This window comes from Leucoraja erinacea, unplaced genomic scaffold, assembly GCF_028641065.1.
Source record: "Leucoraja erinacea ecotype New England unplaced genomic scaffold, Leri_hhj_1 Leri_428S, whole genome shotgun sequence".
NCBI classification, from domain to species: domain Eukaryota; kingdom Metazoa; phylum Chordata; class Chondrichthyes; order Rajiformes; family Rajidae; genus Leucoraja; species Leucoraja erinaceus.
Genome location: NW_026576329.1, coordinates 20,439 through 92,527, shown reverse-complemented (window position 1 = coordinate 92,527; position 72,089 = coordinate 20,439). Strand labels below are relative to the sequence as shown.

Sequence of the window (72,089 nt, the reverse complement as noted above, 5' to 3'; positions counted from 1 at the left end):
GTGCCACTGATGTTGAGGGGTGTGTGTTTGCGCTGCGCCCTTCTGAAGTCGACAATCATCTCCTTTGTTTTGTCTACGTTTAATTCTAAATTGTTGTTGCCGCACCAGTCCACTAGTTGTTTCACTTCCTCCCTGTGCATTGTTTCATCCTCTCCACTGATGAGTCCCACCACTGTGGTGTCATCTGCGAATTTAATAATCCTGTTGTCCCTGAATCTGGCAGCACAGCCATGTGTGAGCAGTGTGAACAACAGCGGGCTGAGCACACAGCCTTGAGGGGAGCCGGTGCTCAGCGTGATCGAGCCTGAGGTGTTCTTGCCAACACGGACTGGCTTCGGTCTCTCTGTCAGAAAGTGCAGGATCCAGTGACACAGGGTTGTGTTGAGGCCCAGCAGGGTTAGTTTCTCCACAAGTCTCTGTGGGATGATGGTGTTAAAAGCTGAGCTGAAGTCAATGTACAGGATTCTGGCGTAGGTGTTTTTGTTTTCCAGATGAGTGAGTACTGTGTGCAGCGTAGTAGAGATGGCATCTTCTGTAGAACGGTTGGGGCGATAGGGAAACTGGAGGGGGTCTAACGATGAGGGGAGGCTGGCAGTAATGTGAGGTTTAACCAGGCGTTCAAAGTACAATTACTATGGGGGTCTTCTAAATTCATCTAAATCTGTGAAAAATTCCATGTAGTTCTGTGACGTAGGTCACGAAAACCGATTTCTAGACACATTTTTGATGCTCAGCCCACAGCCTAATCGCGCTTACAGTGAATATACTGGGGAAGTCTTCATTGTGTCCGGATACCTGGTTAAAGGGGTGGTGTGCGACTAAGACTGAAACGCAGGGGAATCCGACCCCCTCTTACCGTGACAGCTTCTTCCCAACACCCATCAGGCCATCAAACTCTACAAAACACCAAATAACTATGGGTTATGTTGGCTACACTCGGATTCTGGCTTCTTGAAACTAATTTTTGGGTTATTTATTATTTTTTAATGTTATCTGAGTATTGGCTTTTCCGGTTTATTATGCTACTGCAAGTAAGCATTTTGTTGTCCCATTTTCTGCACATATGACAATGGACAATAGGTGCAGGAGTAGGCCATTCGGTCCCTCGAGCCAGCACCGCTATTCAACGTGATCATGGCTGATCATCCACAATCAGTACCCCGTTCCAGCCTTATCTACATATCCCTTAACTCCGCTATCCATAAGAGCTCTATCTAACGATCTATTGAAAGCATCCAGAGAACCAGCCTCTACCGCACTCTGAAGCCGAGAATTCCACACGCTCACAACTCTGTGTGAAAAGGTTTTCCCTCGTCTTCGTTCTAAATGCCTTACCACTTTTTCTTAAATTATGGCCCCTGGTTCTGGACTCCCCTAACATTGGGAACACGTTTCCTGCCTCTAGCGTGCCCAAACACTTAATAATCTTATATGTTTCAATAAGATCTCCTCTCATCCTTCTACATTCCAGAGTATACAGGCCCAGCCGCTCGAAACTAACAACATATGACAGGCCGGCCATTTGATACCGGGAATTAACCTTGTGAACCTACGCTGCACTCCCTCAATAGCAAGAATGTCCTTCCTCAAGTTCGGAGACCAAAACTGCACACAATACTCCAGGTGGGTTCTCACTAGGACCCTGTACAACTGTAGGAGTGCCTCTTTGCTCCTATACTCGACTCCTCTTGTTAGGAAGGCCAACATTCCATTCGCTTTCTTCACTACCTGCTGTACCTGCATGCTTACTTTCAGTGACTGATGAACAAAGACCCCAGATCCTGTTGTACTTCCCAACTTAACACCATTTAGATAATAAGTTGTCTTCCTGTTTTTCCCATCAGAGTGGACAACCTCGTGTTTATTCTCATTAAACTGCATCTGCCATGCATCTGCCCACTCACCCAACCTGTCCAAGTCACCATGCATCCTCATAGCATCCTCCTCACAGTTCACAATGCCACCCAGCTATGTGTCATCTGCAAAATTTCCAATGTTACTTTTAATCCCTTCATCCAAATGATTAATATATATTGTAAATAGCTGCGGTCCCAGCACCGAGCCTTGCGGTAACCCACTAGTCACTGCCTGCCATTCTGAAATGGACCCGTTAATTCCTATCTTTTGCTTCCTGTCTGCCAACCAATTTTCTATCCATGTCTGCACCCTACCCCCAATAACACGTGCTCTAATTTTGCCCAGTATTCTCCTATGTGGGACCTTATCAAATGCTTATGACAATTAAATACTCTTGACTAGACTCTCTGGAAAAGAACGGAACCAAAACGGGTAAATCCTATTGACGTAGAGGGCGTCACTGTCGACGTGGGCATGCTGGGCCATGAGGGCCCGAATCTGTGGTGAACGTTTCCATATTTATTTGAATCTAATATCGGGGGGCTGTTTGTTCCGAGATGTGCGAGGAAATTACGAAGCATCCAAAGCTTTAAAACTGGTTCTCATAAGAGAGGGAGCGATGATGTTAAGAGCCATTTATTGAAATCCGGTCCCGGGCCGTAAGAGATTGATGGCGAGGCAGTGAGACATGCTACCGGAGGGAGAGTTCCCATCATCGGAGACTCTGTGAAAACCAGGCAATGAAGTTTCGGTGCCAGTGATCTTAAGTCTCTGCATACTGACGATTACAAGGCCATTTGCAGGTACAGGATCAATCAAATCAATTATACCAAATGAATGCGGATCTTTACTTTAAAATCAACAGAGGTTAAAGATAGTCGAATTTATGCAGGCACTACAGGGCAGCTGGTAAATCATACTTATGGGTGCTGGCGATAGCGCGCTGGGAAGGAATCACCAGATGTAGAAGGGGTCCGTGGTGAACGTGATAGACAGATATTTGAAAGCCGGGGTGCTGATAGAGATGACAGCAATTATTGTGTGTAGGATGGAACTGTAGATGCTGGTTTACACCGAAGAGAGATAGAAAATGCTGGAGTAATTCAACGGGCCAGGCAGCATCTCTGAATAAAAGGAATAGGTGATGTTTCGGATCGAGACCGTTCTTCAGACTGAGATTCAGGGATGTGGGTAACTAGAGGTATGAAATGGTTCGGGACAAAGCAGGGATTACTCTGATAACAAACAAGCCTAAAATGGTCCATTGTTGGCAGAGGAAGAGGTAAAAATGAAGGGATCAGAATAGTGAAACTATCAAAACGTCTGGGGTGGGGGAGGGACGGGGGGAGAGAGGGAATGCAAGGGTTACCTGAAATTAGAGACATCAACTATCATACTGGCTGTGTTCTTAGGAATGACTTTAGATTTATTTAAGATGTTTCATTATTAGAGCAGGGGTTCCCAACGTTTTTCGTCCCGTTTACCCCAGTCTACTTTTCGAAAGTAAATTTACCCTCACCCAGATTTGTACAATAATTTAGTTTACACATCTGCCACAATAAAGCAACCGACAAAGGGGAAATTTTAAAATACTGTTTTTAACATTATTATTTTAAGTACCAGAATCAACAAATTTACCCCCGGGTGTCACTTCCCACCAGTGTATCAGGGTCAGAGGGGCCTCACGGTTCTCCAAGCCAGGATGCCACGATGCAGCTCTCTCTGACTTTTGTCAATCTGCATTTGGAGTCTTGCATTCAACTCTGTTCTCCCTATTACAGGAAGGGTGTGGAGGCTTTGGAGAGGGTGCAGAAGAGGTTTAACAGAATGAAAACCTGTCTGCCATGCCTGGGATAGGGCCCAGTAGCTACAAAGTGAGGCTTGACAGACTGGAATTGTTTTCTCTGGTTCATCAGAAATTGAGGGCAGAGGTATATAAAGTTAGGGGAGATATAGCTAGGATAGACACTGAAAATCTTTATCCCAGGGTGGAAATCTCAATCACTTGAGGCCACAGCTTTAACGTGAGAGCGGTAAAGTTTAAAGGAGATGTGTGGGATGAGGAGAGCTGGGTGCCTGGAATGCGCTGCTAGGAGTGGTGGTGGAAGCAGATACGATAGTGGCATTTAAGAATATTATAAATATCTACTGCATAAAATGGGAATGGGGGTTTAGAGATCACAGGTAGGCAAGTAGATTAGATTAAAGATGATAGACACAAAAAGATGCAGTAACTCAGTGGGACAGGCAGCATCGCTGGAGAGAAGGAATGGGTGACGTTTCGGGTTGACACCCTTCTTCAAAGTAGATTAGATTAATTTGGCATTATGTTAGACCCTGATATTGTGGGCCGAAGGGCCTGTTTCTGAGCTCCTGTACTGTATGTATTATGTTAATTCGGAATATTCAATAAACCGATTAATTCAGCAAAAGCATATGTGAACCGATCAATTCAGCAACAAATGTTGTTTACACATTTTGTTTATTTATAAATTAAAATGTGTAAAATACATCTTAGATTTCCAGTTAAATTTAGAACGACGAAAACCTTCTCTCCCCGTCGGAACCCCGGTCTCCCGCGTGACAGACTGACCACTATACTAACGAGGATCCACCTAAGATTTAGTGTTGTGAAGCAGTATAATGGACGTAGGTGGAAGGGTAGGGGAAAAGGATAAATGGATGCGATTCGAAGAGGAATGAGGAAAAGTGTTGTTTGTGGGTTAGTTACATAAGGTTGCAGGATTTCATGTTAATGGCCTTAGATTTTCTTTGACCAAAAACCTGCGATGTTCAGACATTCACTTCTCACTGTTTGACTTGTATGCTCTCGGCTTCTTCCGCGATCCGGTTACTTATTCAAGTACATGCTCGTGTTGAATTCTTTAATAAATGGGCGCTTTCATTTTCTAAACGGATGTAACCGGAACTACGAGTCATATTCTGTATTTGCTGTCACAAGCAACAGCGGGACTGTGCTCGAGTCACAGAGTCACTGCACTGGAGACGGTTCCGTTCCCCACTCGCCGATGGAATAGTGCGGCCTGCCTTGTGTCTGGTTTACACCGAGTACCGAAGATAGACACAAAAAGCTGGAGTAACTTAGCGGCACAGGCAGCATCTCTGGAGAGATGGAATGGTGACTGAATGGGGAAGTCTTAAGAAGGGTCTCGACCGGAAGCGTCACCCATTCCTTCCATCCAGAGATACTGCCTGTCCCACTGAGTTACTGCACCTTTTTGTGTCTATCTTCGGTTTAAACCAGCATCTGCACTTCCTTATTACACCCAGTGCCGTCAGCAACCCGTGTATTCACCCCGTGGACTCTCTCTCCTCACTCACCTTACACTCCGACATAGACTTCCTCCAGAACAAAAACCCTTCGGCCCACTATTTCCATGCCGACCAGATATTGCTCATCTACTCGCATCCCATTTCCCACCACCTGTCCCGTAGACTACTACCCTTCAGTGATTATCAGAGATATCCCCCTTGTTCTACCCATTCCCCGCTCCCCCACTCTGTCTGCTACTGAACATGAACGTGTTTATCTCTGTATCAAAGTTGCAATGAAGAACACAGCGGCTGAACCATTGGCTCCATCATTTCCTGTTCTGTACCATGGGGAGATGTTATGAGGAGAAAGCAGGAGAATGCGGTTAGGAGGGAGAGATAGATCCGCCGTGATTGAATGGTGGAGTAGACTTGATGGGCCGAATGGCCTGATTCTACTCCTATCACTTATGACCAGACCCTTCATGCAGCAAAGAATATTATGCATTAATTGGTCAACGGCCGAGCACAACGGGGACCATTACGTCACCCACAGATTCTCCAATAAAACCCATAAAATAATGCAATGAGACGAATCGTTTGTTGAAGTGAAACGAAATAAACGTTGTGTACGCGTGTGAACGGACGGCATTTTCTCAAAAGTATCCATCGATAGAATAGCAGAGGATGGTTTCGATCCATCGACCTCTGGGTTATGGGCCCAGCACGCTTCCGCTGCGCCACTCTGCTCTGACAGAAACATTCTTAGCGTGTTTGCTCCTTTTTGCTCAATTCATTGTTTTCATCACTTACCTCACGCCGTTTGTCGGCTTTGTTTTCTTTTCTCACGTACCCACTTCTATCTTCCATTTTTCCTCCATCTGACTTTCTTTATTTCTTACTCTCTGCCTCATCCCGTTGTTATGACTGTGCTGCCTGTCCCGCTCGGATACACCGTTCCAGAGGTTTTCACAATGGCTTTTAAATTATTTAAATTATCCCGTCCCAGCAGCCCTGTTGCTGAATATTCTGTTTATCTTGCTCTGTGTCTCTCCCACATTCATTCGGGCCGATCTTCCGATCACACTTCAATGTAAAAGCAGCGGGCACCGACTGAGCTGCAGCCGAGGATTCACCCACACCCGGCTGGTTATTTTGTCCAATCCCCAGATCCCATTAATTTCCCAACCCCGTCAATGCGATTAATTGAATATCAGATTCCTTCAGTGTTGAAAGGCCAGCAGATCACGTTGACTCTTTGCGGAACTTATCCGGTCCCCGGAGATAGACACAAAATGAATTGAATTGAATGAATTTTATTAGCCAAGTATGTATACATACAAGGAAATCGCCTTGTTGCCTTGTTCGCAAGTAACAACACGATATACAGTAGACAATTAAAAATAAAATGCTGGAGTAACTCAGCAGGACAGGGAGCATCTCTGGAGAAAAGGAATGGGTGACGGATACAGTAGATGAAGTTGGAGGAAGTGCAAGTGAACCTCTGCCGCACCGGAAAAGACTGTCGGGTTCCTTAGACGGAGTCGAGGGTGTGAGGGTGGGCGGGGGGAGATTGGGACAGGAAAGTAACTGGGAAGGGGGAGGATTGGGTTGGAAGCGTCGAGTTGACCAGGGAGTTGCGGAGAGAACGTTCTCTGCGAAAAGGGGTTGAGATGGGACCAGGGAGTTGTGCAGGGAACGGTCTCTGCGGAAAGCGGAAAGGGGTGGAGATGGTTCTTTAGACTGCAAATCGGTGGGGAGGAGGGGTGGTGTCCCATACTCGGATAGTGGACGTGGAGAATTCAGATGAAATTCCAATATTCTCTGCTACTAATCTGGATTCTGTCAGGATTGAAGTCCATTGTTCTCGAATTTGTCGAATATCATTCGTAAGACTTTCAATGTTATGCTTCTCAACCTCAAGTGTGGAATTACATGATTCAATTACCAGATTTGTTTGGTGGATCATTGTCAGTCACTTCAACCATAAAGATGACAACAGAACGTGTTCAAATCTAGACATTACTTCAAAATCCCATTCAGTTCTCTTCGCGATTGTGTTGTAAGATTTGGACGTTCAAGCTCAGTTAAAGCTTTTCTTACAGAATCTAAATGTTGTGCAACAGGTCAATACGCGCAAACCATCTAGTATTGGACATTCCATGCAGAGAAACGGGAAGATGTAGCTTTCGAAATTCCCACCTTTGTGGACTGCTGCTGAACATATTGTACATTTGTTGAATCGTTCCAAAGTAAGTAGCTGCTTCCTTGCATGACGGAGCAGTCAATACCCATAAGGTTTATTGTATGATTTCCACAGCTGGAGAAAATGCAGTTTGAATTAAGCTCTCGTACAACTGCTTGTACACCATTATACCTTCCAGACATATTTGATCCATTATCATAAGCTTGCCCAATGCAGACATGAAAATCCAACGTAAAACCTTCTAAAATGGTCAGTATTTGATTGGCAATTTCAATCCCAGTTTTCTTGCTGAAATTATCAAATAAAAATGAACCTTTCACCAATTGAAAACGTTGAACTATCTACAATTTCTGCATACCGAACAATCATAGTGGTTTGTTCCTTGTGTGAATAATCTGGAGTGGCATCGACAATGATTGAATAATATTAGGCATTTCAAATCTCATCAAGGATTTTCATTTGGACAAATTCTCCGAAGTTGAATAAATTCATTTTGTGTGCGTGTAGAGAGATTGACATTCTCTTGTGACTTTCTTGTGATTCTCGCACGCGTTTGACATGTTCTGCTAAAGTGGGTCATATTTGCTGAGAAGCTCATTTATACCAAGAAAGTTTCCATTATCTATCTCCAATCTATTTATTGCCCTCCTTCCAATGTCTCTCTCACCCAATCACCCCGCTTGATGTTTGGACTCCTCCTCATCTCTCTTTCTATCCATCACATAGACCCATCTTGGCCGTGCAACTCTCACTCTCCCTCCCTCCCTCCCTTCCCCACAGGTGGGTGATATACGATGCTGGGAAAATCTTTTGAATTTATTAACGGCCACAAAATCTTGATACATGTACATCTACAAAAAGTGACAAGGTTGGATCTTCGTGCCACATATTTATTGCTGGGACATGTCGGCCGGTGTCGGCAGGTTCGGCCGAAGGGCCTGTTACACGCCATGTCTCTACAGCATCAGCACGGGCATCCGCAGGCACTGTTGGACGGATGGGCATGGCAATGAAGGAGTGAGGAAGGTGAGTCGTATCTAACTTTAGAAATACACGGATGAAAGAGGACCGACTGTCAACTGAAGTGTCAGTGTCGGGTGGGTGAGGCCGATCTTAGGGTAGGGAGTCAATGACGCCCAAACACAGAGGGAGATTACAAGAGATGAGTTCATGTTCCGCCTGGAGATCGGAAGGTGATCCTTGGTGGAAGAGCACGCTCAGATGTGGGAGATTGAAGGATCATTCTGGGCATTTTTATTTCAGACGGACCTCGTTCAAGAAGCTTATCGGGCCTGCGGAGGGAGATGGGACTATTGGTCGCAAGGCGGAGTCCAGAAAAATCTGGTGGTGAATGTGAGGATCACGAGCACGGCCAGAGAGGCTGCATCCGCCTGTAGGATGCTCTCATCACGGGCATTTATTCATGAACAGGAGCACGGAAGCGAACGGATATTTCACCGCTCCCTTCATCTGCTCTCTAAACTTGGACTGGGTGGCCACGTAAATAAATGTGTTCGTGCAGCAGCTGAGATCACTCAGCCAATTCCCGAGGTCGTGAGCGATGTGAGCAGCAACATTCGGACCTTTTGATTTTCCTCTTATTTTTATTATAGACGAAGTATAAAACCAACGTCAGCCATAGTACGATGAAGCTGCCGGAGATGGTGAAGAGTAAAACCACAGACTTTCTCCTGCTCTCCATCTCCGGGTCACTGCGGCTCTCCTCCTTGCTCAGAACCCTCAACCGCTGACGGACTCGACTAGCCACTAAAATTTGTCGGACTGTCAGACCATTGAGCATTAGAATTACAACGAAAGGGACGAGCGGATTGGAAGCCTTGTTGAAGTAGGTAAATGCCTCCCATCCGGGAGTAGTTGTAACACTGGCCAACGTTTTACAGCACCATGGGACATTGGCGATGATCCTAGCGGGTACACTTACGAAGTAGAAAGGGACGTTTTTCAGAAGCATCAGAACGCCGGCTGTTGCGAGAACCGCGGCCGCGGTTTTCCCGGTGCAGTATTTTGTTCTCAGCTTCTGGCAACAAATGGCGACAAATCGATCAAACGTGAAAGTGACGGTGAACCAGACAGAACAGTCTCTAGCTGCATACTTTAGCACCAGCGTAACACACAACACAGGGGTGATGGCCAGGAAACTCCACCGAAAGTAATATATTCGGATCTGATACAAAATGACCTCGATGATGAGGACCAGTAGACCGGCCGCTGCCATGGCCACCAGGTAGCGAGTGGTGCAGGTGGAGAGGCCGCATTTTCCCCGGGACAGAATCACAATCGCCATTAAATTCACTGCAGAAAGGGAAGTGAACGGATACTGGGCATTGGAGCTTTAGTCATGGAGTGATACAGTGCGGAATCAGGCCCTTCGGCCCAACTCTCCCACAGCGGACAACAATGACCCAGTTAGACTAGTTCCACTTGCCTCCGCTTGATCCCTATCCCTCCAAACCTGTCCTATCTATGTACCTGTCTAATCGTTTCTTAAACGATGGAATAGTCCCAGACTCAACTACCTCCTCTGGCAGCGTGTTTCATCCGCCCACCACCCTTGTGTGAAAAAGTTACCCCTCGTATTCCTATTAACTATTTTCCTCTTCACCTTGAACCTATGTCCATTGGTCCCCTATTCCCCTACCCAGGGCAAAAGACTCTGTGCATCTACCCGATCTATTCCTCTCATGATTTTGTACACCTCTATAAGATCTCTCCTCATCCTCCTGCGCTCCATGGAATAAAGACCCTACCAACTCAACCTCTCCCTATAGTGCACACCCTCTAGTCCTAGCAACATCCTCGTAAATCATTTCTGAACCCCTTTCAAGCTTGACAACATCTTTCCTATTACATAGTGCCAAGAACGGAAGACAATATTCGAGATGCGGTCTCACCAACGTCTTATGCAACTGCAACATGACCTCCCAACTACGAGACTCAATACTCTGACTGACGAAGGCCAAAGTGACAAAAGCCTTTTTGACCAACTTATCTACCTGTGACTCGACCTTCAAGGAACTATGCACCTGTACTCCTAGATCCCTCTGCTCTACAACACTACCCAGAGGCCTACCATTTACTGTGTAGATCCTGCCGTTGTTCGACGCCCCAAAATGCAACACCTCACACTTTTCTGTATTAAATTCCATCAACCATTCTTTCGCCCAACTGGCCAATCGATCCAGATCCTGTTGCAATCCCTTTCCTGTTGCAATAGCTGCCTTTCCCGAGCAGTGAAGCAACTCAAGGCAAGGTGCCACTGAAGTCAAGAACAACATTCTAGTGCGTCTTGAGATTGACAAGAATAGAGAGTTGGTTTCTGATAGAGAGGGAGCATGGTGAAAAATTAAAATAAATTCTGCGTGAATTCAACGGAGCAGGTTGAGGGTAAAAGGACATTGGCCAAGTGGAATGGTTTTAAAAGTGTACTGAAGAGAGCTCAGGATATGTATGTCCCCGTTAGAGTGAAAGGCAAAGCATGCAAACGCAAGGAAGCTTTGGCTGGCGTGGTAAATTGTGGCGTTGGTCAAAAAAAGGATGCATGGGACGTGTATAAGCAGCTGCAATCAGGTGCATCCCTGGATATGTTTCGGTAACTAAGGAGTTACCGAAACTCATTTAATTCAATGAAAACGTTACGAAGGTAAGCTAGCCAAGAATATGAAGGAGGATAGGAAGAGCTTCTGTAGGTATGTGAAGAGGTATGTGAAAATAGTTAAAACCAAAGTTGGACCCTTGAAGAATAAAAAGGGTGAATTTATTATGGCAAACAAGGACATGGCAGGTGAGTTGACCAGGTACTTTGGATCCGTCTTCACTAAGGAGGAAACTACCAAACTTCCTGGTGTGATAGTGGCGCGAAGATCTGGCGTGACAGAGGAACTGAAGAAAATCCACATTAGGCAGTAGGCTGTGGGCCGAGGAGCTTTATTCAAATGTTTCGTGACCCATCCCGCAGAACTAAATGAAATTTTCACATATTGTGTAAAAATGTTCTATAAATCATCCCTGAAACTCGTCAAGAACAAAATTTGCACACTTAAAAAAATTAAATTAGAGAAAAATCGGAAAGAATTCGGGTATTTCTAGTCCAATCAAAGAACGTTTGACATTGAGTCGGACGCCGGTTGGCCAATCATGCGCTTTGTTTCAGGCTAGCTAGGCAGGGAGCACACAACATGGCTGAGAGGACTTCACTGTTGCCTGTTTTACTGGAGATTCCGATGGAGGTTCTTTAATAATAATAATAATAATACATTTTATTTGTATAGCGCTTTTCAAGGACTCAAAGTCGCTTTAAATGGTGAGTCAAGAACACAACAAAATAGAGCAGTAAGACAGAGATGCAAAGGGGAGGGGGACATGGGACTAAGGGTATGCAGAGGTGAAGAGATGGGTCTTGAGGCGGGACTGGAAGATGGTGAGGGACTCGGAAGTTCGGATCAATTGTGGGAGTGAGTTCCAGAGCCTGGGAGCTGCCCTGGAGAAGGTTCTGTCTCCATGAGTGCAGAGGTTGGATTTCAGAATGGAGAGGAGACCGGCTGAAATGGATCTGAGGGACCGTGAGGGTTGGTAGGGGGCGAGGAGGTCAGTGAGATAAGGGGGGGGGGAGTGGTTGAGGGTTTTGTAGGTGAGGACCAGGATTTTGTAGATGATCCGGTGGGAAATGGGAAGCCAGTGAAGTTCTTTGAGGACTGGGGTGATGTGGTGCCAGGATTTGGTGTGGGTAATGAGTCGGGCGGCTGCATTCTGGACCAGTTGGAGTCGGTTGATGTTGCTGGAATTGATGCCAAAGAAAAGAGAGTTATAGTAGTCCAGTCGGGAGGAGATGAAGACATGGACGAGTCTTTCAGCAGCGGGGGGTGTGAGAGAGGGTTTGAGTTTGGCAATGTTGCGGAGGTGAAAAAAATGATGTTTTGACAACATGGCGGATGTGAGGCTGAAGGGAGAGGGTTGAGTCAAAGATCACGCCAAGGTTGCGGGCCTGAGGAGATGGGGAGACAGTGGTGCCGTCAATAGTGAGAATGGGGTTGTTAATTTTGGTAAGTGTTGATTTGGAGCCAATGAGGAGAAATTCTGGTTTGTTACTGTTTAATTTAAGGAAGTTGAGTTGCATCCAAGATTTGATGGCTGACAGGCAGGAGTTGATATGGGAGAGAGGGGGGTAGTAGGGAGACTTGGTGCTGAGATAGATCTGGGTGTCATCAGCATAGCAATGGAAGTCCAGTTTGAAGTGACGGAGTATATGACCAAGGGGGAGGATGTAGATGATGAAGAGGAGGGGATCGAAAACAGAGCCTTGGGCAACGCCTTGAGTGACAGTGGCTGTAGCAGAGGTGTGGTTATGGTGAGAGATGAAATGGGATCGGTTGGAAAGGTAGGAACGGAGCCAGCTGAGTGCAGAACCGTCAATTCCAAAGTCTTTAAGTCTGGTAAGCAGGATGTTATGGTTCACGGTATCGAACGCCGCACTCAGGTCGAGGAGGATGAGTATGTTGAGGGAACCAGTGTCAGCAGCGGTGAGGAGGTCGTTGAGGACTTTGAGGAGAGCAGTTTCTGTGCTATGGAGGGGGTGAAATCCAGATTGGAGGGGTTCGAATAGGTTATACCCGAGGAGGTGGGAATGAAGTTGTGACGCGGCGATATGCTCCAGGGTTTTTGAAAGAAAGGGGAGGTTTGAGATTGGGTGGTAGCTAATGAGAGAGGAGGGATCTTTACCAGGTTTCTTTAAGATTGGTGTGACAGCAGCAGTGTTGTTCTGTGGAATACATGTCGTGGAAACGTGCAGCATGGTAATTGAATTTAGTGAGAAATGCATTAAGAAGTCTGAAGAATGTGCAGCTAAGTGGATAGAAATGGAACAAGCCCTTGAAAGCATAGTCCCTGCTGAGGTGCTGCAACACAAAGTCGTGAAACCAGTGAAACTTTGTGAATCAACTGAAATTGAAAGGTAAGATCTAAAGTCTGAATTTATGAAAATTAATCTGTATGGACTTTAATTAAATTAATTGCACCCTTTTATAATGTGAAAAAATAGGCTGTACATAGTGCCGTCCATAGAGGGCGTTTCCAGGCCCCGACCACGGGAGAAAAACGGACGAATATTCATTGCACTTTATAGGCTTCCTTTGGAGTGAGAAATGGTCAGAAATGGCCGATGTTTATGTAGAAATGAATTGGTATATGTGAACTTGAAGTTGAACTTGAACTAATTTATCTAAGGATAAAGGGGAACTTAAGGATAAAGGGGAAATCCTTTAAAACCGAGATGAGAAGAACTTTTTTCACGCAGAGAGTGGTGAATCTCTGGAACTCTCTGCCACAGAGGGTAGTTGAGGCCAGTTCATTGGCTATATTTAAGAGGGAGTTAGATGTGGCCCTTGTGCCTAAGGGGATCAGGGGGTATGGAGAGAAGGCAGGTACGGGATACTGAGTTGGATGATCAGCCATGATCATATTGAATGGCGGTGCAGGCTCGAAGGGCCGAATGGCCTACTCCTGCACCTAATTTCTATGTTTCTATGTTTCTATCTATGGTAGTAACAGTGTTATTCTCATTAACATTAAGAAGAGGTTGACATTTTATGAATTGAAGTCCATGCAGGCTAAATGACTATGAGATTTTTTTTGTAGCCTCTGCCTGTCCCTCCACTTGAACTTGAACTAACTTTACAATGGACATCAAATATTATCAAAAGACTTGGAATCTGATGAAGAATATTCAGATGAAGATCAGATGTAATGTAAACAAATACATTGGGGAAATAAATGATTATATAAAGTTTTATTTTAATGTCGATCGTTTCACTGCTTATTTGGTCAAATTATTTAAACAATGAGCGAATTACGTATGATAATGGCGTGCTGGTGAATGACAGTGCAACAGTCCACCCACCCATCCACACATACATACATACACACATCCACAGACACATCCATCCGTATGCACACTTCCATGCATGCACACACACACACACGTACATGCACACACACATCCGCACACACACATCCACACATCCATCTGCACGCAGACATACATGTACACATCCATGCACACACATCCATGCACACACATACATCCACACATACATCCATCCACACATACATACACACTTACATCCACACATCCACAGATACACGTTTGAGAGATACACAGACACACACAAACTACAGATACTCAAACAATGCAGCACTTTTAGGGTTATTTTAGGTTAAAGGTAATAGCCCTCATTTGCAAAGGCACCATCTAACGCTCTCTGTCTATATATCTATATATGTATAGATATATAGGTCTAATAATATATAGTTTAAATGGACTGCAACACGGAAATAGGCAGCCCATGTCTCTAACATAAATATAGGCTCATTGTAGCTTAAAATGAATACTCATCGAGTAAAGATCAGAGCATTCGATTCTTGGTCAGGATATGACATTTACATCAAAAGTAAAACAGGTCTCTTACAGGCCTGCCACCCAGCCTGGCACTGTCCCTATGTTGGCTACACTCGGATTCTGGCTTCTTGAAACTAATTTTTGGGTTATTTATTATTTTTTAATGTTATCTGAGTATTGGCTTTTCCGGTTTATTATGCTACTGCAAGTAAGCATTTTGTTGTCCCATTTTCTGCACATATGACAATGGACAATAGGTGCAGGAGTAGGCCATTCGGTCCCTCGAGCCAGCACCGCTATTCAACTGATCATCCACAATCAGTACCCCGTTCCAGCCTTATCTACATATCCCTTAACTCCGCTATCCATAAGAGCTCTGTCTAACGATCTATTGAAAGCATCCAGAGAACCAGCCTCTACCGCACTCTGAAGCCGAGAATTCCACAACAAAAAGGTTTTCCCTCATCTTCGTTCTAAATGCCTTACCACTTTTTCTTAAATTATGGCCCCTGGTTCGGGACTCCCCTAACATTGGGAACACGTTTCCTGCCTCTAGCGTGCCCAAACACTTAATAATCTTATATGTTTCAATAAGATCTCCTCTCATCCTTCTACATTCCAGAGTATACAGGCCCAGCCGCTCGAAACTAACAACATATGACAGGCCGGCCATTTCATACCGGGAATTAAACTTGTGAACCTACGCTGCACTCCCTCAATAGCAAGAATGTCCTTCCTCAAGTTCGGAGACCAAAACATAGAAACATAGAAACATAGAAATTAGGTGCAGGAGTAGGCCATTCGGCCCTTCGAGCCTGCACCGCCATTCAATATGATCATGGCTGCTCATCCAACTCAGTATCCCGTACCTGCCTTCTCTCCATACCCCCTGATCCCCTTAGCCCCAAGGGCCACATCTGACTCCCTCTTAAATATAGCCAATGAACTGGCCTCAACTACCCTCTGTGGCAGAGAGTTCCAGACTGCACACAACTGCACTGCACACTGCACACAATAATCCAGGTGGGTTCTCACTAGGACCCTGTACAACTGTAGGAGTGCCTCTTTGCTCCTATACTAGCGCGGCCTGAGGACATTTCAGTCTTCAGGGAGGAAGCGGCCGCTTCAGTCCAGGCCGCTGAAGAATGTTCACCCGACGCCGATGATCCAGCTTCGCGGCAGAGGGCCTGAGAACATCGAGTTGGCTGAGGAGGCCACATATAGACCCCGAACTCGGGTGGACTATGAGGGGGAGAACTGGATATTTTTAGTGCCTTCCCTCACAGTGAATTCTGCTGTGGGGGGACGTTTCATGTTGATTTCTATAGTGTACTGTTCTGTGTCTTTTTTCTTTTTTTTTTTTTTCTCTCTTTTTTGTTTTGTATGGATATATTGACATTTGATCTGTTCAATTAATTTAATCAATCTCTGTAAAGCACTTTGGTTCAAATACTGGTTTTGTTGAAAAGTGCTATATAAATAAAGATTATTATTATTATTATACTCGACTCCTCTTGTTAGGAAGGCCAACATTCCATTCGCTTTCTTCACTACCTGCTGTACCTGCATGCTTACTTTCAGTGACTGACGAACAAAGACCCCAGATCCTGTTGTACTTCCCAACTTAACACCATTTAGATAATAAGCTGCCTTCCTGTTTTTCCCATCAGAGTGGACAACCTCGTGTTTATTCTCATTAAACTGCAACTGCCATGCATCTGCCCACTCACCCAACCTGTCCAAGTCACCCTGCATCCTCATAGCATCCTCCTCACAGTTCACAATGCCACCCAGCTATGTGTCATCTGCAAAATTTCCAATGTTACTTTTAATCCCTTCATCCAAATGATTAATATATATTGTAAATAGCTGCGGTCCCAGCACCGAGCCTTGCGGTAGACCACTAGTCACTGCCTGCCATTCTGAAAGGGACCCGTTAATTCCCACCTTTTGCTTCCTGTCTACCAACCAATTTTCTATCCATGTCTGCACCCTACCCCCAATAACACGTGCTCTAATTTTGCCCAGTGTTCTCCTATGTGGGACCTTATCAAATGCTTATGACAATTAAATACTCTTGACTCGACTCTCTGGAAAAGAACGGAACCAAACCGGGTAAATCCTATTGACGTAGAGGGCGTCACTGTCGACGTGGGCATGCTGGGCCATGAGGGCCCGAATCTGTGGTGAACGTTTCCATATTTATTTGAATCTAATATCGGGGGGCTGTTTGTTCCGAGATGTGCGAGGAAATTACGAAGCACCCAAAGCTTTAAAACTGGTTCTGATAAGAGAGGGAGCGATGAAGTTAAGAGCCATTTATTGAAATCCGGTCCCGGGCCGTAAGAGATTGATGGCGAAGCAGTGAGACATGCTACCGGAGGGAGAGTTCCCATCATCGGAGACTCTGTGAAAACCAGGCAATGAAGTTTCGGTGCCAGTGATCTTAAGTCTCTGCATACTGACGATTACAAGGCCATTTGCAGGTACAGGATCAATCAAATCAATTATACCAAATGAATGCGGATCTTTACTTTGAAATCAAAAGAGGTTAAAGATAGTCGAAGTTATGCAGGCACTACAGGGCAGCTGGTAAATCATACTTATGGGTGCTGGCGATAGCGCGCTGGGAAGGAATCACCAGATGTAGAAGGGGTCCGTGGTGAACGTGATAGACAGATATTTGAAAGCCGGGGTGCTGAGAGAGATGACAGCAATTAATGTGTGAAGGGTGGAACTGTAGATGTTGGTTTACACCGAAGAGAGATAGAAAATGCTGGAGTAATTTACCCTCACCCAGATTTGTACAATAATTTAGTTTACACATCTGCCACAATAAAGCAACCGACAAAGGGGAAATTTTAAAATACTGTTTTTAACATTATTATTTTAAGTACCAGAATCAACAAATTTACCCCCGGGTGTCACTTCCCACCAGTGTATCAGGGTCAGAGGGGCCTCACGGTTCTCCAAGCCAGGATGCCACGATGCAGCTCTCTCTGACTTTTGTCAATCTGCATTTGGAGTCTTGCATTCAACTCTGTTCTCCCTATTACAGGATGGGTGTGGAGGCTTTGGAGAGGGTGCAGAAGAGGTTTAACAGAATTAAACCCTGTCTGCCATGCATGGGATAGGGGCCAGTAGTTACAAAGTGAGGCTTGACAGACTGGAATTGTTTTCTCTGGTTCATCAGAAATTGAGGGCAGAGGTATATAAAGTTAGGAGAGCTATAGATAGGATAGACACTGAAAATCTTTATCCCAGGGTGGAAATCTCAATCACTTGAGGCCACAGCTTTAACGTGAGAGCGGTAAAGTTTAAAGGGGATGTGTGGGATGGAGAGAGGTGGGTGCCTGGAATGCGCTGCTAGGAGTGGTGGTGGAAGCAGATACGATAGTGGCATTTAAGAATATTATAAATATCTACTGCATAAAATGGGAATGGGGGTTTAGAGATCACAGGTAGGCAAGTAGATTAGATTAAAGATGAAAGACACAAAAAGCTGGAGTAACTCAACGGGACAGGCAGCATCGCTGGAGAGAAGGAATGGGTGACGTTTCGGGTTGACACCCTTCTTCAAAGTAGATTAGATTAATTTGGCATTATGTTAGACCCTGATATTGTGGGCCGAAGGGCCTGTTTCTGAGCTCCTGTACTGTATGTATTATGTTAATTCGGAATATTCAATAAACCGATTAATTCAGCAAAAGCATATGTGAACCGATCAATTCAGCAACAAATGTTGTTTACACATTTTGTTTATTTATAAATTAAAATGTGTAAAATACATCTTAGATTTCCAGTTAAATTTAGAACGACGAAAACCTTCTCTCCCCGTCGGAACCCCGGTCTCCCGCGTGACAGACTGACCACTATACTAACGAGGATCCACCTAAGATTTAGTGTTGTGAAGCAGTATAATGGACGTAGGTGGAAGGGTAGGGGGAAAGGATAAATGGATGCGATTCGAAGAGGAATGGGGAAAAGTGTTGTTTGTGGGTTAGTTACATAAGGTTGCAGGATTTCATGTTAATGGCCTTAGATTTTCTTTGACCAAAAACCTGCGATGTTCAGACATTCACTTCTCACTGTTTGACTTGTGTGCTCTCGGCTTCTTCCGCGATCCGGTCACTTATTCAAGTACATGCTCGTGTTGAATTCTTTAATAAATGGGCGCTTTCATTTTCTAAACGCATGTAACCGGAACTACGAGTCGTATTCTGTATTTGCTGTCACAAGCAACAGCGGGACTGTGCTCGAGTCACAGAGTCACTGCACTGGAGACGGTTCCGTTCCCCACTCGCCGATGGAATAGTGCGGCCTGCCTTGTGTCTGGTTTACACCGAGTACCGAAGATAGACACAAAAAGCTGGAGTAACTTAGCGGCACAGGCAGCATCTCTGGAGAGATGGAATGGTGACTGAATGGGGAAGTCTTAAGAAGGGTCTCGACCGGAAGCGTCACCCATTCCTTCCATCCAGAGATACTGCCTGTCCCACTGAGTTACTGCACCTTTTTGTGTCTATCTTCGGTTTAAACCAGCATCTGCACTTCCTTATTACACCCAGTGCCGTCAGCAACCCGTGTATTCACCCCGTGGACTCTCTCTCCTCACTCACCTTACACTCCGACATAGACTTCCTCCAGAACAAAAACCCTTCGGCCCACTATTTCCATGCCGACCAGATATTGCTCATCTACTCGCATCCCATTTCCCACCACCTGTCCCGTAGACTACTACCCTTCAGTGATTATCAGAGATATCCCCCTTGTTCTACCCATTCCCCGCTCTCCCACTCTCTCTGCTACTGAACATGAACGTGTTTATCTCTGTATCAAAGTTGCAATGAAGAACACAGGAGCTGAACCATTGGCCCCACCATTTCCTGTTCTATACCATGGGGAGATGTTATGAGGAGAAAGCAGGAGAATGGGGTTAGGAGGAAGAGATAAATCAGCCGTGATTGAATGGTGGAGTAGACGTAATGGGCCGAATGGCCTAATTCTACTCCAATCACATGACCAGAACGCAGCTTCATGCTGCAGAGAATATTGTGCATTAATTGGTCAACGGCCGAGCACAACGGGGGCTACGACGTCACCCACAGATTCTCCAATAAAACCCATAAAATACTGCAATGAGACGAATCGTTTGTTGAAGTGAAACGAAATAAACGTTGTGCACGCGTGTGAACGGACGGTATTTTCTCAAAAGTATCCATTGATAGAATAGCAGAGGATGGTTTCGATCCATCGACCTCTGGGTTATGGGCCCAGCACGCTTCCGCTGCGCCACTCTGCTCCGACAGAAACATTCTTAGCGTGTTTGCTCCTTTTTGCTAATTTCGTTGTTTTCATCACTTACCTCACGCCGTTTGTCGGCTTTCTTTTCTTTTCTCACGTACCCACTCCTGTCTTCCATTTTTCCTCCATCTGACTTTCTTTATTTCTTACTCTCTGCCCCATCCCGTTGTTATAACTGTGCTGCCTGTCCCGCTCGGATACACCGTTCCAGAGGTTTTCACAATGACTTTTAAATTATTTAAATTATCCCGTCCCAGCAGCCCTGTTGCTGAATATTCTGTTTATCTTGCTCTGTGTCTCTCCCACATTCCTTCGGGCCGATCTTCCGATCACACTTCAATGTAAAAGCAGCGGGCACCGACTGAGCTGCAGCCGAGGATTCACCCACACTCGGCTGGTTATTTTGTCCAATCCCCAGATCCCATTAATTTCCCAACCCCGTCAATGCGATTAACTGAATATCAGATTCCTTCAGTGTTGAAAGGCCAGCAGATCACGTTGACTCTTTGCGGAACTTATCCGGTCCCCGGAGATAGACACAAAATGAATTGAATTGAATGAATTGTATTAGCCAAGTATGTATACATACAAGGAAATCGCCTTGTTGCCTTGTTGCCTCTGCCGCACCGGAAAAGACTGTCGGGTTCCTTAGACGGAGTCGAGGGTGTGAGGGTGGGCGGGGGGAGATTGGGACAGGAAAGTAACTGGGAAGGGGGAGGATTGGGTTGGAAGCGTCGAGTTGACCAGGGAGTTGCGGAGAGAATGTTCTCTGCGAAAAGGGGTTCAGATGGGACCAGGGAGTTGTGCAGGGAACGGCCTCTGCGGAAAGCGGAAAGGGGTGGAGATGGTTCTTTAGACTGCAAATCGGTGGGGAGGAGGGGTGGTGTCCCATACTCGGATAGTGGACGTGGAGAATTCAGATGAAATTCCAATATTCTCTGCTACTAATCTAGATTCTGTCAGGATTGAAGTCCATTGTTCTCGAATTTGTCGAATATCATTCGTAAAACTTTCAATGTTATGCTTCTCAACATCAAGTGTGGAATTACATGATTCAATTACCAGATTTGTTTGGTGGATCATTGTCAGTCACTTCAACCATAAAGATGACAACAGAACGTGTTCAAATCTAGACATTACTTCAAAATCCCATTCAGTTCTCTTCGCGATTGTGTTGTATGATTTGGACGTTCAAGCTCAGTTAAAGCTTTTCTTACAGAATCTAAATGTTGTGCAACAGGTCAATACGCGCAAACCATCTAGTATTGGACATTCCATGCAGAGAAACGGGAAGATGCAGCTTTCGAAATTCCCACCTTTGTGGACTGCTGCTGAACATATTGTACATTTGTTGAATCGTTCCAAAGTAAGTAGCTGCTTCCTTGCATGACGGAGCAGTCAATACCCATAAGGTTTATTGTATGATTTCCACAGCTGGAGAAAATGCAGTTTGAATTAAGCTCTCGTACAACTGCTTGTACACCATTATACCTTCCAGACATATTTGATCCATTATCATAAGCTTGCCCAATGCAGACATGAAAATCCAACGTAAAACCTTCTAAAATGGTCAGTATTTGAGTGGCAATTTCAATCCCAGTTTTCTTGCTGAAATTATCAAATAAAAATGAACCTTTCACCAATTGAAAATGTTGAACTATCTACAATTTTTGCATACCGAATAATCATAGTGGTTTGTTCCTTGTGTGAATAATCTGGAGTGGCATCGACAATGATTGAATAATATTAGGCATTTCAAATCTCATCAAGGATTTTCATTTGGACAAATTCTCCGGTTGAATAAATTCATTTTGTGTGCGTGTAGAGAGATTGACATTCTCTTGTGACTTTCTTGTGATTCTCGCACGCGTTTGACATGTTCTGCTAAAGTGGGTCATATTTGCTGAGAAGCTCATTTATACCAAGAAAGTTTCCATTATCTATCTCCAATCTATTTATTGCCCTCCTTCCAATGTCTCTCTCACCCAATCACCCCGCTTGATGTTTGGACTCCTCCTCATCTCTCTTTCTATCCATCACATAGACCCATCTTGGCCGTGCAACTCTCACTCTCCCTCCCTCCCTCCCTTCCCCACAGGTGGGTGATATACGATGCTGGGAAAATCTTTTGAATTTATTAACGGCCACAAAATCTTGATACATGTACATCTACAAAAAGTGACAAGGTTGGATCTTCGTGCCACATATTTATTGCTGGGACATGTCGGTCGGTGTTGGCAGTTTCGGCCGAAGGGTCTGTTTCCACGCCATGTCTCTACAGCATCAGCACGGGCATCCGCAGGCACTGTTGGACGGTTGGGCATGGCAATGAAGGAGTGTGGAAGGTGAGTCGTATCTAACTTTGATAATAAACGGATGAAAGAGGACCGACTGTCAACTGAAGTGTCAGTGTCGGGTGGGTGAGGCCGATCTTAGGGAACGGACGCCCAAACACAGAGGGAGATTACAAGAGATGAACCACGCTCAGCATGGAGATCGGAAGGTGATCCTTGGTGGAAGAACACGCTCAGTTGTGGGAGATTGAAGGATCATTCTCTGCATTTTTTATTCAGAGGGACGACGTTCAAGAAGCATATCGGGCCTGCGGAGGGAGATGGGACTATTGGTCGCAAGGCGGTGTTTGCCCTAGACCTGTCCCCATTGCGGAGTGATATCGGACAAACGGTCCCAGAGTGGAGTTCACATCAGATGGGTTCCCATTGAAGATGAGAATGGAACGATTGGTACTAGGTCAAACTTTACAGCAGAGTAGTCTCCACTATGCAGGGAGGGTGTGTTCTTGGCCGGAGTTTACACCAGACTGTGTACAGAGTCGGGAAGACTGGGCAAATGTGCAGTTCTCACTGTGAGGGGATTGAGGTCACGGAGCCGTGGCCCTCGATGTGATCATCCGTCCAGGAAAATCTGGTGTGAATGTGAGGATCACGAGCACGGCCAGAGAGGCTGCATCCGCCTGTAGGATGCTCTCATCGCGCGCATTTATTCATGAGCCGGAGCACGGAAGCGAACGGATATTTCACCGCTCCCTTCATCTGCTCTCTAAACTTGGACTGGGTGGCCACGTAAATAAATGTGTTCGTGCAGCAGCTGAGATCACTCAGCCAATTCCCGACGTCGAAGGCGATGTGAGCAGCAACATTCGGACCTTTTGAATTTCCTCTGATTTTACTATAGACGAAGTGTGAAACCAACGTCAGCCATAGTACGATGAAGCTGCCGGAGATGGTGAAGAGTAAAACCACAGACTTTCTCCTGCTCTCCATCTCCGGGTCACTGCGGCTCTCCTCCTTGCTCAGACCCCTCAACCCCTGGCGGACTCGACTAGCCGCTAAAATTTGGCGGACTATCAGACCATTGAGCATTAGAATTACAACGAAAGGGACGAGCGGATTGGAAGCCTTGTTGAAGTAGTTAAATGCCCCCCATCCGGGGGTAGCTGCAACACTGGCCAACCTTTTACAGCCCCATGGGACATTGTCGATGATCCTAGCGGGTCCACTTACGAAGTAGAAAGGGACGTTTTTCAGAAGCATCAGAACGCCGGCTGTTGCGAGAACCGCGGCCGCAGTTTTCCCGGTGCAATATTTTGTTCTCAGCTTCTGGCAACAAATGGCGACAAACCGATCAAACGTGAAAATGACGGTGAACCAGACAGAACAGTCTCTAGCTGCATACTTTAGCACCAGGGTAACACACAACACAGGGGTGATGGCCAGGAAAGTCCACCGAAAGTAATATATTCGGATCTGATACAAAATGACCTCGATGATGAGGACTAGAAGATCGGACGCTGCCATGGCCACCAGGTAGCGAGTGGTGCAGGTGGAGAGGCCGCATTTTCCCCGGGACAGAATCACAATCGCCATTAAATTCACTGCAAAAAGGGAAGTGAACAGACACTGGGCATTGGCGTCATAGTCATAGAGTGATACAGTGTGGAATCAGGCCCTTCGGCCCATCTCGCCCACAGCGGACAACCATGACCCAGTTCCACTTGCCTCCGCTTGATCCCTATCCCACTAAAAACCCGTCCTATCCATGTACCTGTCTAATCGTTTCTTAAACGATGGAATAATCCCAGACTCAACTACCTCCTCTGGCAGCTTGTTCCATCCGCCCACCACCTTTGTGTGAGAAGGATACCCCTCGTATTCCTATTAACTATTTTCCTCTTCAACTTGAACCAATGTCCATTGGTCCCCTATTCCCCTACCCAGGGCAACAGACTCTGTGCATCTACCCGATCTATTCCTCTCATGATTTTGTACACCTCTATAACATCTCCCCTCATCCTCCTGCGCTCCATGGAATAAAGACCCTACCAACTCAACCTCTCCCTATAGTGCACACCCTCTAGTTCTAGCAACATCCTCGTAAATTATTTCTGAACCCCTTGCAAGCTTGACAATATCTTTCCGAAAACATGGTGCCAAGAACTGAAGACAATATTCGAGATGCGGTGTCACCAACGTCTTATGCAACTGCAACATGACCTCCCAACTACGAGACTCAATACTCTGACTGACGAAGGCCAAAGTGCCAAAAGCCTTTTTGACCAACTTATCTACCTGTGACTCGACCTTCAAGGAAATATGCACCTGTACTACTAGATCCCTCTGCTCCACAACACTACCCAGAGGCCTACCATTTACTGTGTGGATCCTGCCCTTGTTCGACGCCCCAAAATGCAACACCTCACACTTGTCTGCATTAAATTTCATCAACAATTCTTTCGACCACCTGGCCAATCGATCCAGATCTTGTTGCAATTGTTCACAACCATCTTCACTATCTGCAAAACTACATGTATATCATCAGCAAATTTGCTAATCTCGCCCTGTGTGTTCTCATCCAAATCATTGATGTAGGTGACAAACAGTGAGGGGCCCAGCACCGAACCCTGACGCACACCACTAGTCACAGGCCTCCAGTCCGAGATGCAAACTTTCAACATCACCCGCTGCTTCATTTCATGGAGCCAATTTTCTATCCATTCAGCAATCTCTCCTTCAATCCCCTGCGATCTTACCTTCCAGAGCAGCCTGCCATGGAGAACCTTGCCAAATGCTTTACTGACGTCCATGTACACAGCATCTACAGCTCTGCCCTCATCAACCTTTTTGGTCACGTCTTCAAAAAATTCAATCCGATTTGTGAGACACGACCTCCCACATACAAAACCATGCTGACTATCCCTAATCAGCCCTTGCCCATCCAAATGCCTGTATATCATATCCATCAGAATACTCTCCAGTAACTTATCAACTACAGATGTTAAGCTCACCGGCCTATAGTTCCCATCATTTCCCCTGTAGCCCTTCTTGAAAAGAGGCCCAACCTTTGCCACCCTCCAGCCATCCGGCACCTCCCCTGTATTTAAGGACGATTCGTAAATTTCTACCAGGGCTCCCGCAATTTCCCCTCTAGTTTCCCACAATTTCCTCGGATATATCTGATCAGTTCCTGTAGATTTGTCTATCTTCAAACACGACAGTAACTTCAGTACTTCTTCGACGGTATCCTTGACTACTCTCAAAACACTTCCAGTGACTGCTCCAATTTCTTCCGTCCTACTGCTTTTCTCCTCGGTATGTGCAGAGGGAAAATACTAATTTAGGACCATGTGGCTCCATCTCCTGTGGCTCCACACCGAGGTGACCGCTTTGATTCCTGAGAGGTCCCACTCTCTCTCTAACCCTTTTCCCCCTTATGCATTTATGAAATATTTTGGGATTGCCCTCAATGCTACCCGCCAGAGCTATCTCCTGGTCCCTGTTTGCCTTTCTGATATCCGTGTTAGTTCACTCCTTAGTTCCCGAAACTCCTCCAAGGGTGCACTTGATCCCAGCTGCCTACACTTGTCCCATGCAGCCTTGTTTTTGATTAACGTCTCAATTTCAGTCGTCAGCCAAGCTTCCTTACGTTTGCCTGCTTTGCGCTTCACTATAACCGGGACGTACACATCCTTAGCTTTCTTCAGTACACTTTTAAAAACATCCCACGGCCGATGTTCATTTCCCCTCAAATAACCTGCACCAGGGAACTTGAGCGAGACCGCAAGATGGCGCCTGCCTGCGGAGCACCAGAACAGAAGAGGTTCACCTCCAACTTCTATCAACTCACCAGGATCAGGGAAACGGCAGTAATCGGTGCCGTTTCACACAAGCTGCTTGGGCAGCTGAAAACGCTGGCAATTTCGCGATCACCCGCAGCTGCGTGAGCCACGCTTTAAACTTCCCCACGCTGGCTGTAAAACTCCCAACCTGACTGAGAATCCCATGTACGGTACCTGGAGACCCCGGGATGACCCACAGAGCCGATGGGCTGGATTTCCCAGAAACAATGAAGCTGGAGCGGCCGACTTTGGGGGAACCCCCGATCGTAACGGAGCTGGAGCTGCGGTCTATGAGGAATGCCCGTTCCAGCGCAGGTCCGCAGAAACAGCAGTAAATACAGTACCTGGATTCAAAGGGGGAAGCCTCCATTGTGTCCAGAAACGTGGCCGACGGGCAGGACTTCAGGTCAGACTGAAGCGCAGGGGACTTCGGCCCCTCTCCCTTTTGGCCAACGTACAGTCCCTTGAAAATAAAGTGGAGGACTTAAGGGCAAGGCTGCTTTATCAAAGGGAGCTGAGGGAATGCTCTGTGTTCTGTTTCACAGAGACATGGCCCACCACAAGCTCCCCAGACTCAGCGGTCCAGCCTGAAGGTTTCTCCATCCACCGTATGGGCCGCACACTGGCATCTGAGAAAGGGAGAGGAAGGGGCGTCTGCCTCATGGTCAATTCTGCGTGGTGCTCAGACGTGGCAGTCCTGTCCAACTCCAGCTCTCCGGACCTGGAACATCTGGCGGGGAAGTGCCACATACGGCTTAAGAAAACTCTCCTGAACACTTTTGAGGAATTGCACCCCATCTAAACCCTTCAAGCTATGATCTCCCAGTCTATATTGGGAACGTTAAAATCCCCAACTATAACAACCTTATTCGGCCTGCAGCTCTCTGCAATCTCTTGGCACATTTGTTCTTCTAATTCCCGGTGACTATTCCAGGGTCTTTAGATCATCACGTTCTTGTTCCTCAGCTCCACTCATATGGCCTCACTCGACGATATGGGCCCATTACTGAACTTGTTCTTGATGGCTGACTCAGCATGATTTATCTAAAGTTCAAGAGTGTTGCCCTTCTCAAAATATAGTTAAATACCATCAACAGCGTTTCTCCTGTCTGGCCTGCTATTAAAATCCTCAAGGAACTCCAGCAGACTCGTCAGGCAAGATCTACCCCACAAAACCATGCTGACTTCGACCTGTTTCACAGTGAACTTTTAAGTACCTCGTAACCTCATCCTTTGTAATTGACTAAAATATTACCAACCACCGAAGTCAGGCTAACCGGCCTGCAGTTTCCACTATTCTGCTTTGCTGCCTTCTTGTACAGCGGGGTGATATTCACAATGTTCCAATCTTCAGGAACCACCCTAACTCTAGTGATTCTTGAAATAACACAACTAAATAATGCCTCCTCAATTTCTGAGGCCAACTCCCTCGGACCCCAGTGGTGCAGTCCATCCGCTCCAGGTGACTTATCCACCTTCAGACCTTTCCGTTTTTCCAGCACCTTCTCCTTAGTAATCGCCACTCCACAACTTTCACCCACTGGGTCTCTCGGACCACACGCGCACTACTGGTGTCTTCCACTGTGAAGACGGATGCAAAACAGTTATCCAATTCCACTGCCATTTATTGATTGTCCGTTATCACTTAGCATGCATCATTTTCTAGCAGCCCAACGTCCAGTCTTGCCTCTTTTTTTACTCTTCATATTTCCGTAGAAACTCTTGCTATCCACTGTTATATTACTGGACATCTTATATTCGTACTTCATCTTTTATCGCAGTATTGTCCTTTCAGTTAACTGTTGTGGTTCTTTAAAAACATCCAAATCCTCTGACTTAACACTCATCTTTGCAATGTTATATGCCTTCTCCTTTGCTTTTATGTTGTCCTTGACCTCCCTTGTCAGCCTTTGTCGGCTTATTCTCCCCTGGAATCTTTCTTTCTCTTTATAATGAAATGATCCTGCACCTTCCGAATTATTCGCAGAAATACCTGCCATTGCTGCTAAAGCCCCTTATCGGTCAATCTTTGGCAGCTCCTCCGTGCCTCGGTCGGCCAATTTACTCAGCGGTAATACCGACACATCCGGTTTCACCTGTTCCTTTTCTAATTGTAGGTTAAATCTTATCATATTTTGGTCATTACCTCCGAGTGGTTCTTTTACCTCAAGTTCTCTTATAAATATGGTTCATTACACAACCCAAAATGTAGCCTTATACTATCAATGTCACAAAATGTTGAGATTTAAAAAATCAAGTCTGTAATTTATCCCATCATATAAAGCAGAAAAAGAAGTTAAATTTGACACCTAATTCACTTTCATATCTTCAGTATTAAAAAAGTTATGGCCATTTACATATTCGGAAATTAGCATCTTGTCCCCTATTGCTTTTCCATTGACAACACAAAAGCTGCCATCGAGAACAGTCAAAAGCCCATACCTTTCTTAAAAATTAAGAGAACTGAAAGAGATTTTCAGTTATTATAGATTGAAGCATTCTGAAACAAATATGAAACAATCTTACTTAGTTGAATGGAAATTAAAGCATATAATTAGTTAGTTACCTAATTGTAGCTAATTACAAAATTCAATTACTACATCTAAACATCTATCAATTTCTTAAGAATAGATTAACATTTTTAAATAGCCTAAGTGTCCAAATAACAGTCACACAAGAATTCACAATATAACATATTTTTTAAAATCTCATTGTCATTGGTTTATAGGCCAAATGGAAGGAATTTAATGTTTAATACCGACTGTGACAGACTCCATTGTGAGACTCCATAATGAAACTCCACTGTGAAATTCACCTAATTGTGAACTTCACAAAGTAAACCCCTCTCAGCCACACATCTCCGGATAGCTGCCTTTCCCGAGCAGTGAGGCAACTCAAGGCAAGGTGCCACTGAAGTCAAGAACAACATTCTAGTGGGTCTCGAGATTGACAAGGAAAGAGAGTTGGTTTCTTATAGAGAGGGAGCACGGTAAAAATTAAAATAAATTCGGCGTGACTTCAACGGAGAGGATTAATATCACTGACATTCGTGTACACCGATCATCATTTGGGAAACTTGCAAAAATGATCAGCATCAGGACAAAACATTAAGACACGGATTTATAACAAAATAATTATTCTGCTCACTTACCAGGGACTCCAACGACAGCAACAATCACGTACAAGATTTTGTCCACACTGTGATATCTCTCTATCATGTCTATCATTTTCTCTTCTCAGCCACGTCACCGTATGCAACCTATAATCTCCCGGAATGAAATGCTGGGGCAGAACAATCCCGGAGATTTTATACCATTTACCATCTCCGCCGGGACAGTGAAGTTTTAAAAGAGTTAAAAATAGAGACTTTGAATTTTTTTCGAAACAGATTACATCAGGCAAGTGAAATCCACGCTGTTAACAGGTTGTGATTATTTTTAAAATTATGGTTGCGAAACATCAAATCGTGGCGAAATTGAGGAATGGGATTTGGGAGCGGCTTTGTTCCAGCAAAGGGAATATTGTTTCAAACTCAATCAGATCCAACTCTGCGCCTCAAGTTACTTGTCTGATTTCATTCAGTACACTTCACTGAACACGGTGGTCTCAAATTCCTGGCACTGTCTCGGGGCTTCTGGTGCCCAGTTTCAAGACAGACGGCGACCACAGGTGGAGGAATTAATTCAACGTGATTGCGGTCATCGGATTGTAACCGTAAAACGAGAACCCCAAGGCGCTGGAAACCGCACACTTTGCCTGCCTGGAATGTATCTTATTTTGATGCTGGCAAAGTAACATTCTCTGCCTTCATCACCTCTGAGGAAATCCGGAAAACATTATTCCTTAACTACCAACTGCACATTCGATTCGTCAACCGTATTTCGAATGCTCCTCGCGTTGAGGCACAAAGCTTTCAGGTTTATTTCCCTTATCTCCCTTCTACCTTTTGCTTCTGTCCTCCCTTTATGTCCCTTTGTCTCCTTGCATTAGTTCCCATCCCCCTGCCCTGTTAGTTTTCACGTGACCTTTCCTACACTCTCTTTTACGCTAACTGCACCAACGTCCACGCTTTTGACCCCCCCCCCCTTCCCCCACACTGTTAACGACCACAAATGAGAGCATTCTTGTCTGTAATTCCCAGGTTTTTGTACATATCTTTTTAAAGAAAGGTCATTGGCCACACTCCAGTCTTCAGAATCCTTACCGCTCGCGAACGATAATTCATGTATCTCTGCCAGGATTCCAATTATTTCATCTCTTCCTTTCCGCAGTTTTCCTGGATATATCTGATCTGGTCCCCGAGTTGTTTCGATCTTTGTAGGATGAACAACACCTCTTCCATGGTACACCACACCAAGACATTTGAATTGCCCTTTTGGAAATGCCAACTTTTCATGTTTTTTCCACGGTAAGAAAATCGTATAAATATCCATCGAGGACCGCTCACATCGCTTGCAGCATCTAGGGATAGATGAACACAATCATCGAGTACTAGGCATCCGACAGCTTAAGCATTATATTTTTCAATATCAGGTACCCAATGGTTGAAAAATTAACCTACAATTTTCGGTCCCAGTAATATGGTGTGGTACAGATTAGTGGACAGAACAGACAGGTGAAAGGCGGAGAGCGAGGAAGGATGGTTGGTTTAAACTACACGTATTTTAATGCAGGGAACTGACGAGTAAGGCAGATGAGCTTAGGGCATGGAGAGGGTACGAGTGAATGGGACATTGTACCCATGACTGAAACCAGGTTAAGGGAGGGACAGGACTGGCAACTTAATATTCCGGGGTGACAGGAGACAGGGGCGAGGGAAAAAGAGCGGGAGGGTTTGCATTGTTGGTCAAGGAGGATGTCACGGCTGTGATCAGAGGTGAGATTAAGGACGGTTCGTCTATATGGGTGGAGCTGAGAAACAAGAAAGGGATGATCACCTTGTTGGGGTGCACTACAGACCCCCGAACAGTCAACGGGAATTAGAGAATCAAATGAGCCATGAGATTGCAGACAGGTGCAGGTCAAATAAGGTTGTTGTAGTAAGGGATTTTATCTTTCCCAATATAGATTGGGTAAATCATAGTGTGAAGGGTTTAAATGGGGTGCAATTCCGCAAATGTGTTCAGGGGTGTTTTCTTAAGCAGTGTGTAGAGGCCTCCACATCGTGAGAGGGCAACGCTGGATCCAGTATTGGGACATTGCGATGGGCGCGTTAATAAATAGTTTGTGGTGGAGCCTTTTGTGTCCAGTGGCCACAGTTCAATTAGGTTTAAGATAGTCATGGATAGGGACCGAGTGGGTCCACGTGTTAAAATGCTCAAGTAGACTGGAGCAGGTTGAGGGTAAAGGAAAATCGGCCAAGTGGGATGTTTTTAAAAGTGTACTGAAGAGAGCTCAGGATATGTATGTTCCCGTTAGAGTGAAAGGCAAAGCATGCAACCGGAAGGAAGCTTTGGCTGACGAGGTAAATAAAGAAAAGGATGCATGGGACGTGTATAGGCAACTGGGATCAAGTGCATCCCTGGATGTGTTTCGGTAACTAAGGAGTTACCGAAACTCATTTCAGTCAATGAAAAATGTACGAAGGTAAGCTAGCCAAGAATATGAAGGAGGATAGTCAGAGCTTCTTTAGGTATGTGAAGAGGAAAACAATGGTTAAAACCAAAGTTAGACCCTTGAAGAATAAAGGGTGAATTTATTATGGCGACCAAGGAAATGGCAGATGAGTTGAACAGGTACTTTGGATCCGTCTTCACTAAGGAGGAAACTACCAATCTTCCTGATGTACTAGTGACCAGAGGATCTGGGGTGACCAGAGGAACTGAAGAAAGGCGACATTGGGCAGGTGACATTTCAGTATCGATCAGATCAATGGGAAAACCCCTCTGCTCCCCCTCTGTCCCTGTGGTTCAGTGACTGAGGTGGAAGATGGCAAGAATTATGTTTCTCTTGTCTGGTGGGATCTGTATTCGGAAATGACAAAAATGTTCAGCAGCTGGATTACCACATCTGATGAACACGGTGCGTTATATAAAATTGACGCAGAATTAGGTGAACGACTATGCCCGGATTCATGAGTTGGAAGTGAACTGAGTTTCCTTCTGCAGTGGTAAAGTAGCCGAAATAGCTCAGTTGGGAGAGCGTTAGACTGAAGATCTAAAGGTCCCTGGTTCAATCCCGGGTTTCGGCAATGGTATTTAAGACTTTAAAATTTAAATCAGCGTTCATATGAGTTCATATGATTTATTCCAGCGCATTTGTCAGTGCCGCTCAAGTCTGCCTGCATGTGACTTATTGAATTTCCAGCAGGTACCCCGGTTTACACTCAAATATCACAGACGTGCGGAAAATAAATTGGCCATGTAGCTCACCTTTCAGAACGAGTCTGTTTCGTGCATGGTACATGGCGGGATGTAGCTGAGCTACATAAATAGGAAGGTTTCACGGCACTCGGGTCACGAGCCACGAAGATACTGTTGCTACAGTACAGCAAATGGAGTACACGCGATGAACTGCACTTACCATTGTTTCCAGCGTAGCGGGCCTGTTAAAACCCGCTGAAATTGTCAATTTTTGCGCTATAAATGATTATGGAAATCGGGATAAGCGTGTGAGTCATTTAGTCTACTTCAGAATTCCAAAAGTGAGGAGAAATGACGGTAGATAGAAGCCAGAGCTGAAGGGACAACAACAGCCAGAGTGCTTGGCGAACACTGACCGTTTGCTCACTGCATTTCATCAACTAAGGCATTATTTGTGTTTTTTCTTGATTCCTTTGGCATCTAAAATGTTTCAGAAGTGATAAATCTGGCTGTATTTTTTTTTTTAAATCGTCCATGGTTCCCAAGTGGGTTTTTACATACAAAATGAAACTGCATCTGTAGAAAAATTTACAGCCAGATTTATCACTTCTAAGAATTTTTAGATACCAAAGGAATCAAGAAAAAACACGAATAATGCCATACTGTTGATGAAATGTAGTGAGCATACGCGATAATTCCCAATATTTTCAATTCCGATATCTGCACGGCCAATGTTTACCAAGCACTATTGCTGCTGTAGTCCGTTCAGTTTTCGCTTCTCTATAGGGAGGTTTCACGGCAGTCGGGTCACGACCCATGACCCGTACTGTTGCTACGCTACTCCAAATGGATTACACGCGATGAACTGCAGGTAGGCACTTACCATTGTTTCCAGCGTAGCGGGCCCGTTAAAACCCGCAGAAATTGTCAATTTTTGCGCTGTAAATAATTATGGAAATCGGGATAAGCGTGTGAGACATTTAGCCTACTTCAGAATTCCAAAAGTGAGGAGAAATGACGGTAGATAGAAACAAGAGCTGAAGGGACAACAACAGCCAGAGTGCTTAGCGAACATTGGCCGTTTGCTCACTGCATTTCATCAATTAAGGCATTATTTGTGTTTTTTCTTGATTCCTTTGGCATCTAAAAAGTTTCAGAAGTGATAAATCTGGCTGTAATTTTTTTAATTGCCCATGGTTCTCGTGGGGTTTTACATACAAAATGAAAACGCATCTAAAGAAAAAATTAGCCAGATTTACTACTGAAAATTTAGCCAGAATTTTTAGATGCCAAAGGAATCAAGAAAAAACGCAAATAATGCCTTACTTGATGAAATGCAGTGAACAAACGCGATATTTCCCAATATTTTCAATGTTTACCAAGCACTTCTATAGGGTGATTTCACGAAAGGTCACTGGATCATAGATCCTCACCCACGTGACCGCAAAATCCAACTGGGATACAAACGTCACTTCCAGTACATGTTATTGATGCTGAAAACGCGAACTTTCACACCCGTTAAAAACCGCGAAAACGGCCCGTTTTTGAGCTGTAAATAACTGTGCCAGTCGGGGTGACCGTGAGACACAGTTATCTTACTTTACAGTCCAGAAAATAGATAAAAACAAAGGTAATACAAGAGGGAGCTGAAGGGACAAAAACAGGGAAGTGGTTAGCGGACATTCGCGGTGCAGATATAAAGATCGAAAATATCGGGAATTATCGCGTTTGCTCACTGCATTTCATCAAAACTAAGGCATTATTGATGTTTTGATGAAATGCACCGAGCAAACGAGATAATTCCCGATGTTTTCGATCTTTATATTGTTTTGCCTTAAGCGCTCTCTTGTCTTTACCTTCGTTTTTCTTTATCTTCTGGACTGTAAAGTAAGATAACTGTGTCTCGCGGTCACCCCGGCTGGCACAGTTATTTACAGCTCAAAAACGGGCCGTTTTCGCGGTTTTTAACAGGTTTGAAAGTTCGCGTTTTCAGCATCAATAACATGTATCGGAAGGGACGTTTGTACCCCAGTTGGATTTTGCGGTCACGTGGGTGAGGGTCTATGATCCAGTGACCTTTCGTGAAATCACCCTATACCTTCATTTCGCTTCACGTTTGGAATTCTAAAGTTGGGTACATGTCTCTCACACTTACCCCGACTCCCACAATTTTTTCAGTACAAAAATTCAACATTTTGGCGGTTTTTAACAGGTAGGAAAGTACGCGTTTCTAGCATTAATAACATATACCGGAAGTGACGGATGTCATCCAGATGGATTGAACGGCTCCGTGCGTCAAGCCCTATGACCAGTGACCTTACGTGCAACCCCCCTACAGGAGAGGAATGGACAATGGCATTTAAACGGAGAAAGTGTGAGATGTTGCGCTTGGGCCGAACGACAGTTTGATTAACATCTCGCTTGTGATTATCTTCTACACCCACAGACAACAATTCTCACCAGACGTAGATCCTTGGTGTTTTGAGAGGATGATTCTCCTGACATTAGACACTGAAAATGTCTGATCAATGCTCGGCTAGCTCAGTCGGTAGAGAATCAGACCGACTGAGGGTCGTGGGTTCGAGCCCCACGTTGGGCGACACTTTCTTTAACCATTATCAATAGCATACATATGTCTATCCAGCGAATAGTTCAGGAATACTCTGCATTTTTGGGGATCTAAGGATTTTATACCTTTTACACCCTTTGGTTACATTTATTGGAGACAATGAACTGCAAGATGTGTTTTCTTTATCGTGAAATAAAACGACAATGGCTAAGAGCGCCCAACCTACAAACCTGATCTCCCGGCGGTTCAGCACTTCAACTACCCTCCCATTCAGAATCCGACCTTTCTGTCCTGGGCCTCCGCCAACGCCAGAGTGAGGCCCAGCGCAAATTGGAGGAGCAGCACCTCATAGTTCGCTCCTACATCCGGTGACCTCCTTGGTCACTTCTCACCAAAGATCTTAGAGCAGGATAGGCTACTCTTGCGAAATACAATGGGCTGACGTGTAGTACGCTACGGAAGGGATCCTGGGCATTTTCCCCGCCCATTTTATAACCGGAGCTTACCTGACTCGACCCGACTCGCAGTTTAATCAATGTTGCGGGGCAACAGTTTGTGTGTGTGATATAGGGTTAGATTCATAATTCTGTCAGTTCATACTTCTTGTCAAGAACAAAATTTGACTCTGGTGCCTTGTTTTTAATGTTTTTTAAATCATTTCCTTTTAAATGGCTCACAAGCAGTGTTTGAGTTGATTTTGTAGTAACCGGAACCTACCCGACCCGACCCGCAGGGTAATTGACATTGCGGGGGAAGTTTTTGTGTGTGATATAGGGGTAGATTCATAATTCTGTTAGTTCATAATTCTGTTAATTCTTGTTAAAGAATAAAATGTTTATAAACAAACATACATGAATGTGATATAAATGTATATAATCATATAACACACACAATTATATTTCTTCTGATCCGATGATTAACTTTTTTTCAGACTAGACAAGGGACATTAAATAAGAAACATTGTAAACCTCTCCGCAACTTCACACACGCTAGGCCTTATCCCACCCCTCAACTCCCCCCGGCACTCCCTCGCCTGCCCCCACACTACAATGTCTTCCCCCCTCCTATGCCCCTCTTCCCGCTGCCCCGGCCCGCGCACCCCCTCTCCCCGGGCCGCGCACCCCCTCTACCCGCTGCCCCGGGCCGCGCACTCCCTCTCCCCGCTGCGGAAACAAAGATCCGATCTTTGGCCGGAAGCAAGATGGCGGAGCAAGATGGCGGGGACTGGTTGCTAAAATGGGTCCGATAATCACCCATGAATCAGCCCATGAGCGTACTACGTGTTTGCGTGAGAGTAACCCATCTTGCTCTGCTCTAAGATCTTTACTTCCCACCAGTGTATCAGGGTCAGAGGGGCCTCACGGTTCTCCAACCCTGGATGTCACAATGCAGCTCTCTCTGACTTTTGTCAAGTTGCATTTGGAGTCTTGCATTCAACTCTGTTCTCCCTGTTACAGGAAGGGTGTGGGGGCTTTGGAGAGGGTGCAGAAGAGGTTTAACAGAATGAAAACCTGTCTGCCATGCATGGGATAGGGGCCAGTAGCTACAAAGTGAGGCTTGACAGACTGCAATTGTTTTCTCTGGTTCATCAGAAATGGAGGGCAGAGGTATATAAAGTTAGGAGAGATATAGATATGATAGCCACTGACAAACTTTATCCCAGGGTGGACATCTCAATGACTTGAGGCCACAGCTTTAACGTGAGAGCAGTAAAGTTTAAAGGAGATGTATGGGATGAGGAGAGCTGGGTGCCTGGAATGCGCTGCTAGGAGTGGTGGTGGAAGCAGATACGATAGAGATCACGGGTAGGCAAGTTGATTAGAATAAAGATGATAGACTGGAGTAACTCAGCGGGACAGGCAGCATCTCTGGAGAGAAGGAATGGGTGACGTTTCGGGTTGACACGCTTCTTCAGATTTGATTAGATTAATTTGGAATTATGTTAGTCACTGATATTGTGGGCCGAAGGGGCTGTTTCTGAGCTCCCGTACTGTATGTATTGTGTTAATTCGGAATATTCACTAAACAGATCAATTCAGCAACAAATGTTTTGTTTATTTAGAAATCAAAATGTGTAAAATACATCTTGGAATTTAAGTTAAATTTAGAACGAGAAAACCTTCTCCCCGTAGGGGAATTGAACCCCGGTTTGCCGCGTGACAGGCGGGGATACTAACCACTATACTAACGAGGAACCGTGGTGCAATATTCATTGTGACTCAGTGGAAGGGTAGGAGGAAAGGATAAATTGAAGCGAGTCGAAGAAGAAAGAGCGGGAAAGTGTTGTTTGTGGGTTAGTCACATAAGGTTGCAGAATTTCACCAAAAACGTGCAATGTTCAAAACATTCACTTCCCACTCTTTGACTTGTGCTTCATCCGCGATCCGGTCACTTATTCAAGTGCATGCTCGTGTTGAATTCTTTAATAAAGAGGGAAAAAATCTTTCATTTTCTAAACGTATGCAACCGGAACTGCGAGTCGTGTTCTGTATTTGCTGTCACAAGCAGCAGCGGGACTGTGGTCGAGTCACAGAGTCACACTGCACTGGAGACGGTTCCGTTCCCCACTCGCCGATGGAATAGTGTGGCCTGCCTTCTGCCTGGTTTACACCGAGTGCCGAACATAGACACAACAAGCTGGAGTAATTCAGCGGCACATGCAGCATCTCTGGAGAAAAGGAATGGGTGACTGAATGGGGAAGTCTGAAGAAGTGCCTCGACCCGAAGCGTCACCCATTCATTCTCTCCAGAGACACTGCCTGTCCCACTGAGTTACTGCACCTTTTTGTGTCTATCTTCGGTTTAAACCAGCATCTGCAGTTCCTTCTTACACCCAGTGCCGTCAGCTACCTGTCTATTTCCCCGTGGATTCTCTCTCCTCACTCTCCCTTCACTCCGACATTGACTTCCTCCAGAACAAATTCTCTTCGGCCCACTATTTTCATGCCGACCAGATATTGCTCATCTACTCGCATCCCATTTCCCACCACCTGTCCCGTAGACTACTACCCTTCAGTGATTATCAGAGATATCCCCCTTGTTCTACCCATTCCCCGCTCCCCCACTCTCTCTGCTACTGAACATGAATGTTCAAAGTTGCAATGAAGAACACAGGAGCTGAACCATTGGTTCCACCATTTCCTGTTCTATACCATGGGGAGGGGTTATGAGGAGAAAGCAGGAGAATGGGGTTAGGAGGGAGAGATAGATCGGCCGTGATTGATGGTGGAGTAGGCTTGATGGGCCGAATGGCCTAATTCTACTCCAATCACATGACCAGAACGCAGCTTCATGCAGCAGAGAATATTATGAATTAATAGGTCAACGGCCGAGCACAACGGGGACCATGACGTCACCCACGGATTCTGCAATAAAACTCATAAAATAATGCAATGAAGCGAAGCGTTTGTTGAAATAGGAATTTCCCCGAATGAAACGAAATATATGTTGTGCACGCGTGTGAACGGACGGTATCTTCTCAAAAGTATCCATTGATAGAATAGCAGAGGATGGTTTCGATCCATCGACCTCTGGGTTATGGGCCCAGCATGCTTCCGCTGCGCCACTCTGCTCTGACAGAAACATTTTTAGCGCATGTGCTCCTTCTTGGTCGGCCGAGCACAACGGGGACCATGGTGTGTGTAGGATAGTGCTAGTATGCGGGGATCACTGGTTGGTGCGTTCTAGGTGGGCTGAAGGGCTTGTTTCTGCGCTGTATCTCTAAATCTAATCTAAACAACATGCAATGGTGGCAACCTTGCATGGATTGTACAAAGGCGCCTGTAACCAACAACGTTACACGTGCCTTAAATCAGACGTTATCCCACTGAATGTTTAAAAGTTCATATTATAAGAGACAGGAGCAGAATTAGGCCATTCGGCCTGTGAGAAAAGGGTTAATACAGATGGTTGATTTATACTAGAACTGAAATATAACTTAGAAAGAAATAAGGTGTCAGCAGAAGCCAAACTGCAAGTAGAATAGAAAGTAACGATATAAAGAACAGAGAGAAATTCTAGATAAAAGGTAGCAATAGAAATACTTCAGTAGAAGTTTTAAGAGAAATTAGAACAATGTTGAGAAGTACAAAAGATCAAACAGATCTGCGCAGGACTAATGAACTTTCATGAATATGTACTCACGCCCACTATGACAAGATGCCTAATTTAAATGCACATGCGATGCATGTAATAGGAGGTAACCTTGACGTCAGGGGAGGTGTCTTTGAAGTTCTCGTGGAAATCTGGGCTTTATGTTATGATTGGAAGAAGCTCAATGGGGAGGGATGAGGGTGTGATAAAAGTGAACTGAAATGTATAAAGATAGAAAGCATCTCCATCTTCGTTGTGTCTCTAGAGGGCGACAGAGGGGCACCCTTTTCTGCGCAGAAATGTAATAAATAAGATAAACTAGTTATCAAAGATAAATCTGACTTTGTCTCTGAGCATTTGTGAATTTGAATCTCACAGGCCCATCAAGTCAACTCTGCCATTCAACCATGGCTGACCTATCTCTCCCTCCTAACCCCATTCTCCTGCCTTCTCCCCATAAACTCTGATAACCCCCAAACTAATCACAAATCTATCCATCTGTGCCTCTACTCAATTACATCCACTGACCTGGCCTCCACAGCCTTCTGCGGCCCAGTGCCGTCACATGCTCATCATATGTTAACCCATTCATTCCTGGGATCATTCTTGTAAACCTCCTCTGGACCCTCTCCAGAGCCAGCACATCCTCAGATATGGTGTCTAAAATTGCTGATAATATTCCAAAAGCGGCCTGATCAGTGCCTTTTGTTTCCAGTTGGTGTGAAAAATGAACCAAAGCCCATGCTAAAGGTGCCCGCCATTATTGTCAGCTTTTCTTTCCTCTTCATTTCACCCGACAAAACAATATAGTCACCTTTTATCATTGAATCTTTGAACAAAATGGCAAATCATTCGATTAAACTGTCACACCACAAATCTTATGATTGACCAGGCAGGCTGTACCCCCATACTCTAGAATTGTCTTTGTGTGTAACAAATGGCCACAGTTGACAACCTTAAGTACTTTACTGTAACATGTTCTAATGTTACATGTCATCATAGTATAACCAGTGAGCTCTAAATTACTGCTTGCATGTAATAACAATAACTTTTTGTGTCTATCATCTTTATTCTAATCTACTAATCTATATTGTTTCGCACTGTATCTATGATACATATTTTCTTTTGAAGTTTATTGAGTTAAATTTTTATATGTTACGCTGACAGTGTTTGTTTAGGGTCAGAGGTCAATAACAATAGACAATAGGTGCAGGAGCAGGCCATTCGGCCCTTCGAGCTAGCACCGCCATTCAATGTGATCATGGCTGATCATCCCCAATCAGTACTCCGTTCCCGCTTTCTCCCCATATCCCGTGACTCCGCTATTTTTAAGAGCCCTATCAGAGTCAAACAGGACTGGTCACGTGTGTGGCCTCACATGGAAGCGTTTTTTTTTTCATAGCTCGGTTTTATCTTACAAAACTGTGTGAATTTTAAAAAGCTGGAATGTCCATATCTTTCGCAGACGTATGCGTTATAGTTTCCCAGGTAGGAAAATAGCAACGAATACGATGAATCTCTTACAATAATTTGTTTTTAATGTATTACTTTTATGTGACGCCATCTGGTCACGTGTGTTCACTTTGGTTCACTTTCCAAAGAATGGGGCCCAACCCGCATTCTCCAGAGAGGCGAAGATAGACTCCAAAAGCTGCAGTAACTCAGCGGGACAGGCAGCATCCCTGGAGAGGAGGAATGGGTGGCGTCCAATGGGAATGGATGATGTTTCAGGGTCATACATAGAAACAAAGAAATTTGGTGCAGGAGTAATTTAATTCAATTTAATTGTCATTTGGACCCCTTGAGGTCCAAACGAAATGCCGTTTCTGCAGCCATACATTACAAACAAATAGACCCAAGACACAACATAATTTACATTTTACATAAACATCCATCACATCGCTGTGATGGAAGGCCAAAAAAACGTATCTCTCCACTGCACTCTCCCCCCCCCCATGTCAGAGTCAAAGTCAAAGCCCCCGGCTGGCGATGGCGATTATCCTGCGGCCATTAAAGCCACGCCGGGTGATGCAAGATCGCACACCGGGTCTTGGTGTTAGAGCCCCCGGCGTGCGCTCGCAGAGTCCCGCGGCCATTCCAAGCCGCGCGGGGCGGTGATGTCAGGCCCCGCTCCAGGAGCTCTTCAACCCCGCAACTCGGGCGGGAGAAGTCGCCGTTGCAGGAGCCCTGAAAAGCGGTCTCCCTCCAGGGACCCGCGGGCTCCCGGTGTCGCCGTCCGCCAGACCCGCAGTTGCAGCCTCCGAATCTCCGGAGGTCGGGCCGCAGCAGCAGCAGCAGCAGCGCTCCACCACCGCTCCACCCGCTCCGGACTCGGCCTGCTCCGCGACGAGGTTAGTCGGCACCAGAGTCCCCGGTCTTCTCCTGTTGGAGGCCGCTCCATATTGCAGCCCCAACCCAAAGGGCCATTCGGCCCTTCGAGCCTGCACCACCATTCAATATGATCATGGCTGATCATCCAACTCAGTATCCCGTACCTGCCTTCTCTCCATACCCTCTGATCCCCTTAGCCACAAGGGCCACATCTAACTCACTCTTAAATATAGCCAACGAACTGGCCTCGACTACCCTCTGTGGCAGAGAGTTTCAGAGATGCACCACTCTCTGTGTAAAAAATGTTCTTCTCATCTCGGTTTTAAAGGATTTCCCCCTTATCCTTATGCTGTGACCCCTTGTCCTGGACTTCCCCAACATCGGGAGCAATCTTCCTGCATCTAGCCTGTCCAACACCTTAAGAATTTTGTAAGTTTCTATTAGATCCCCTCTCAATCTCCTAAATTCTAGAGAGTATAAACCAAGTGTATCCAGTCTTTCTTCATAAGACAGTTCTGGCATCCCAGGAATCAGTCTGGTGAACCTTCTCTGCACTCCCTCTATGGCAATAATGTCCTTCCTCAGATTTGGAGACCAAAACTGTACGCAATACTCCAGGTGTGGTCTCACCAAGACCCTGTACAACTGCAGTAGAACCTCCTTGCTCCTATACTCAAATCTTTTTGCTATGAAAGCTAACATACCATTCGCTTTCTTCACTGCCTGCTGCACCTGCATGCCTACTTTCAATGACTGGTGTACAATGACACCCATGTCTCGCTGCATGTCCCCTTTTCCTAGTTGCCCACCATTTAGATAATAGTCTGCTTTCCTGTTTTTGCCACCAAAATGGATAACCTCACATTTATCCACATTATACTGCATCTGCCAAACATTTGCCCACTCACCCAGCCGATCCAAGTCACCTTGCAGTCTCCTAGCATCCTCCTCACAGCTAACACTGCCCCCCAGCTTAGTGTCACCCGCAAACTTGGAGATATTGCCTTCAATTCCCTCATCCAGATCATTAATATATATTGTAAATAGCTGGGGTTCCAGCACTGAGCCTTGTAGTACCCCACTAGTCACTGCCTGCCATTGTGAAAAGGACCCGTTTACTCCTACTCTTTGCTTCCTGTTTGCCAGCCAGTTCTCTATCCACATCAATACTGAACCCCCAATGGCGTGTACTTTAAGTTTGTATACTAATCTCTTATGTGGGACCTTGTCGAAAGCCTTCTGGAAGTCGAGATACTCCACATCAGCTGGTTCTCCCCTATCAACGCTACTAGTTACATCCTCGAAAAATTCTATAAGATTCGTCAGACATGATGTACCTTTTGTAAATCCATGCTGACTTTGTCCAATGATTTCACCACTTTCCAAATGTGCTGCTATCCCATCTTTAATAACTGTCTCTAGCAGTTTCCCCACTACCGATGTTAGACTAACTGGTCTGTAATTCCCTGTTTTCTCTCTCCCTCCCTTCTTAAAAAGTGGGATTACGTTTGCTACCCGCCAATCCTCAGAAACTACTCCAGAATCTAAAGAGTTTTGAAAGATTATTACTAACGCATCCACTATTTCTGGAGCTACTTCCTTAAGTACTCTGGGATGCAGCCTATCTGGCCCTGGGGATTTATCGGCCTTTAATCCATTCAATTTACCCAATACCACTTCCCGGCTAACCTGGATTTCACTCAATTCCTCCAACTCCTTTGACCCGCGGTCCCCTGTTATTTCCGGCAAATTACTTATGTCTTCCTTAGTGAAGACGGAACCAAAGTAGTTATTCAATTGGTCCGCCATATCCTTGTTCCCCATGATCAACTCACCTGTTTCTGACTGCAAGGGACCTACATTTGTTTTAACTAATCTCTTTCTTTTCACATATGTATAAAAACTTTTGCAGTCAGTTTTTATGTTCCCTGCCAGTTTTCTTTCATAATCTATTTTTCCTTTTCTAATTAAGCCCTTTGTCCTCCTCTGCTGGTCTCTGAATTTCTCCCAGTATGCTGCTTTTTCGGGCTAATTTGTACGCATCATTCTTCGCTTTGATACTATCGCTGATTTCCCTTGTTATCCACGGATGTATTACCTTCCCTGATTTATTCTTTTGCCAAACTGGGATGAACAATTTTTGTAGTTCATCCATGCAGTCTTTAAATGTCTTCCATTGCATATCCACCGTCAACCCTTTTAGAATTAATTGCCAGTCAATCTTGGCCAATTCACGTCTCATACCCTCAAAGTTACCTTTCTTTAAGTTCAGAACCATTGTTTCTGAATTAACAATGTCACTCTCCATCCTAATGAAGAACTCAACCATATTATGGTCACTCTTGCCCAAGGGGGCACGTGCAACAAGATTGCTAACTAACCCTTCCTCATTACTCAATACCCAGTCTAAAATAGCCTGCTCTCTCGTTGGTTCCTCTACATGTTGATTTAGATAACTATCCCGCATACATTCCAAGAAATCCTCTTCCTCAGCACCCCTGCCAATTTGATTCACCCAATCTATATGTAGATTGAAGTCACCCATTATAACTGTTTTGCCTTTGTCGCACGCATTTCTAATTTCCTGTTTGATACCATCTCCAACTTCACTACTACTGTTAGGTGGCCTGTACACAACACCCACCAGCGTTTTCTGCACCTTAGTGTTTCGCAGCTCTACCCATACCGATTCCACATCCTCCAAACTAATGTCCTTCCTTTCCATTGCATTAATCTCCTCTCTAATCAGTAACGCTACCCCACCTCCTTTTCCTTTCTCTATATCCCTCCTGAATATTGAATATCCCTGGATGTTCAGCTCCCAGCCTTGGTCACCCTGGAGCCATGTCTCCGTGATCCCAACTATATCATAGTCATTAATAGCTATCTGCACATTCAACTCATCCACCTTATTACGAATGCTCCTTGCATTGAAACACAAAGCCTTCAGGCTTGTTTTTACAACACTCTTACCCCTTATACAATTATGTTGAAAAGTGGCCCTTTTTGATTTTTGCCCTGGTTTTGTCTGCCTGCCACATTTCACCTTGGTACCTATTGCTTCTACCCTAATTTTCCCTTTAACTCCATCCTCCACTATCCCATTCGACACCCCACCCCCCTTATTCAGTTTAAAGCCACCCGTGTAGCAGTGGCAAACCTGCCTGCCAGAAAAATTCTAGCGAGTACAAACCGAGTCTATCCAGTCTTTCTTCATATGAAATTCCTGACATCCCAGGAATCAGTCTGGTGAACCTTCTCTGTACTCCCTCTATGGCAAGAATGTCTTTCCTCGGATTAGGAGACCAAAACTGTACGCAATACTCCAGGTGTGGTCTCACCAAGACACTGTACAACTGCAGTAGAATCTCCCTGCTCCTATACTCAAATCCTTTTGCTATGAAGGCTAACATACCATTCGCCTTATTCACTGCCTGCTGCACCTGCATGCCTACTTTTAATGACTGGTGTACCATGACACCCAGGTCTCGTTGCATCTCCCCCTTTCCTAATCGGCCACCATTCAGATAATAGTCTACTTTCCTATTTTTTGCCACCAAAGTGGATAACCTCACATTTATCCACATTATACTGCATCTGCCATGCATTTGCCCACTCACCCAGCCTATCCAAGTCACCTTGCAGCCTCCTAGCATCCTCCACACAGCTAACATTGCCCCCCAGCTTCGTGTCATCCGCAAATTTGGAGATGTTGCATTCAATTCCCTCGTCCAAATCATTAATACATATCGTAAATAGCTGGTGTCCCAGCACTGAGCCTTGTGGTACCCCACTAGTCACTGCCTGCCATTGTGAAAAGGACCCGTTTACTCCTACTCTTTGCTTCATGTCTGCCAGCCTGTTCTCGATCCACATCAATACTGAACCCTCAATACCGTGTGCTTTAAGTTTGTATACTAATCTCTTATGTGGGACCTTGTCGAAAGCCTTCTGAAAGTCCAGATATAACACATCCACTGGTTCCCCCTTATCCACTCTACTAGTTACATCATCGAAAAATTCTATAAGACTCGTCAGACATGATTTACCTTTCATAAATGCATGCTGACTTTGTCCAATGATTTCACCACTTTCCAAATGTGCTGCTATCCCATCTTTAATTACTGATTCTAGCAGTTTCCCCACTACCGACGTTAGACTAACTGGTCTGTAATTCCCGGTATTCTCTCTCCCTCCCATTTTTAAAAAGTGGCGTTACATTAGCTACCCTCCAATCCTCAGGAACTTCTCCGGAATCTAAAGTTTTGAAAAATTATCACTAATGCATCCACTATTTCTGGGGCTACTTCCTTAAGTATCTTTGGATTGAACAATGCCCAAACCACGTGAATAATCTTTTTGCTGCTTTCAGTTTCAATTCCGATTTCCAATTCGTTCCAATTCGTTTTTCGCGAGGCAATCTACCATGACTGAAGAATGTTACACAACATGAATAAACCATTTACAAACTGCCGGATGCAATCACTAGTCATCAGTAATTCGGTCTTTTGCTTGCCTCCTCCCTTCTACCTCTGCAAGACCATCCCATAATCACAAGGGATTTTCAATAAAGGCTCAGAGTGCTGGCATAACTCGGCGAGTCGGGCAGCATCTTTGGAGAACATGGACTCTGTTTGCTGTTGGGATCCTTCTACAGATTTCAGGGAATCTGAAGACCTGTTCAGAATTTTTCCTGTTCTCTCTCTTGCCCTCGAAGCTCAACTGTTCAAATCCAAAGATGAATTGCCTTGTGGTCCTGGTAGCTGGTCTCATTCTCAGTGTCTCTCTGGGTAAGGAAATATAACTGTTTAAGAAGGAACTGCATATGCTGGAAAATCGTAGGTAGACAAAAATGCTGGAGAAACTCAGCGGTTGCAGCAGCATCTAGGAGCGAAGGAAATAGGCAACGTTTTGGGCCAAAACCTTGGGTCTGAAGAAGGGTTTCGGCCCGAAACGTTGCCCATTTCCTTCGCTATCTCTCCAGCATTTTTGTGTACCAAGGAAATATAACTATTTTGTTGTCCTCTAGTTTAACTGTGGAAAGACATTTTAGATTCTCAAGTGGGATTGGAATTCTTGGTTAAACATTTAGTTGTATGTTCGTTCACATGTAGAGAGTTTGTTAATGAATATGGAGTCCACTGGTTCTCCCCTATCCACTCTACTAGTTACATCCTCGAAAAATTCTATGAGATTCGTCAGACATGATTTACCTTTCATAAATCCATGCTGACTTTGTCCAATGATTTCACCACTTTCCAAATGTGCTGCTATCGCATCTTTAATAACTGATTCTAGCAGTTTCCCCACTACCGACGTTAGACTAACTGGTCTGTAATTCCCCATTTTCTCTCTCCCTCCCTTTTTAAAAAGTGGGGTTACATTAGCTATCCTCCAACCCTCAGGAACTACTCCAGAATCTAAAGAGTTTTGAAAAATTATCACTAATGCATCCACTATTTCTGGGGCTACTTCCTTAAGTATTCTGGGATGCAGCCTATCTGGCCCTGGGGATTTATCGGCCTTTAATCCATTCAATTTACCTAACACCACTTCCCGGCTAACCTGGAATTCACTCAGTTCCTCCATCTTATTTGACCCCCGGTCCCCTGCTATTTCTGGCAGATTATTTTTATCTTCCTTAGTGAAGACAGAATCAAAGTAGTTATTCAATTGGTCTGCCATGTCCTTGTTCCCCATGATCAATTTACCTGTTTTTGACTGCAAGGGACCTACATTTGTTTTAACTAACCTTTTTCTCTTCACATATCTATAAAAGCTTTTGCAGTCAGTTTTTATGTTCCCTGCCAGTTTCCTTTCATAATCTATTTTCCCTTTCCTAATTAAGCCCTTTGTCCTCCTCTGCTGGACTGAATTTCTCCCAGTCCTCTGGTAGGCTGCTTTTTCTGGCTAATTTGTACGCTTCATCTTTTGTTTTGATACTATCCCTGATTTCCCTTGTTATCCACGGATGCACTACCTTCCCTTATTTATTTTTTTCCATACTGGGATGAACAATTGTTGTAGTTCATCCATGCAGCCTTTAAATGCCTTCCATTGCATATCCACCGTCAACCCATTAAGAATGAATTGCCAGTCTATCTTGGCCAATTCACGTCTCATACCGTCAAAGTCACCTTTCTTTAAGTTCAGGACCCTTGTTTCTGAATTAACCATGTCACTCTCCATCCTAATGAAGAACTCAACGATATTATGGTCACTCTTGCCCAAGGGGCCACGCACAACAAGACTGCTAACTAACCCTTCCTCATTACTCAATACCCAATCTAGAATAGCCTGCTCTCTCGTTGGTTCTTCTACATGTTGGTTTAGAAAACTATCCTGCATACATTCCAAGAAATCCTCTTCCTGAGCACCCTTGCCAATTTGATTCACCCAATCTATATGTAGATTGAAGTCACCCATTATAACTGTTTTACCTTTGTTACACGCATTTCTAATTTCCTGTTTGATGCCATCCCCAACTCCACTACTACTGTTAGGTGGCCTGTACACAACTCCCACAAGCGTTTTCTGCCCCTTAGTGTTTCGCAGCTCTACCCATATCGATTCCACATCCTCCAAGCTAATGTCCTTCCTTTCTATTGCATTAATCTGCTCTCTAACCCACCTCCTTTCCCTTTCTGTCTATCCCTCCTGAATATTGAATATCCCTGGATTGGTCACCCTGGAGCCATGTCTCTGTGATCCCAACTATATCATAGTCATTAATAGCTATCTGCACATTCAACTCATCCACCTTATTACGAATGCTCCTTCCATTGAAACACAAAGCCTTCAGGCTTGTTTTTACAACACTCTTACCCCTTATACAATTATGTTGAAAAGTGGCCCTTTTTGATTTTTGCCCTGGTTTTGTCTGCCTGCCACATTTCACCTTGCTACCTATTGCTTCTACCCTAATTTTACACCTCTCTGTCTCTCCGCTCACACATTTAAGAAACCCTTTCCCTTTAACTCCATCCTCAACTATCCCATTTGACACCCCACCCCCCTTATTCAGTTTAAAACCACCCGTGTAGCAGTGGCAAACCTGCCTGCCAGAATGCTGGCCCCTTCACCTGTTAAGATGCAATCCGTCCCTTTTGTACAGTTCCCCCTTACTCCAAAACAGATCCCAGTGATCCAAGAATCTAAATCCCTGCCCTGTGCACCAGTTCCTCAGCCACACATTCAGGTCCCGTATCTCCCTGTTCCTGCTCTCGCCAGCACGAGGAACTGGAAACAAACCGGAGGTAACAACCCTGGAGGTCCTGCTTTTCAACATTTTTCCGAGCTCTCTAAAGTCACGCTGCAGAATATTCATCCCCTTCTTTCCGACATCATTTGTGCCGACATGCACTACTACTTCCGGCTGTTCACCTTTGCCCTTGAGGATATTCTGCACTCTGTCCGTGACATCCTGGATCCTGGCACCTGTGTTCTGTTTGCACACAGTGCTAGATAGGCAAAGAGACTTCAGGTAACATTTTTTTGTAAAGATTTTTTTAGCTTTATGAAGTAATTTGTTTCATGAAATATTAATCTTTTGGGGGTTATTTTACTGGTTACTGATGTAAACTACCAGCAGAAAGCTTTGGAATCACTTTGAATTTATTGAAAACGCAGTTCGCTAACCGGCCTCCTGGACCCCCGGCCAATACTTCTTTTATTTTTTTTTGGAGGTTAATATCATGCATGCATCTGCACTAATCCCACCTGCCTGCCTTTGGGTAACAATCCCTCCAAACCTACCCTATCCATGTATCTAGAAACATAGACAATTGGTGCAGGAGGAGGCTATTCGACCCTTCGAGCCAGCTCCGCCATTCATTGTGATCATGGCTGATCGCCCCCAATCAATAACCCATGCCTACCTTCTCCCAATATCCCTTGACTCCTCCAGCCCCTAGAGTTCTATCTAACTCTCTCTTAAATCCATCCTGTGATTTGGCCTCCACTGCCCTCTGTGGCAGGGAATTCCACAAATTCACAACTCTCTGGGTGAAAACGTTTTTTCTCACCTCAGTCTTAAATGGCTTCCCCTTTATTCTAAGACTGTGGGCCGTGGTTCTGGACTCGCCCAACATTGGGAACATTTTTCCTGCTGAATTTGTCTGAATGCTTCTTCAATCTCTGGAGAATTAGTTTAATTTACTTTAGAGATGCAGCGTGGAAACAGCTGAGTCCACACCGACCAATGATCACCCCGTACGCTATAGCACTATCCTACACACTGGGGACAGTTTCCAATTTTTACAGAAGCCTCATTGAATTTCATCTCCTCCCATCCCCTCCTCTCCCATTCCCTCTCTCCCCTCCTCCCGTCTCCTCTCCTCCCCGTCCATTCCCCTCCCTTCCGCATCTTCTCCTCCCCTCACATCTCCTCTCATGACCTCCCCTCTGCTCACCCCTGCCCTCAAATCCAGCACCTTATATAATTGTAGTAAGGTGGAGGTGTGAAATTCTCTCGTCTCCTACCCACAGCTCTTCCTTTCTTCCCATTTCTCCCTTCATCCCCTCTCCACACTCCTCCCCTCTCCTCCTTGCCCCTCTCATCTCCTCTCCACGTTCATCCTCTCTCCTTCCCTCCCCTCTCAGCGTGTTACAGGGCGCACGGCATGATGAGACACCCAGATATCGCCCCTGGATTTTGAACATTCCAAAAATCCAGGGGCGACAAGGAGACACCGCGCGTCACTACATGCGTCACCGCACGTCACGACCCGACCACGATGCGACAACCTCTTTTCAGGCTGTCACTGAAAATGTTGCCAAAAGGGACAGGACCTTTAGTTTGACATCATGTCCTTTGCAGCCTGAAAGTACCTTACAACTAAAACTCTCATCTTGTGTGTATATATATATATATATATATATGTGTATGGATATGTCCAAAATATAGTAAAAACGGTACAGGATATCGCTACAATTTTAGGCCCACCTTATCATTCGCCTGGGGTGCGCGGTAGCAACTTCTGTTCCAGTTGACAAATTAAATTCCCAAGTTATTCCCTTAATAAACTTTGCTTTATACCCTTAACTGCGCTCCCACTTGCTGGCCCCGTCAGCCATGCCTGCGCACTTGGGGGAGGGTTTCCGGGCCCTGCCGCCATTTTAACCGCCATTTTGACCCCGCGCCTGTGCAGTTGGGGGAGGCTTGCCAGGCCAGGACCGCTATTTTGACTGGACATCGCCTCGTGTATAGGTGAGTGGTGGAATATTGCGTTGGAGGAGGTGGGGGACCCAACAGGTCCACGCTTGGTCTAGTCAATGCTACTCCCCCTCCTCCCTCTCTCTCTCTCTCTCCCTCTCCCTCTCTGCCTCTCCCTCTCCCTCTCCCCCACCCTCTCTCCTCCCTCTCTCTCTCCTTCTCTCCACCTCTCTTTCTCTCTGCCCCCACTCTCGCTCTCTCCCTCTCTCCTTCTCTCCCTCTCCTCTCCCTCTCCCTCTCCCTCTCCCTCTCCCTCTCTCCCCTCTCTCTCTCTCCCTCTCCCCTCTCCCCCTCTCCCCCTCCCCCTCTCTCTCCCCCTCCCCCTCTCCCCCTCTCTTTGCCCTCCCCAGGTCTGTTCGACATCCCTGGAGAGGCGATGGTGGAGCTGTATTGCCCCAATTGCATGGACGTGTACACGCCAAACTCATCGCGGCACCACCACATGGACGGGGCCTACTTTGGCATGGGCTGCCTCCACATGCTCTTCATGGCAGACCCAGAGTACAGGCCCTAACGGCCTGCCTACCAGTTTGTCCCAAGGATAGGATGGGCCTCCACCTTCCTGTTCTCCAGTCGCACGGTGTGGAAACACACCCCTCGGTCCAACTTGCCCACACCAGCCAAAATGACCCATGGATACATGCCTTCAGCCAAATGTGCCCACACCGGCCAACATGCCCCTTGGCCCAACTTGCCCACACCGGCCAACATGACCCATGGAAACATGCCCTTCAGCCCAATGTGCCCACACCGGCCAACATACCCCATGGAAACATGCCCTTTGGCCCAATTTGCCCACACCGGCCAACATACCCCATCTGCACCAGCCCCACCTGCCTGCGCTTGGTCCATAATACTATCCACATACCTGTCTAATAACTGTTTCTTCAACGTTGGGATAGTCCCAGCCTCAACTACCTCCTCTGGCAGCTTGTTCCATTCACCCACCTGTGCGAAATTGGTACCCCTCCGATTCTTATGGTAGACAGAAATGTTGGAGAAACTCAGACGTCGCCTATTCCTTCGCTCCATAGATGCTGCCTCACCCCCTGAGTTTGTCCAACATTTTTGTCTACCTTTGATTTTTCCAGCATCTGCAGTTCTTTCTTAAACACCTTAGATTCCTATTAAAACTTTTCCCCTTCGCCTTGAACCTGTGTCCTCTGGTCCTCGATTCCCGTCCTCTGGGCAAGAGACTGATATTTTCCTCTCATGATTTTATACAGTCATTCAGCAGACACTTGAAATCCTTGCAGGAAACTGGCAGCAGATTGTAAAAATGGACCAGAGGATTTGTACGTTCTAGCAGCAGAATCAGGCCATTCGGTCCATCTACATACAATCATGGCTGCTCTATCTTTCCCTCTCAACCCCATTCTCCGGCCAACTCCCCGTAACCCCTGGGACCAGTTATGATCAAGAATCTATCTATCTACGCCTGAATATCCACTGACTTGGCCTCCACAGCCGTCTATGGCAAAGAACTCCACAGATTCACCACCCTCTGACAAAAGAAATTCCTCCACCTTTCGAAAGCAATTTCCCATCATTCAGAGGCTGTGCCCTCTGGTCCAAGACTCTCCCACTAGTGGAAACATCCTCTCCCCATCCAAGTCTACCCAGGCCTTTCACGATTCGGTGTGTTTCAATGAGGTTCCCCCTCGTCCTTCTAAACTCCAGCGAGTAGAGACCCAGTGCCGTCAAACACGGATCCACTCCCATTGTTTCTACTTGCCCTCTGCCACAGAGTTATATGGCACAGAAACAGGCCCTTCAGCCCACCTGTCCATTCTGACCATTCCGGGCTAGCCCCATTTGCCTGACAATGGACAATAGGTGCAGGCGTAGGCCATTCGGCCCTTCGAGCCAGCACCGCCATTCAAGTGATCATGGCTGATCATCCCCAATCAGTACCCTGTTCCTGCCTTCTCCCTATATCCCCTGACTCCACTATCTTTAAGAGCCCTATCTAGCTCTCTCTTGAAAGTGTCCAGAGAACCGGCCTCCACCGCCCTCTGAGGCAGAGAATTCCACAGACTCACAAATCTCTGTGAAAAAGTGTTTCCTCGTCTCCGTTCTAAATGGCTTACCCCTTATTCTTAAACTGTGGCCCCTGGTTCTGGACTCCCCCAACATCGGGAACATGTTTCCTGCCTCTATCGTGTCCAAACCCTTAATAATCTTATATGTTTCAATAAGATTCCCTCTCATCCTTCTAAACTCCAGAATATACATGCCCAGCCGCTCCATTCTCTCAGCATGTGACAATCCCACCATCCCTGAAATTAACCTGGTGAACCAAATTAGGAGACCAAAACTGCACACAATACTCCAGGTGTGGTCTCACTAGGGCTCTGTATAACTGCAGAAGGGCCTCTTTGCTCCTATACTCAACTCCTCTTGTTATGAAGGCCAGCATGCTGTTCGCTTTCTCTTGTTTAAGTTTATTATTGTCACGTGTACTGTTGTACAGCTCGTATGTGGGTGATCAGGCATGATCGTATTGAATGGCGGTGCTGGCTCGAAGGGCTGAATGGCCTACTCCTGCACCAATTACCTATGTATTGCAAACTATCCAAGCCGATCAGACGAAACTCTGCATAAATACAACCAAGACAAACTCAAGTACAACAGGGAGAGCAAAGGGGAAGATACAGAGTGCAGAATGTAGGTCTGAGCATGGTAGCGCATCAGTTCCAGAGACAAAGTCCAATGTCCGCAATGGGGTAGAGGTGAATCGGACAGTACCGCAGCTTATCCTGGGTTTAGGAGACCCTGCCTCGGGAACTACCAGTTCTACCAACTGCGCCACCCATGTCAAACTTTGTTTTGCATGCTATCAGATAAGGAAATACTACACTTCAAAAACGATCAAGCCAAACCGCAGCGTAATAGGGGGAATGAAGAGGAAGATACAGGATACAGAATATAATTCTCAGGGGTAAGCCATTTGGAACGGAGACGAGGAAACACTTTTTCTCACATAGAGTTGTGAGTCTGTGGAATTCTCTGCCTCAGGTGGAGGCCGGTTCTCTGGATACTTTCAAGGGAGAGCACGATAGGGCTCTTAAAGATAGCGGAGTCAGGTGATATGGGGACAAAGGACATTTATTGTCACATACATCAATTGGTGCAGTGAAATTTGAGCAGGCAGGAACGGGGTACTGATTGGGGAAGATCAGCCATGATCACATTGAATGGCGGTGCTGGCTCAAAGAGCCGAATGGCCTACTCCTGCACCTATTGTCTATTGTGAAATACTTTAAAAACAATCGAGCCAAACTCCAGCGTCATCGGGAGAATGAAGGGGAAGATACAGGGTGCAGAATATAGTTCTCAGCATTGTAGGGCACCGGCTCAAGAGAAAGCTTCCTTGATGGGAGAGAGGAATGGCCACTCAGAAGCCCATTAATAGAGGGGATGAGACTGTTCCTGAGTATGGTGGTGCACCTCAAGGCGTGACCCTCATCAATTTTCTCAGCAAACTTCGAACGAGCTGCAAATCAAAAGCCATTACCCAGGCGATAGTTTCAGATGAGTCGAGTGCATTGTCGCGATTGTTTACCGAGGTACAGTGAGAAGCAGCCGGCGGAAAGGCAAAAACATGATTCCAGTCGAGCCGTTTGCAGTGTACGGATACATGACAAGGGGATAACGTTCCGTGCAAGGTAACGGACGATCAAAGATAGCCCGAGGTGGCGGTTACGGTGGCGCAGCGGTAGAGTTGTTGCCTTGGAGCGAATGCAGCGCTGGAGACCCGGGTTCTATCCCGACTACGGCTGCTGTCTGCGCTGAGTTTGCACGCTCTCCCCCTGACCTGCGTGGGTTTTTCTCCGAGACCTTCGGTTTCCTCCCACATTCCAAAGGCGTGCAGGTTTGTAGGCTAATTGGCTTGGTATAAATCTAAAAATTGTGCCTGCTTGGGTAACGGATAGTGTTGTTGTGCAGGGGTCGCTGGTCGGCCCGGAACCCGGTGGGCCGAATGGCCTGTTTCCGTGCTGTATCTCTCAAACAAAAAGCAGTTCAGCTCCACTCTGGTTGGATCAGTTGGGAAGAAACGGTCCCCGAATCTGGAGGTGTGCGTTTTTTTGCACTTCCGTGCCTTTTGCCCAGTGGGGGATAATGATGGGTTGGCACATCACCCCCCTCCCCCCACTTCCTCCACTAGCCGAGGCTGTTGTTGGATTCCAGACCAGGCTCAGGTTGAATGCATCCTCTCTCTTTCCCCAAGAACCGTGTGCGGAGTGAGTCTGACTGAGTTCTCACCAGCGAACACTGGTGTGGCGCAAGAGACTAGTGTCGCAGTGGGACAGTGGAAGCTGCTCCTCTAAAGGTTAGTCTTGAGGTAGCCCCCCGTAGTCTAGCAGTCTAGCCTCAGCTCCCGACACCCCAGCCACCATGGCAGACAATAGACAATAGGAGCAGGAGTAGGCCATTCAGCCCTTCGAGCCAGCACCGCCATTCAATGTGATCATGGCTGATCATCCCCAATCAGTGCCCCGTTCCTGCCTTCTTCCCATATGCCATGACTCCGCTATCTTTAAGAGCCCTATCCAGCTCTCTCTTGAAAGTATCCAGATACCTGCCTCCACCGCCCTCTGAGGCAGAGAATTCCACAGACTCACAACCCTCTGTGTGAAAAAGTGTTTCCTCATCTCCGTGAGAAATGGCCGACCTCTTAAACTGTGGCCCCTAGTTCTGGACTCGCCCAACATCGGGAACATGTTTCCTGCCTCTAGCCTGTCCAAATTCTTAATAATCTTTTATGTTTCAATAAGATCCCCTCCTTTTAAATTCCAGAGTGTACAAGCCCAGCCGCTCCATTCTCTTAGCATATGACAGTCGCGCCATCCCGGGAATTAACCTGGTGAACATGAGTGGGTTAACGTACGATGAGCGTTTGACGGCACAGGGCCTGTACACGCTGGAGTTTAGAAGAATGAGGTGGGGGGAGGGGGGGGGGCTCATTGAAACTTGCAGAATAGTGAAAGGAGTGGATGTGGAGAGGACATTTTCAACTAATGGGAGTGTTGAGGACCAGAGGACACCGGTGGGAGAGTCTAGGACCAGAGGTCATAGCCCCAGAATTAAAGGACGTTCCTTTAGGAAGGAGATGAGGAGGAATTTCTTTAGTCAGAGGGTGTTGAATCTAAGGAATCCATTGCCACAGAAGGCTGTGGAGGCCAAGTCAATGGATATTTCCTAGGCAGAGATAGATAGATTCTTGATTAGTACGGGTGTCAGAGGTTATGGGTGGGGGCAGGAGAATGGGGTAAGGAGGGAGAGATAGATCAGCCATGACTGAATGGCGGCATAGACTAGATTTGCCGAATGGCCTAACTCTGCTCTTACCACTTATCGACTTGTGTGGGGACTCGCCATTTACCATGCAGTAGAGTCGCTGCCTCACAGCGGCAGAGACCCGGGTTCGATCCTGACCAAGGGCGCTGCCTGTACGGAGTTTGTACCTTCTCCCCGTGACCTTGCGTGGGTTTTCCCCGGGTACTCCGGTTTCCTCCCACTCCAAAGTCCTACAGGTTTGTCAGTTAGTTGGCTTCGGTAAAAGAGTCCCCAGTGTGTGTAGGATAGTGCTCGTGTGCGTGGCAATGGCTGGCCAGCGTGGTGGTGGCTGATTCGTGCTGTGACTCTAACGAGTCTAAACTCAGTTTGGATTTCCCAATGACAAATGGAGATGTGGAATTAATTAGTCCACAACCCTGAATTACTAGTCCGTTATTGTTACCACTCAGCTCCTGGCCCATCTCCGCATAGTCCTTACTATCCAGTTAATTCCCAGGATGGTGGGACTCATATGTTGCGAGAATGGAGTAACTCGGCATGTATACACTGGAATTTAGGATGAGAGGGTTTCTTATTGAAACATATAAGATTATTAAGGGTTTGTACACGCTGGAGGCAGGAAACATGTTCCCGATGTTGGGGGAGTCCAGAACCAGGGGCCATACAGTTAATGAATAAGGCTTCGGCCATTTAGAACAGAGATGAGGAAAAACTTTTTCACCCAAAGAGTTGTGAATCTGTGGAATTCTCTGCCTCAGGTAGAGGCCGGTTCTCTGGATGCTTTCAAGAGAGAGCTAGATAGGGCTCTTAAAGATAGTGGAGTCAGGGGATATGAGAAGAAGGCTGGAGCGGGGTACTGATCGTGGATGATCAGCCATGATCAAATTGAATGGCTGTGCTGGCTCGAAGGGCCGAATGGCCTACTCCTGCACCTATTGTCGATTGAGATGCAAAAAAAAAAATGACAGGTATGTCCTGATAATTGTTGAGCGAATTTAAGGACACTCTGTTCCCACCGACGTGTTAATAATGCAGAATCTGCCCCACCTTGAACTTGAGATTTTTAGTTGATTTAGTTCAATTTCCGGGAGTAACCGTGACCTTGCTGATGTGCTCAGCGGGATGGAATGTCGAGCTTCAATGGACTGCACGGTGGTGCTGCCTCACAGCGCCAGAGACCCGGGATCCATCCTGACTACGGATACTGTCTGTACAGAGTTTGCACGTTCTCCCCGTGACCTGCGTGGGTTTTCCCCGGGTGCCCCGGTTTCCTCCCACTCACACTCTGGGTTTGCAGGTTAATTTGCTTTGTAAAAATTGTCAGTTGTCCCTGGTGTGTAGGATAGTGCTAGTGTACGGGGTGATCGCTGGTCGGGGCGAACTCGATGGGCCAAAGGGCCTGTATCCGCTCTGTATCTCTAAGCTAAACTAAGCCTTCAGAGAAATCTCATACTTTAGAAACAAGGAACTGCAGATGTTGGTTTACACAAAATAAAAGGCACAAAGTGCTGGAGTAATTCAGCGAGTCATGCAGTTTCTCTGGAGAACATGGACAGGTGACGATTTCGGTCGGGACTCTCCTTCAGACTGCTGATCCGTTCGCTTAGAATGCAAAGTAAAGGATTATTATTAAAGTAGACACAAAAAGCTGGAGTAACTGATTGAAGATAGACACATCAAGCTGGAGTAACTCAGCAGGCCAGGCAGCATCTACAATACAATACAATACAATACAAATTTATTATCATTTGAGCCCCAGTGAGACTCAAACGAAATGTTGTTTCCACAGCCATACAAACAAAGACACTGTCTTACAGACATACACATAATTAAATTCACACAAACATCCATCACAGTGAAGCCACTGTGATGGAAGGCAAGTCTTTTCTCTCCCCTGTTCTCCATGTCTCTCCCGATGTCCAAGCCCCAGGCGGGCGATGATGAGTCCCACGGCCATTTTAGGCCGCGCGGGGCGATTTACGGCCCCGCTCCCGGTCTGAAAGTCCAAGGTTGGAACCCCCACGGGCGATGGTGAGTCCCACGGCCATGAAGCCGTGCCGGGTGATATACTGTCCCGGTCCGGGTTGTTCCAACCCCGTGACACCGGCTGGAGAAGTCGCGTTGCGGGAGCTCCGGGAAGCGGTCTCTCTCTCTCCTCCCAGACCCGCGAGCTCCCGATGTCACAGTCCACCGGACCTGCGGCTGCGTTGCTGGAGCCTCCGAGCCCCAGGAGTCGAGTCGCAGCAGCGACTCTAGAGAGCAGGAGTGGGTGTGACCTTTCGGGTCGAGAGCCTTCAGTCTGAAGAAGACCGGAGATCACCCATTTCTTCCCTCTGTCTGTCCCACTGTGTTCCTCCAGCTTGATGTGTCTTTCTTCAGCTCGAACCAGCGACTGCAGTTCCTTCTGACAAGTAACTGATTGAAGATGGACACAGTGTGCTGGAGCAACTCAGCGGGACAGGCAGCAACTCTGGGGAACATGGATAGGTACAAAGTGCTGGAGTAACTCAGCGGGCCTGGCAGCATCTCCGGAGAAGAGGAATGGGTGACATGTTGGTTCAGCACCCCAATAACATCATGTACTGAGGGACTGAACGTAGGTCTTGCTATTGGGGGAGTGCAGCGTAGGTTCACAAGGTTAATTCCCGGGATGGCGGCACTATCATATGTTGATTGAATGGAGCGGCTGGGCTTGTATACTCTGGAGTTCTTATTGAAATATATAAGATTGTTATGGGTTTGGACATGCTAGAGGCAGGAAACATGTTGCCGATGTTGGGGGAGTCCCGAACCAGGGGCCACACAGTTTAAGAATAGCCATTTGGAATGGCCATTTGGAATGGAAATGACGAAATACTTTTCACACAGAGCGTTGTGAATCTGGAATTCACTGCCTCAGAGGGCGGTGTAGGCCGGTTCTCTGGATACTTTCAAGAGAGAGCTAGATAGGGCTCTTAAAGATATAGGAGTCAGAGGATATGATGAGAAGGCAGGAACGGGGTACTGATTGGGGATGATCAGCCGTGATAACAGGGAATGGCGGTGCTGCACCTATTGTCTGTTGTAACAATCCCACACACCAAAACGTGGCCAGTCCTGTCCCTTCACGCACATAGAAGGTCCTTAACTCCCCCTGAAAGAATCGAGGAAAGATCCGGACCCGAAACGTCACCTGTACATGTTCTCCAGAGATGTCGCCTGTCCTGCTGAGGTACTCCAGTATTTTTTGTGTCTCTTTTTCATTGCTTTAGAGTTCGCCAAACCAAACTCAAACTGAAATGCAAAGATGCAATTTTGCAAATCCACTTATGTAATATGCTTTGGTGGCCTATGTCAGAGTTTTGTTTCTGAATGCACACTAACACTATCTTGCACACACAAGGGACAATTTCCAATCAATCCTAGCCAAATAATCTACAAACCTGTACGTCTTTCGAGTGTAGGAGGTAACCTGAGCTCCCGGAGAAAACACACAGGGAGAACTTGCAAACTCCGTACAGAGAGTGCCCGCGGTCAGGATCGAACCCGGGCCTCTGGTGCTGTCAGGCAGCAGCTCTGGCGCTGTCAGGCAGCAGCTCTGGCACTGCACCACAGTGCCCTTAAGGGGAGTAATGTTTTTTTAAGGCAGAGGGAGATAGATTCTTGATGAATGCGGGTGTCGGAGGTTATGGGGAGAAGGCGGGAGAATGGGGGTGAGGAGAAGAGATAGATCAGCCGTGATTGAATGGCGGAGTGGACTCGATGGGCCGAATGGCCTAATTCTGCTCCTGTTTCCTGATGACATTCAGTGCAAGATAAAGTCAGAAATGCTGCTGATGCATTAATGGTTTAAAAGGGTGGATTGATCGGAATGCATGATTGCCACACCACTTCTGGTAACAGCAGACAGAGAGTTGCCAGGTTTGGGCGTTGTATGTTAGCTACAGATGTCAGAAGCAGATTGAGGAACAAAACCTGCACGTCGTGTGCAGGAAATGTTACCTGGCCGCTGGGGGAGGAAGTTTAGGGAGATACTGCAGATCATAACGTGATAAGAGCAGAATTAGGCCATTGGGCCCATCAAGTCCACTCCGCCACTCTTTTTAAACACTTATTTATATTTTTACTAATAAGTGTACATTTGTGTCAATGGTTGTCGTGTTTGTATTTTTTTAACCGGAGGAGATGTAATGGAATTTTGTTGCACGGTATTGTGCAATGACAATAAACGTATTCATTCATTCATTCAATCATGCATTCATACATTCATTCATTCAAAATTTGGAGACGAAAACTGCACACAATACTCCAGGTGTGTTCTTACTAAGACCCTCTACAACTGCAGAAGGACCTATTTGCTCCGACACTCAACTCCTCTTGTTATGGCCAACATGCCATTTGCTTTCTTCACCAGGACACCAGCAGGACACCAGACGCCAATGGCAGGGGCTACGGACTGTAACCAACTACCGGAGCACCCCACCCTCATCCGCAAGTGCCGGCACCTCCCTAGCTGATGATCTGAACTCCTTTTATGTTCGTTTTGAGATGGGCAACACCACCCCAGGTCTGCCGACTATCGACAATACCGCCAGCGGGCTGGCTAATGAAGCTGAAGGGAGGAATGTGCACACATTCTCGCTGTCCGGGCACGATGTGAGGAGGGCTCTGACACGGGTGAACACGAGGAAGGCTGCTGGCCCCGATGGCATCTCGGGGGGAGTACTCAAGTCCTATGCTACGCAGCTAGCTCCGGTGCTCACTACATTATTCAACCTCTCCCTGGACAAGTCCGAGGACCCTGCCTGCTTCAAAAAATCCATCATTGTACCGGTACCAAAAAATGCCTCCCCAGCCTGTTTGAATGACTACCGTCCGGTGGCCCTTACCTCGGTAGTCATGAAATGCTTTGAGAGCATGGTGAAGAAACACATCTGCGCCTTCCTCCCTCGCAACATGGACCCGTTACAGTTCGCATACCGTCCGAACAGATCCACGGACGATGGGGTCTCCCAGGTTTTGCACACCGCTCTCTCTCATCTTGACAGCCAGAAGGGGGGCTACGTGAGGATGCTCTTCATAGACTTCAGTTCAGCCTTAAACACGATAGTCCCCACCAGATTGACCGAGAAACTACTGGAATTGGGGCTCAACACCCACTGTGTGCCTGGGCCCTGGACTTTCTCACCGCCAGGCCCCAGGTAGTTAAGATGGGAGGGAATACATCAAATTCCCTCACCCTGAGCACAGGATCCCCCCCAGGGGTTGCGTCCTCAGCCCCCTATTGTACTCCCTGTACACACATGACTGTGTGGCTAGGTTCCGCTCCAACTCAATTATCAAGTTTGCTGATGACACTGTGGTGGTGGGCCTGATCTCAGACAATGATGAGAGGGCCTACCAGGAGGAGGTGGCTGATCTGGCACTGGTGTCAGGACAACAGCCTCTGCTTGAACATCAAAACAACTAAGGAGCTGATCATGGACTTTGGGAGAGCACATCATCCAAGGACATACACACACACCATTGAGGATAAATGTGGATACTGTGGATAGGGTGAGCTGTTTTAAATACCTGGGAATCCACATCTCTAAGGATATGACATGCACATGCAGAGAGTGTTAGATTCAGCTATTGGGGCTAATGGAATCAAGGGATTTGGGGAAAAAGCAGGAATGGCAACAAATCTACCGCCACATCCCCTAAAATCTGGAGAAGTGACCTGACCAGAAACGTCACCAGTCTACGTTCTCCAGAGATGTTGCATGATCACCTGAGTTACTCCACAGATGTTGCCTGGCCACCTGAGTTACTCCTGGAACTTAGTGGGGGGATGTTCGTTACCAGCACCTGCAGTTCCTTGTATCAACATACTTGATCCCTTCTCTCCACAGATTACTGGTTTTGTAAATTCAGCATTGTGTGCGTATCTCTTTCGTAAATCTCGTCCCATTCTCTTCTCTTCCAGTAATTCAAATTTATTCTATCATGTAATCATCAGTAATTTTCCGTGCCTCCTCCCCCTACCTCTGTAAGACCATCCCATAGTCAAAATCACATGGGATTTTCATTGAAGGCTCAGAGCAAAGATCCTTTGGCTCAGATTGCTGGCGTAACTCGGCGAGTCGGGCAGCATCTCTGGAGAACACGGACTGGTGACGTTTCCCGTTGGGATCCTTCTACAGATTTCAGGGGATTTGAAGACTTCTGTTTGAAATTGCTCCTGTTCTCTCTCTTGAGAGACCCTTCTTCAGACTGACGGTCAGGGGAAAGGGAAGCGAGAGAGATAGACGGTGTTTATAGAGAGATATTGAACAAATGCATGAAAGGTATGAAAAAGTAAAGATGATGAAACAAACAGGCCATTAGCTGTGGGCACGGTGAGGGCGAGTTACAGATAATGTGACTAGACAAGACCCCTTCAAACCAGTACAACCAGTTGGACTGGTTGTACCTTTGTACCTCTTCTACAGAGAGGCTGCCTGATCCGCTGAGATACTCCGGCATTTTGTAGGAATGTTACAACATTTTGAAATTTAAAAAATAAAGCCTGTAAAGTATCTCATCGGATAAAGCATAAAAAGAACTTTAATTTGATACCTAATTCACTTTAATATCTTCATTATTTAAAAAAGTTATGGCCATTTTCATACTCGGAAATTAGCGTCTTGTTCCCGAGTGCTTTTCCATTGACTTAACACAAAAGCTGTGATCGATAACAGTCAAAAGCCCAAAACAGTCTTAAAAATTAAGAGAACTGAATGAAATGTTCAGTTATTGTAGATAGATGCATTCTGAAACAAATATAAAACATCTTACTTGGATGACCTGAAAGCATTTAATTAGTTAATTACCTAATTGTAGCTAATTACAAAATTGACCGTTGTGACAAAAATAGTAATAAACACCCAGACTGCCTTGAAAATTCAAAAATGTGATATTCTCAAGATCAGAACTTTAATATTATTGTATTATTTGCTGTACGTAACAGATAGGTAAATAAATTACAATTTCTAGCAATAGACCAAGTCTTTATGGAGAAGATCAGTTGCTAGCTGGTACATTGACATATCATAATCAGTAGCATCATCATACTCCTCAGATTGTAACCAATAAGCAACTCTGTACACCTTGTTTTCTCCAGCTTTTCAATTTTGGCATTGTAAACTACAGGGTTTGGCCCTTCAAACCACGCATGACATGCCTTTCTGCCCACTACTTTCCCATTAAGAATGTCCTGGACATCTTCACATTTGGAGTAGTCCAAATTGCGAATGCTGTCTAAATCAGTCTCTTTTGTTGGGCATTTGGATGGACAATTTTGCATTTCTTCTTCAGATACATCTGTTTAAGGACAAAAAAACACTGAACAGCATTAACAGAAACAAGTTATTATTTGCAGTTTTAGAAAAAAGGTCGAAATGATAAAGTTAATCGCTAAAACAAAATACACAACAAAAAAATCATATTCATCAGATTCATCAAATCAATCATCTAATCAATTAAATTCATCTAAGTTCAATCACTAGATCTAAACATTTATCCATTTCTTAAGAAAAGGCTAAACATTTTAAATAGCCTACGTATCCAAATAACAAATAACAAACTGATCCCATTCACACAAGAATTCACAAAAGAACATGATGTTTAATTCCCATAGATCAATCCAGAAACATCCATCTCAAGATAATCTATCTTTGATCAAAATCATTATTTTTTGCACAATAAATAGAAACATAGAAACATAGAAAATAGGTGCACCAGGCCATTCGGCCCTTCGAGCCAGCACTGCCATTCATTGTAATCACGGCTGATCGCCCCCTATCAATAGCCCGTGCCTGCCTTCTCCCCATATCCCTTGACTCCACTAGCCCAAAGAGCTCTATCTAACTCTCTCTTAAATCCATCCAGTGATGTGGCCTCCACTGCCCTCTGTGGCAGGGAATTCCACAAATTCACAACTCTCTGGGTGAAAATGTTTTTTCTCACCTCAGTCTTAAATGGCCTTCCCTTTATTCTAAGACTGCAGCCCCTGGTTCTGGACTCACCCAACATTGGGAACATTTTTCCTGCATCTAGCTTGTCCAGTCCTTTTATAATTGTATATGTTTCCATAAAATCACCCCTCATCCTTCTAAACTCCGGTCTAACTCAAGCCTAGTCTTTTCAATCCTTCCTCATATGACAGTCCTGCCATCCCAGGGATCAATCTTGTGAACCTACACTGCACTGCCTCAATCGCAAGGATGTCCTTTCTCAAATTAGGAGACCAAAGCTGTACGCAATACTCCAGATGTGGCCTTACCAGAGCCCTATACAACCACAGAAGAACCTCTCTACTCCTATACTGAAATCTTCTTGTTATGAAGGCCAACATTCCATTAGCTTTCTTCACTGCCTGCTGTGCCTGCATGCCAACTTTCAGTGGCCAGTGTACAAGGACACCCAAGTCTCGCTGTACCTCCTCATTGCCTAACCTAACCCCATTGAGATAATAATCTGCCCCCTTGTTTTTGCCACCGAAGTGGAAACGTTACATTCATCTATATTATAGTGCATCTGCCACGCATCTGCCCACTCACTCAACCTGTCCAGGTCACCCTGCAACCTGCTAACATCCTCTTCACAGTTCACACTGCCGCCCAACTTTGTGTCATCCGCAAACTTGCCAGTGTTGCTCCTAATTCCCCCTTCCATCTGACTAAAACTGGACTGATATTTAGTGTAAAAATATTGATCATGGATAGACAATAACACAAAAATATAGATGATTTAGATGCTCTCATGACATGACTGTCCAAAAAAAAGAAGAATTTAATTTTGTGCCTTCCACCACAGTGATGAATGCTGTGGTGGATGTTTGTGTTACAGTTTTATTGTGGTTGTGTGTTCTTTATTATTGTACTGCTGCTGACAACACAAATTTCCACCGACCCTGGTTGTGTGGCAATAAATTATATCTAAATTATATCTAATTATCCTCAGAGTGGGTGTTTCTGGAATGTGATCGATTGGACTGTGCATCATAAGAATAAAATAAAGGCATAATTGGTTACATAAACAACATACCTTTTGTTTTGTCCTGATATTGCGATCCATGATGTTGAAAGCATTTTTAGTCAAGTTTAAATTTCCTCGTATGTTGCAAAACACACTTGGCGAATAAAGTGTTATTCTGAAATTTAATCCAGCGACACAAACAACCAGCAAAAATTTTTTTTAAACCCACGAACGGAAGCGCGAACGATTTTTCTTCATCAGATAGCAGCCGGAGGAAATCCCTTTCCAACAATCGATACAAACCTGCATTTTAACCCCGTCGCCTCCGGAATCGCCTGCACAGGCAGTGGCAGATCTACAGCGCAGCTGATGGTAGATTTTGTAACATTGTACATTTTGTGTCGGTATTCTTCTATGTTTATTGAAAGGAGTTGCTCGTTTTCAGAGCAGTGGCAGAACGAGCTGAATGTGTCTCTCACACAATCTTCCCTCTTTTGTTCTCAATGTACAGGTAACTGTTTGCAGTGTTACTCCTGCACAGCATCACGAAACAGATGTGTGGATACTGCTATTAATTGCACTCAGGATATCGAGCAATGCTTCCTTGGGGTTGCGGAAATTGGTAAGAACCAATTTGAGATGAACACCTCTGATTTAGAGATACATCGTGGAAACATTCACCCCCCACCCTTTGTGTGAAAAGGTTACTTCTCAGGTTCCTATTAAATCTTTTCCTCTTCACCTTAAACCTTTGTCCTCTGGTCCTCGATTCTAATACTCTGGGCAAGAGACTCTGTGCATCTACCCGATTTATTCCTCTCATGATTTTATATACCTCTATAGAATCTCCCCTCATCCTCCTGCACTCCAAGGAATAGAGACCCAGACTACTCAACCTCACCCTATAGCTCACACCCTCTAACCCTGGCAACATCCTTGTAAAGATGTTAAGACTGTACGATTCTGTGAATAAATACCTGATTAACTCATAGAAATGGGAAATCTCAGTGGCATTGACACAAAGGATGGTGGGTGTATGGAACAAGCTGCCAGAGGAGGTATTTGAGGCTTGGACTATCGCATTGTTTAAGAAACAGTTAGACAGGTGCATTGATCGGACAAGTTTGCAGGGATATGGTCCAAGAGCAGGCAGGTGGGACTAGTGTAGCCGGGACATGTTGGCTGGTGTGGACAAGTTGGGCCGAAGGGCCTGCATCCAAGCTGGGAGCGAGGCTCGTGAACCCCCCCCCTCCCCTCTCTCCTCGCGTCCCTCCCCCACACCTCAAACTCTACACTCTACACCCCACATCTACACCCTAAACTCTACCCCCCCCCCCCCTCCCTTCCCCCTTCATGCTCCCTCTCTGCCACCCGGGGGGACAGCAGGCAGGGGATGGATGCTTTGCAGCCGGGAGTGATGGAGCGCGGGGGTATTGCGTGGGGGCACCCAGCCATCCCCGTGATGAGGAGCCACCCCCCCACCCCTCAAACACTAACCCTCTCCCTCTCTTCCCCCCTCACCCTACCTTTCACCCCCCCTCTCTACCCACCTCCCTCTCTGTGCCTCTGTATCACTCTCTGTGCCTCTGTGTCACTCTCTGTGTCCCTCTCTGCATCTGTGGGTCCCTCTGTGTCCCTCTCTGTGTCCCTCTCTATGCCTCTGTGTCCCCCTCTCTCTAACCCCCTCCCTCTCAAGCCGCGCCTGCGAGTTGGGGGCTATATGTGAGTGGATAGGGCGGGGAATGGGTTAAAAGTAGTGAATTAATAATAATAATATTATATCAATGGGGGTTGTTTGTGTGTGGGGGGGGGGGGTGGTGTGTGTGTGTGTGTGTGTGTGTGTGTGTGTGTGTGTGTGTGTGTGTGTGTGTGTGTGTGTGTGTGTGTGTGTGTGTGTGTGTGTGTGTGTGTGTGTGTGTGTGTGTGTGTGTGTGTGTGTGTGTGTGTGTTGCCGCAAGCTGCCCCCTGCCCCTGCAACCGCGTGTTGAGGTGACGGGACCCAACAGGTCCCACTTCGTCCAGTGAACTATAAACACAGAAATCATTTACCTGTCCATTCTGTTTTTACAGGTAATACTACCTTTTACCAAGCTGGATGTATTGTCCCTCGTTTTTGTAATATCCAGCAGAATAACGGAAATCTCTCAGCCATTATCCATTGTTGTACTACTGACCTCTGCAACGCGAGTGACCAAGTTAAATGATCTCTTCTGCTGTTCCCTGCTCTTGTCTCAGTCTGGTTTACAATATTTATGTGAAGCAAGTGCATAATAATAATGCATAGTGCAATCTTCTGGGTGCTTTTTCTCTGACGATCAGAGATAACGAGACTTAACACTTGATTTCCAAGAGATGAGCAACTTAATCTAACAGATGTTCAAATCTTTTTCTTTTCAAAATCAGTAACCCTCATCCCGGTTCAGGATTAGTTCATCGATGGTGGTTAGTTCTACGGGTTCTGTAATTCCTCAATCTTTCAATTTACTTTTTGGATTGTTATTGATTTGAATTATATTTTGGAGCTAGTTATATACGGCTTCATTAACTCCAACAGAAGGCTGTGGAGGCCAAGTGAATTGATATTTTTACAGCAGAGATAGATTCTTGATTAGGACAGGTGTCGGGGGTTATGTGGAGAAGGCAGGAGAATGGGGTTAGGAGGGAGAGATAGATCGGCCATGATTGAATGGCGGAGTAGACTTGATGGGCCGAATGGCCTAGTTCTTCTCCTATCACCAAATGCATGACCTTATAACACTGTGTTTATCTCAGGAGGCTAGACAAGCATGTTATGATGGCAGCGCATGGACAACCTCCTTTAAGTTGACGAAGGCAAAGCTAATACTTTCAAGAGAGAGCTACATAGGGCTCCTAAAGATAGTCAGAGTATATGGAGAGCAGGCAGGAACGGGGTGCTGGTTGGGGATGATCAGCCATGATCACAGTGAATGGCGGTGCTGGCTCGAAGGGCCGAATGGCCTACTCCTGCACCTATTGTCTATTGTCCAATACACCATGCTAGATATTTGCAATCCTTTAACAACTTGTATAATAATAATAATAATAATAATAATCATATAACTTGGAGCTTGTACCATTACTCTGTTTATCTGTTGCCGCATCTCAATAAAGTACTGATTTTCAAAAAAAAATGTGAGCGTGATTCTTTCTTTCATACGTTCCAGGAGCAGGATTAAACCATTCGGCCCATCGAGATTACTCCGCCCTTCAATCATGGCCAATCTATCTTTCCCTCTCAACCCCATTCTCCCCATAACCCCTGACACTTGTACTAATGAAGAATCTGTCAAAGCCTCTATCAATTTCTTCAAAGCAATTTTATAAACTATCTCATATGTTATTATTACTACACTATATAATTCAGCGGCACGGTGGCGCCGCGGTAGTGTTGATGCCTCGCGGCGCCAGAGACCCGGTTTCCATCCTGACCACGGGTATCAACTGTACGGAGTTTGCATGTTTTCCCTGTGACTGTGTGTTTTCTCCAGGTGCTGCGGTTTCCTGCCACACTCCAAAGACGTACAGGTTTGTAGGTTAATCGGCTTGGAACAATTGGAAATCTCATCTTGTCTGTGAGTGAGCGTGTTTGTTTGTTTGCCAGCTTTTCATGATCTGAACTACGCCAAAAAGGGACACTGTAGCGCTAAAATACCACCTTACTCACCATTGTCCTGTATCAAGTATGTTATATTTTACAAGATATTCACATTTAAAACTTTACAAAACCCCACTTTCTAGTATATTACTAAAACACTCATCTTGTATGCGTGCATGCGTGTCTGTGATGTCCTGATTTACGCCAAAACGGTAAACAATTTTTTGACCACCTTACTCACAATAGTCTTGTGGTGTGTTTTCTCAAAGTTTAATTCAGATTGATGTTATATTTTACAAGTTATTCACATTTTTTACTTTACAAAACCCTACTGAGAATAATAACTTTGTGCAGTGGCAGTTGGCAGCTATGACGTCACAATGGGATCTCATTTACATAAACACCATTACATCACAATGGAATCTCATTAAATTGTAAATCTGGGATCGCTAATCTCATTTAGAATTATCCCCGTGAGGGGGGGGGGGGGGATGTGAGCGTCGACGCCACCCCCCAATGTGAGGTTTCATTTAAAAAACATCACACTTTTCATAGTGGAGGGGTGGAATAGGGAAGGGGTTTCATTTACAAAATTAATTTGAGATTTTAATTGTTTAGGGGTGGGATTGGGGGAGGTGAGCAGAGTCGCTGCCCACCCCCCACCCCCACCCCCACCCCCGCACGTTGAGAATTGTTATTTAAAAATTGTGTTTAGTGTCGGAGTGGGATAGGGTAGCAGGGAGATGGAGGGAGGGAGAGAGGGAGGGAGGGAGGGATGGATGGAGGGAGGGTGTGACTGAGGGTAGGGGAAATGAGAGGTAAGGGAGGGAGTGGAGGAAGGGAGGAGGAGAGAAGAGAGAAGAGGGAAGGTGAAGGGGAAAGGAAGGAGTGTTAGGGGATGAGGTGAAATGAGCCGCGCCTGCGCAGTAGGGGGCTCATCACAGTAGGGTGAGCGGTGGAATATTGCGTTGGGGGAATGGGTTGCATTGGGGGACCGGATGAGTGGTGAAAATGGTTTACATTTGGGGAACGGGTGAGTGGTGGAATATTGTGTTGGGGGAACGGGGCCCAACGGGTCCCTCTTGATCGAGTATATTACTAAAACTCTGATCTTGTTTGATTCTTTGTTCAGTGTTCCATCCAACGCAAATGAGATATTTGTTCCATTGTTGTAAGGAGAGGGAACGAATGCAGGAAGGGAGGAGGAGAAATGTTATTTAAACATTGTGTTTAGTACGATGGAGTGGGTTAGGGGAGAGGTGAGGAGTAGGGGAGCAGGGAGATAGAGGGAGTGGAGGAGGTAGAGAGGGGAGAGTGTTTATGGAGGGAGGGAGGTAGCGACTGCAGGTAGGAGATAGGAGAGGGACGGAGAGGTGAGGGAGGGAGTAGAGGAGGGAAGAGGAGAGGGGAGAGAAGAGGGAGGGTGAAGAGAAGGGGGAGGGAGTGTTGGGTGATGAGGGGAAATGAGCCACACCAGCGCAGCTGGAGGCTATGGGTGAGTAGTGGAATATTGCTTTGGGGGAACGGGTTGCATTGGGGAACAGGTGAGTGGTGGAATATTGGGTTGGAGGAACGAGGCCCAACGGGTCCCACTTGGTCTAGTTACACCTAAAATCCTGTCACAGGACCACAAAAATAATGTAGGAGCCATTTATATTTAGGTCAGCTACTATTGGCATATTATATTATTTCTAGCAGTATTATTTTGGACACGTGGGGCAGTCATTTGATGATAGAGGGGGGTAACATTTGGGCTTGCGGGACAGGGACTATGACCAGGTAAAGGAGGTGGAGAGTACACAGTTTTCATCATATCAGAGAGAACTGAAAGTTACAATTGGTATGAGAATAAGGAGAACCTGGAATGTTCATCTCTTTGAATGTACAACTACTCCAGAGGGCTAGTATGGAGATTGTGGGCCGAATGGATTCTTGGGCTGGCAGCTCAGTCACTCAGGCCTGGTGGGCTGGCCGTTCAGTCACTCAGGCCTGGTGGGCTGGCAGCTCAGTCACACAGGGCTGGTGGGCTGGCAGCTCAGTCACTCAGGGCTGGTGGGCTGGCAGCTCAGTCACTCAGGGCTGGTGGGCTGGCAGCTCAGAAACTGCCAGAAATTCTGCCCAAAACAGGTAAGAGATTCTGTGAGAGAGAAGGGGGAGGCGGCGGAGAATCATTTTAGACATTTTTCATCTTTTTTTGCAGATCACAGCTATGAAGGAGGAAAGTCAATCCTGGCCTGGATCTCACAGGGAGCCAATGAAGGGAGGCTGAAAAATACTGGGGTGAGGTTTAATAATTCCAGGGGGAATACTTACTGATGGGCCGAAGGAACTGCACCTGGGCTAGTACAGGCCTGATGGGCCGAAGGGACTATAAAAAAATATGAGTGGAATTTCAGTAGAAAGGCACTTTTCTGGACTTTTCCATTTCAATTTCAAGCACAGGGCAGGCCAAACAACTCATTTTTGTTTCATTTCATTTCATTTTCATATCCATCTCCATTTCAATTTCAAGCACAGGACATGCCAAACAACTAATTTCATTTTCCTTTATTTTCCATTTCCATTTCAAGCACAGGGCATGCCAAACAACTCATTTCATTTTCATTTCATTTCAATTTCCATTTCCATTTCCAATTCAATTCCAAGCACATGGCAGGCCAAACAACTCATTTTATTTACATTCCATTTCCATTTCCATTTCAATTTCAGTCACAGGTCAGGTCAAACCACTCATTTCATTTTCATTTCATTTCCATTTCCATTTGCATTTCAATTTCAAGTACAGGGCAGGTCAAACAACTCATTTCATTTTCATTTCATTTCCATTTCCATTACAGTTCCAAGCACAGGGCAGGCCAAACAACTCATTTCATTTTCATTCCATTGCCATTTCCATTTCAGTTTCAAGCACTGGCATGCCAAACAACTCATTTCATTTCCATTTCCATTTCAGCTTTAAGCACAGGGCAGGCCAAACAACTCATTTCATTTTCATTAAGGGTTAACAAATCATTGGAGACTCACAGTTCAGTGGACTCACAGTTCAGTGGACTCACAGCTTAGAATCGCAGTTGTGGATTCTTCCTGGTGATCTTCCAGAGTGACTGACCATGTCCAGAATCCAGGGTTTTATACTGCTGGCCCCCTCGGAAGGGGCTTTACCTTCATCAAGGTTATTGACAGGTGAGATGACCATTCAACTGATCTCAAGATTTTTTAAACATTCAAATCGTTTTTATTTTTCGGCGATTGGAAAAATCCTTGAGGCTGCTGCAGCGGAGGAGGACTGCAAGTAAGATGGCAATAATATCATAGCGATATAGGTAGAGATTTTTCTAAAATCAATTAACTTAGACAGGAAGTGGCCAAGATGAGACTTTTAGAAACATAGAAACATAGAAAGTAGGTGCGAGAGCAGACCACCAGGTCCATCGAGCCCGCACCGCCATTCGCTCATGGCTGAACACTAAACAGACACACTTACCCACAAACAGTAGA

General features: G+C 45.7%; 1 long non-coding RNA gene and 3 other non-coding genes across 4 annotated transcripts; 2 read left to right on the top strand and 2 right to left on the bottom strand.

The window, feature by feature from the left end:
* Positions 1-5,808: 5,808 nt before the first annotated feature.
* On the bottom strand, positions 5,809-5,880 carry trnam-cau (transfer RNA methionine (anticodon CAU)). Its single transcript has one exon. It is a non-coding gene; the product is annotated as a tRNA-Met (tRNA).
* A 14,097-nt stretch (positions 5,881-19,977) lies between these two features.
* trnam-cau (transfer RNA methionine (anticodon CAU)) lies at positions 19,978-20,049 on the bottom strand. The gene has a single exon. It is a non-coding gene; the product is annotated as a tRNA-Met (tRNA).
* A 12,255-nt stretch (positions 20,050-32,304) lies between these two features.
* trnaf-gaa (transfer RNA phenylalanine (anticodon GAA)) lies at positions 32,305-32,377 on the top strand. Its single transcript has one exon. It is a non-coding gene; the product is annotated as a tRNA-Phe (tRNA).
* A 13,787-nt stretch (positions 32,378-46,164) lies between these two features.
* LOC129693800 (uncharacterized) lies at positions 46,165-67,058 on the top strand. The gene is made up of 3 exons (XR_008722914.1): positions 46,165-48,964; positions 65,487-65,597; positions 67,046-67,058. It is a non-coding gene; the product is annotated as an uncharacterized LOC129693800 (long non-coding RNA).
* The last annotated feature ends 5,031 nt before the right edge of the window (positions 67,059-72,089 follow it).